The sequence below is a fragment of the Lathyrus oleraceus genome, chromosome 2, assembly GCF_024323335.1.
Source record: "Lathyrus oleraceus cultivar Zhongwan6 chromosome 2, CAAS_Psat_ZW6_1.0, whole genome shotgun sequence".
Taxonomy (NCBI): domain Eukaryota; kingdom Viridiplantae; phylum Streptophyta; class Magnoliopsida; order Fabales; family Fabaceae; genus Lathyrus; species Lathyrus oleraceus.
Genome location: NC_066580.1, coordinates 472,325,485 through 472,397,573, shown reverse-complemented (window position 1 = coordinate 472,397,573; position 72,089 = coordinate 472,325,485). Strand labels below are relative to the sequence as shown.

The 72,089-nt window shown below is 35.6% G+C and overlaps 2 protein-coding genes across 2 annotated transcripts; both read left to right on the top strand.

The window, feature by feature from the left end:
* Positions 1-26,248: 26,248 nt before the first annotated feature.
* On the top strand, positions 26,249-26,911 carry LOC127123806 (uncharacterized). Its single transcript, XM_051053986.1, has one exon. The coding sequence runs from the start codon at positions 26,249-26,251 to the stop codon at positions 26,909-26,911; it is 663 nt and encodes a 220-aa protein (XP_050909943.1).
* A 15,758-nt stretch (positions 26,912-42,669) lies between these two features.
* LOC127120511 (branched-chain amino acid aminotransferase 2, chloroplastic) lies at positions 42,670-54,642 on the top strand. Its single transcript, XM_051050961.1, has 10 exons — positions 42,670-42,962; positions 43,054-43,142; positions 43,250-43,424; positions 44,341-44,517; positions 44,598-44,729; positions 46,594-46,692; positions 47,418-47,534; positions 49,200-49,295; positions 54,015-54,127; positions 54,243-54,642. The coding sequence occupies exons 1-10, from the start codon at positions 42,846-42,848 to the stop codon at positions 54,355-54,357; spliced, it is 1,230 nt and encodes a 409-aa protein (XP_050906918.1). The 5' UTR covers positions 42,670-42,845; the 3' UTR covers positions 54,358-54,642.
* Positions 54,643-72,089: the final 17,447 nt, after the last annotated feature.

Below are 72,089 nucleotides of genomic sequence, written 5' to 3'. Positions count from 1 at the left end.
ATTTATGTTGATAAGGTACATGTGCCACCAAATCCTTTGAATGTGATGTCTTCGCCGTGGCCTTTTGCTATGTGGGGCATTGATATGATTGGAAAGATTGAGTCGGCCGCCTCCAATGGGCATCGCTTCATCCTTGTTGCCATTGACTATTACCCCAAGTGGGTCGAAGCAGCGTCATTCGCGAATGTCACCAGACATGTGGTTGCCAGATTCATTAAGAAAGAAATCATTTGTCGTTACGGGATTCCCGAAAGAATCATTACTGATAATGGTTCTAATCTCAATAACAAAATGATGAAGGAGTTGTGCCAGAACTTCAACATTCAGCATCATAATTCTTCCCCTTATCGCCCTAAGATGAATGGCGCTGTTGAGGCAGCAAATAAGAACATAAAGAAGATTGTGCAGAAGATGGTCGTCACGTACAGAGATTGGCATGAGATGCTACCCTTCGCCTTGCATGGGTACCGTACTTCAGTACGTATATCGACCGGGGCAACCCCTTACTCCCTTGTGTATGGTATGGAAGCAGTCCTACCTGTTGAAGTGGAGATTCCTTCCCTAAGAGTCCTGTTGGATGTCAAGTTAGACGAAGCTGAATGGATTCGGATAAGTTTTAATGAGTTGAGTCTTATCGAAGAGAAGCGAATGACAACCATTTGTCATGGGCAGTTGTATCAGAGTCGGATGAAGAGAGCCTTTGATCGGAGAGTGCATCCTCGATGTTTCCAAGTTGGAGATTTAGTGTTGAAAAGGATCCTTCCTCCTCAAACAGATCACAGGGGCAAGTGAACTCCTAACTATGATGGACCATACATTATCACCAAGATTTTCGATGGTGGGGCCTTAATGCTTGCAACTATGGATGGTGAAAACTTCACTTCCCCTGTGAACTCAGACGCAGTTAAAAAATACTTCGCATAAAATAGACCCGCTGGACAATAAAAAGAATAGTCCAGGCAAAAAATGGGCATCCCGATGAACCAAAAAAATGAAAAGGTTCGGGAAAAAATTAGGGTTTAAAAATGAAAAGATTGTACACCCGGTAAGTTGAGAACCTGAAAGGGCAACTTAGGCAAAAATGGGTATCCCGGTGGATTGAAAATCCGAAAGGGCGATCCAGGCAAAAGTTAGGGATTAAGCGAATGACTGCGTTCTGAGTAGTTCTGAACCTCATCCCATGTCGATAACTGGAAACTTTCGAAAGGTAGGAAACATTTCAATCACTCTTTTCGGAAAGCTGATCATCTGGAGGATCTTGAAGACGAGCGAATCATAGCAGAATTGGAACCCGATAGAAATCCATTTCACGTTGCCATTAGATTAATTTATGTCTTTATCTTTTGTGCAATTACCTCTTTCCATGGATTGCTTCCTGATGTAAATGCCTATTCAGAGGCCATTCAATCAATAAAATCATGTAATTCGGTACATCTCGGTGTTCATTTTCATTTTACCGTTTTGTGTGCAAAAATGACGTCCAAATTTTTGATAAACATTGCATCATGAAACATAAGAGCTTTACAGGTACATGCTCAATAAACATTTAAAATTGTTGTAAATTTTAAGTGCTTGGGATCGTCTGTTCAGAACAGGTACACCCAGGGCATTTCCTTGAGGTCCCCAGCATATGATCGCGATCGTTTTGCTTCGACAGTTGGTTTTTGGTATCTTATCCCTACAGAGCTGGTCCAAGCGTTGGATTCTTCAATCCCCAGCAGGTTCTCACCACTGTACCTCCCCCAAGCGGTTGTTTCAGAATATACACTCCCCAATAGAGTTGACAGTGTCAGACTATATATCCCTAGTAGAGTGAACAGTGTCAAACTATATCTTCCCAGCAGAAGCAGCTGCTCCTCATAGTTCGATGCCAGATCGATGATCTCGACGCTAGATCCATGGTCTCTTTCCTTGAAGCAGAATCTCGGTACCGTATCGGTGTTTGCTTCCCCTGCTGAGTCGTCTCTCTCGCAGATTATGGTTGCTAGAACCACTGTTGCTTTCCTCAACAGCAAGTTTTCAGTGCCATTCTCTCCTCAGTCAGAGCCTCGGTATTTTGTTATTTGCCAGAACACCGTGTGGTGGGTCATTTCCCCACAGAGTTCTTTGTGTTGTGCATCTCCAACAGCCTTGTCAGGGTCTAGAAGATGATGATCATTTCCCCAGCAGAACTCCTTGCCTCGACTTGGCGTTCTCCCTAATCAAGCATTTCGCATCCCTGCATGTAGAATTATATTGCATTGCATCCTCCCAAATCGCATAGCATTTCCATTTTCATGGGGCATTACGCCATTGAAAAATTCAAACATACTCATGTAAAGCATAAGGCATTCTCGGTATCCCAAACGATAAGCCAGAAGTTGTTTCCAGTACTCAGACTGAAGATTGTTCATGACTTATCTTTATTATTCCCAGCAGGGGTCGTTGGCCCACGCGTCGCCTCAATTATCATTTTCCCTATCTCTACCAACGCTGACAGGCATGAAATTTTCCGGTATTTAGGCTAATTTCCCGATGTTCAGATCGAAGAAGTTTCCGACGTTTAGGTCGACACAACTTGTGGCATTCAGGCCAGGTTTCCGGTATTCAGACCGAAGTGGCATTCAGGACAATTTTCCGATGTTCAGATCGAAGAAGTTTCCAACGTCCAGGTTGACACAACTTGTGGCATTCAGGCCAGATTTCCGGTATTCATACCGAAGTGGCATTCATGCCAATTTTCCGATGTTCAGATCGAAGAAGTTTCTGACGTTCAGGTCGACACAACTTGTGGCATTCAGGCCAGATTTCCGGTATTCAGACCGAAGTGGCATTCAGGCCAATTTTACGATGTTCAGATCGAAGAAGTTTTCGACTTTCAGGTCGATGCAACTTGTGGCATTCAAGCCAGGTTTCCGGTATTCAGACCGAAGTGGCATTCAGGCCAATTTTCCGATATTCAGATCGAAGAAGTTTCCGACGTTCAGGTCCATGCAACTTGTGGCATTCAGGCCAGTTTTTCGGGTGTTCGGACCGAAGTGGCATTCGGGCCAATCTCTCGGTGCTCAGACCGATATTAATAATCTCATATCTTCTGATGCTCAGATCGAAGTCATTTCCGGTATTCAGACTGATGAGCGACATTCAGGCCATGGTTATTTCTGTGTTACCATTTATTTTGGTATCCAAGTTAACATTCTTTTTCGGTATTCAGACCGACTCTCACCATACCAGACGGTTTCTTCTTTCAAGGCCACCTCTTTTCCGATTTTGACAGGCATTGTTACTTCACTTCACTTCAGTGCAAATTTTCAGGCTTTTATTGTATTCAATCCCTTGATACCTCGAAAGTGCGAAAGCCGCTGCTATCTTCTTTTCGGGTCTCCAGTTGATTGAATAGGGGCAGCTATAGCACCTCAAATTTCCCCCCCCTCATTCATGCATTCATTTTTAGATCATTTAACATTTCATATTGCATTTCATCATGGCAATTAGAATTAGCTCCAAGAAGCTTGAATATCATCCAAGACACTTTGTGGGTTCTATTTGGATGATCAGTCAACACAAGGGAATGACTTGAGTTACTTCCAACATGTTCAAATGGGGTTTATTCATCATTCAAAATGCTAGTCTTGGAGCAAGAGTTTGTTCCTGAGTTGTCATGCTCGCTAGGCGAGCAGCGTGGTTCGCCTAGCGAGTCTGAACTGTCATGCTCGCTAGGCGAGCAAACTCTTCGCTAGGCGAAGCGCACGCGTTTTAAAAATATAACAGAAAAATCTTGGACTTGGACCTCTCTCATTTTATCCCACAAAGCCACGAAAATTTGGTTATAAATTCTAAAAATTCAGTGGAAAAACCCTAGAAGAAGAAGGGGAGCTAACAGAATTCAGAGCAGCCTCCACAAACACTGAAGAAAAAACTCTTTTGCACAGGATCACCTCTACCAATTCCATCTCATATAAACCCTAAGATTGCTTTGCAAACCCAACCGGGCAATTCAATTTCATTCGATCTCTCCAATCAGGTTTGCCCTATTTCCATTACTTTATGCTTTCAATTTGAAATTTCTGAATGTATGAGGCATCATGGGTGAATTTGGAAGAGTGGGTATCGTTAGGTTTCACATGTGGGTTTAGATATGCATGAATGTGTAGAACAATGCCTTGAATGTTTGATCATTCAGTTTCTGAAATGAGCACCATAGGGTTTGGGGTTCCTGAAATCGGATTGTTATCAAGGAAGAACCCAGAACTCGCAGGCATTCGCTAGCACCTCGCTAGGCGAACATGTAGCGAAGCTTCGCTTAGCCTTCGCTAAGCGAAGCAGTAGCGATCGTGACAGTAGTTTTTTTGTTTGCTCTCTAACCTGTTTTGCGTTTTGTTGTGACATGTTTTCTATTGCATCCGTGCGCTGATTACCTGATACTGTTATTGCTATGATTCTCTTGTTTTGTGTAACTCTTGATTGCACCTCGTCTTGTTATTCTAACGTGTTCGTTGAGTTTTTTTTGTGAGGGCTCGCATGACTCTTGAAGAGATAGCTTGCTTGGTATTCCACTTTATTTGTGGGATACCATTTGGAGATTTATTCCGATTACTTTGCTGACTTGCTTTCTTTGATGGTGCTAGCTTGAGAGATCACCGGGTTTCTTGCTTCTTTAGTTGTTATTACTTCGGATTTTTATCTGTGTGGTAAATCTCTTGATCCCTTTATCTTTCCCGCATTTTACCGCTTTCTTAGTTGGAAGACCTCGATAGGAGGCGATGTTTTTGTGTGTTTACTTTTGTGCCCAAAGACCTCCCAGAAGAGGCATCAGTGCTAAAGACCTCCATGAAGAGGCAATTGACGGATAAAAGGGATTAGTAATCAATCCCCCGTTATTCAGTGTGTCGTTCTTTATGCTCGCACTACGTGTCGATGCTTCAGAACAAAAGCCTAAGATCTTTTGTCCGGTCAATCAGTGGAGAGGGTTCCACCTTTCTGAATCCCCACTTTTTGTCATGAGCTCACCCTGTCCAGGGTTAAGAGCTATGAGGTCTTACCCTCATTACCCTTTTGATCTGCTCACCCTGACGTTCAGTGTCAGTGGTTAAGAGCCCATTTGGTTACCTTTCCATGGCTTGTTTGTCGAGGTTGATATGACCCCTCTTGACTAAAGCCCTACCCATGTATGTTTGAACCCCCTTGTTGGCGTGTTTACTTTATGCATGTTTGTTTTGTATGGTGTAATCGTCTCCCCATAGGATTGCTCAGCTTCGTATAATCTCTCGTTTGCATGTCAATTAAGGTAACACGGTTCCTTCGTCTAGGACTTCCTTTTTGCATGAGCATTCCTAAAACACAAACAAACTCATTGATTTTTCTTCTCCTAAGAACATGTTAACTCCTTTCTACTACAGGCGAGTAAGTCTCCAAAGGTCGAGCATCCGGTAGATTGCGTAGTAACGTCGTTCATCTAAAAAACACAAAACAAACAAATAGGTCAGCCGAACTACGGTTTGCTCTGATTCTCATTCCAGATGAGATACATAGGCATAAGACGCGATGTCTTAGCGAGCACACTCCTCTTTAACCCATAAGTCAGCCGAGCTACGAAGATTCTGATTCTCATATTCAGATGAGATACGTATGCAGGGGATGTGACATCCGTGCGAGTCATTTTCTTTAGATCTTTCCTTTTAGTAAATAGTACATTAGATAAACACACACCCTTTAGACAAGAATAACAAGAGTGGATCCCGTAGAGTACTACGGATGCGTAGGGGTGCTAATTGTAACACCCTTCTAAAATACCCCAATAATTTAAATTAAATATCAAAATACAACATCAGAGTAATTATGCAGTTATGGGTGTCACATAAACACTTCACACCATGTTCCAAAATAACAGTCATGCTCTTTATTTAATCAAATAAACATTCGCATAAATCGCAGCGGATATAAATCAAATCAATCAAAACATGTAACACATTACATGTAAAATGGTTCATAGCCAACAGTAAAACATTCAAAACATCCCTTCCCGATGTTACATCTATCAGAGCATGACCCCCTAATGAACTACTCTAGACTCCAAGTACTAGCTCCTACTCAATCACTGCTCGTTACCTGAAAAACAGTTGTAAGGGTGAGTTCCTCAATCAATATAATAAGTATTATAAAATATCATGTCATGTTAAGTAATTTAACACACTTCATCACCCTAATCCAAACATGTATTCAGTAACAGCACATCAACTCAACATAATACTCAACACCAACACAAACAACACGTATAATATTGGAATACATCCATTCATATTATACGCCATACATATATTATGCAATGAGACTCCATGCATGCGGTACCGACTATTTCTGAACATATAGTTCAACCTCACCGTCCAAATCCAGGCACGGCTACCAAGCTCACTAGTCCCACTCATTTGAGACATAGTGACTCACTCACTAATTCCTCACCATGGGAATTAGCTACCACCCCAAATGGGCCATGCTATGCACGCTAATCACCTAGCATGCAAACATCAACAACAATCAAAATGATTTACTCACTAATTCCTCACCATGGGAATTAGCTACCACCATAAAGGCCACAATATGCATGCTAATCACCTAGCAATGCAACAACAACAACAACTCAAGAATAGACATATGCTCACACTCTAAGCCATAAAACAGTCTATTCACAAATGCATACATAACTGATACATTCACAACATCATGCATACCATCACACATCATCAACACATTTTATCACAAAAGCATATCATATCATGCCGCATAATCAAACACAGTATTAGCACACTCTACTAATACCTGTACTACTCAAAACAACGGGAAAATGATCCCTACTACGTCATACATCAGCTAAGTTACATCACTCAGCCTAAACAACCAAAAACTGCACAACCATAGTTCAGAAAAACCACAAGTCTGCCCATACGCGTATTGCCTATGCCCATACGCGTATTGCCCATTCCTGACCAAGTCCATGCGCGTATTGCCCATGCCCATACGCGTATGCTACGCGTACCACATTCTCATACGCGTACTAACAGAGACAATTTCACGTTCAAAACATCATCTTTTTCACTCATACGCGTAAGGCCTCATCCATACGCGTACCAGCCATATCATACGCGTATTGCCTAGTGCCATACGCGTATGACCAGAAACCAGAATTTCCAGATCTGCAATGGCTTCTCCTGCTACGAGATCTATCCAATTTAACCTTCCACAATCCAAATTTTACACACAATTCATTCATCTCGTCTAACACGAATCATACACTTTCGATTTCACAAATTTCTAACCTTTCTACCTCTAATTCCTACGAATTTCTTCAATTTTAATCCCAATTTCGTTCATCCCAAAAGTTCACAAATTCATCATACATCATTCAATCAGAGGCAAATCAATGGTTTCTCACTACCCATCACATATTATCCCATAATACCCATTAATCGATGATAAACCCCCCTTACCTGATTAATCCGGCAAATTCCGTTAGCTTCAAGCTTTTCCTCTTCTCTTGCTCTGCCTCTTTGCCCTTTCCCACTTCCAGCCGCTTGCTCTGTTTTCCTTTTTCACGTAAAAACCTTTTTCCAAAAAAATTGGGACTTTTTATTATTCCCACTTATATACTCCAATAATAAAATCCAATAATATTATTCCAAAATAATAATAATAATAATCCAATTATCTAATTAAATTAATAAATATATTATTAACTTAATTTAAATAATTACCATATTATTATCGGGGTGTTACAACTCTCCCCCACTAAAAGAGTTTTCGTCCTCGAAAACGTACCTCAAGCGAACAACTCTGGGTAAGACTCCTTCATCTTACTCTCCAGTTCCCAAGTCACATTGCCACCTGCTGGTCCTCCCCAAGCTACCTTCACCAAGGCAATCTCTTTACCTCGCAACTGCTTCAACTCTCGATCCTCAATCCTCATAGGTGATGTTTCAACAGTCAGGTTATCTCTCACCTGTACATCATCTATTTGGACTACATGCGACGGATCATGAATGTACCTCCTCAGCTGAGACACATGAAAAACCTCATGCAAATTCGCAAGCGACGGCGGTAAAGCGATACGATAGGCTACCTCTCCTATCCTCTCCAAAATCTGATAAGGACCAATAAATCGAGGTGTCAACTTCTTTGACTTCAAAGCTCGACCAACCCCAGTTATCGGAGTAACACGAAGAAACACATGATCTCCCTCTTGAAACTCAAGTGACTTCCTTCTCTTGTCGTGATAACTCTTCTGACGACTCTGAGCAATTCTCATCTTCTCCTGAATCATCTTAATCTTTTCCGTAGTCTGTTGAACAATCTCCGGTCCAACCACAGCACTCTCACCGGACTCATACCAACATAAAGGTGTCCGACATCTCCTACCATACAAAGCTTCAAACGGTGCCATACCAATGCTCGAATGAAAACTATTGTTGTAGGTAAACTCAATCAAAGGCAAATAACAATCCCAAGAACCTCCCTTTTCCAAGACACAAGCTCTCAAAAGATCCTCTAGTGACTGAATCGTCCTCTCAGTCTGACCATCAGTCTGCGGATGATATGCAGAACTCAATCTCAGCTTAGTTCCCAAAGCCTTCTGCAAACCTTCCCAAAATTTTGATGTAAATCTAGGATCTCTGTCCGAAACAATACTCGACGGAATACCATGCAAACTTACAATCTTCTCAATATACAACTCAGCTAATCTCTCTAACGGATAATCCATTCTGATCGGAATGAAATGAGCCGATTTCGTCAATCTATCAACAATCACCCAAATAGCTTCAAAATTCTTACTTGTCCTCGGTAAACCAGAAACAAAATCCATACTGATACTATCCCACTTCCACTCTGGAATAGCCAACGGTTGCATTAGCCCAGACGGCTTCTGATGCTCAATCTTTGACTTCTGACAAGTCAAACAAGAATAAACAAAACTCGCAATTTCCTTTTTCATTCCAGGCCACCAAAATAACTTTCTCAAATCATGATACATCTTCGTAGCTCCAGGATGAATACTCAAGCCACTACGATGCCCTTCCTCCAGGATACTCTTCTTAAGTTCGGTAACATCCGGAATACACACCCGATTACCAAATTTCAAAACACCATTCTCATCAACTCTGAATTCACCACCTTGACCTTGATTCACTAAAGTCAACTTATCAACCAAAAGCATATCGGATTTCTGACCTTCTCTAATCTCATCCAGAATACCACTCGTTAACTTCAACATTCCCAATTTAACACTATTGTGAGTACTCTCACACACCAAACTCAAGTCTCTAAACTGCTCAATTAAATCCAATTCTTTAATCATTAACATAGACATATGCAATGATTTCCGACTCAATGCATCCGCCACTACGTTTGCTTTACCCGGATGGTAATTCAAACCAAAATCATAATCCTTCAGAAATTCCAACCATCTCCTCTGTCTCATATTCAGCTCTTTCTGATTAAACAAATACTTTAAACTTTTATGGTCACTGAAAACCTCAAATCTTGATCCGTACAAATAATGCCTCCATAACTTCAGGACAAAAACCACAGCTGCCAACTCTAAATCGTGTGTCGGATAGTTCCTCACATGAACCCTCAATTGTCTCGAAGCATAAGCTATAACCTGCTTGTTCTGCATCAACACACCACCCAAGCCCAACAATGAAGCATCACAGTAAACCTCAAATGATTCCGACGAACTCGGTAATATCAGAATAGGAGCAGTAGTCAACATTCTCTTTAACTCTTGGAAACCTTCTTCACATTTTGAGTCCCAAACAAACGCTTGCCCCTTTCTAGTCAACATCGTCAACGGTAACGCCAACTTAGAAAATCCCTCAATGAACTTCCTATAATAACCAGCCAAGCCAAGAAAACTTCGAATCTCAGCAACAGACTTCGGAGCTTCCCACTTAGACACCGCTTCTATCTTAGAAGGATCGACAGCAACACCACCTCTTGAAATCACATGACCAAGAAAACTAACCTCTTCTAACCAAAACTCACACTTAGACAGTTTAGCAAATAACTTCTTTTCTCGGAGAACTTCCAAAACCACTCTCAAATGCTCAGCATGCTCTTCTTCAGATTTCGAATACACCAAAATGTCGTCAATAAATACCACAACAAACTGATCTAGATACGGATGGAAAATCCTATTCATATACTCCATGAATACTCCAGGCGCATTAGTCACACCAAAAGGCATTACAGAATACTCATAATGTCCATACCTTGTTCTGAAAGCAGTCTTCTGAATATCCTCAGTTTTCACACGTATCTGATGATACCCAGATCTCAAATCTATCTTGCTGAACACACTCGCACCAACCAATTGATCCATCAAATCATCAATCCTCGGCAAAGGATACCGATTCTTGATAGTCACTTTATTCAATTGCCTGTAGTCCACACACAACCTCATAGTACCTTCTTTCTTCTTAACCAATAACACTGGTGCACCCCACGGTGACACACTCGGACGAATAAATTTCTTATCCAACAGATCTTCCAACTGACTCTTCAATTCAGTTAACTCAACAGCAGACATACGGTACGGAGCCATCGATATCGGCCTAGTACCAGGTACCAAATCGATCGAGAACTCAACTTCACGCTCTGGCGGTAATTCATTCACTTCTTCAGGAAACACATCAGGAAAATCACATACCACGGCTAGATTACCAATCACCAGTTTATCTTTAGCTTCCAAAGTCGCTAACAGCATAAACAACTCTGCCCCATCTGCTACTTCCTCATTCACCTGCCTTGCAGATAGAAACAAACTCTTTCCTTCCTCAATCTTAGGAAAAATCACAGTCTTATCAAAATAGTTGATATAGACTCGGTTAAACACCAACCAGTTCATACCCAGGATAACATCAACCTGTACTAGTGGAAGACACACAAGGTCCATCCCAAAGTCTCTACCAAAAATGCTCAAAGGACAATTTAAACAAACTGAAGTAGTAGTCACTGAACCCTTCGCAGGAGTATCAATCACCATACTTCCACGCATCTCAGATATCTCTAACTTAAGTTTCACAGCACAATCCAAAGATATAAAGGAATGAGTAGCACCGGTGTCAATAATAGCTACAAGAGGAAAGCCATTAATATAACACGTACCTCGGATCAAACGATCATCTGCAGAAGTCTCAGAACCCGATAAAGCAAAAACCTTGCCTCCCGACTGGTTCTCTTTCTTCGGCTTAGGACATTGTGGACTAATATGACCCAACTCTCCACAGTTGAAACAAGTCACCGTCTTCATCCGGCACTCTGCAGCCAAATGACCACCTTTTCCACACTTGAAACACTTCTTCTCATTACTGGTACATTCATGGATACGATGCCCAGCCTGACCACATCTGTAACACTTAGCAGGGGCACTAGAGTCTCCCCCACTAGGCCTCTTCATCCCACTCTGCCTCTGGAAACCCTTGCTAGCTGCATACGGTTTCCCACGATCATTCTGACTCTTGCCTTTCCTATCAACCCTTTGCTGATAGCTCTCTGCTCTGGCTTTGGAATCCTGTTCAAAAATCCTGCAACAGTCAACCAAGTCAGAAAATACTCTGATCCGCTGATACCCAATAGCCTGCTTGATCTCGGGACGTAACCCATTCTCAAACTTCACACACTTTGAAAATTCTCCAGCAGCCTCACTATAGGGAGTGTAATACTTCGACAGCTCTGTGAACTTAGCAGCATATTCAGTCACAGACCGATTGCCCTGCTTCAATTCCAAGAACTCTATCTCTTTCTTTCCTCTAACATCCTCTGGAAAATACTTCCTCAGGAATCTCTCTCTGAACACCGCCCAAGTGATCTCAGCATTCCCAGCAGATTCCAACTCAGTGCGGGTAGCAACCCACCAATCATCTGCTTCTTCTGACAGCATATGCGTACCGAACCTGACCTTCTGGTTATCGGCACACTCAGTCACTCGGAAGATCCTCTCTATCTCCTTCAACCACTTCTGAGCACCATCTGGATCGTATGCTCCCTTGAACATTGGAGGATTGTTCTTCTGGAACTCACTCAGTTGACGAGCAGCTCCCATTCCCACCACATTCGGATTCCCTCCAAGTACTCCAGCTAGCATACCCAGAGCCTCAGCAATCGCAGCATCATCTCTACCTCTTCCAGCCATCTCTATTCTGAAAACCCAACAAGCTAAACAATAAGTACTGATAGGGTTACACAACACCTATCCCGTACAGGGAACAGAATAATTACGACTCGACTCGACCGACTATGCTCTGATACCACTAATGTAACACCCTTCTAAAATACCCCAATAATTTAAATTAAATATCAAAATACAACATCAGAGTAATTATGCAGTTATGGGTGTCACATAAACACTTCACACCATGTTCCAAAATAACAGTCATGCTCTTTATTTAATCAAATAAACATTCGCATAAATCGCAGCGGATATAAATCAAATCAATCAAAACATGTAACACATTACATGTAAAATGGTTCATAGCCAACAGTAAAACATTCAAAACATCCCTTCCCGATGTTACATCTATCAGAGCATGACCCCCTAATGAACTACTCTAGACTCCAAGTACTAGCTCCTACTCAATCACTGCTCGTTACCTGAAAAACAGTTGTAAGGGTGAGTTCCTCAATCAATATAATAAGTATTATAAAATATCATGTCATGTTAAGTAATTTAACACACTTCATCACCCTAATCCAAACATGTATTCAGTAACAGCACATCAACTCAACATAATACTCAACACCAACACAAACAACACGTATAATATTGGAATACATCCATTCATATTATACGCCATACATATATTATGCAATGAGACTCCATGCATGCGGTACCGACTATTTCTGAACATATAGTTCAACCTCACCGTCCAAATCCAGGCACGGCTACCAAGCTCACTAGTCCCACTCATTTGAGACATAGTGACTCACTCACTAATTCCTCACCATGGGAATTAGCTACCACCCCAAATGGGCCATGCTATGCACGCTAATCACCTAGCATGCAAACATCAACAACAATCAAAATGATTTACTCACTAATTCCTCACCATGGGAATTAGCTACCACCATAAAGGCCACAATATGCATGCTAATCACCTAGCAATGCAACAACAACAACAACTCAAGAATAGACATATGCTCACACTCTAAGCCATAAAACAGTCTATTCACAAATGCATACATAACTGATACATTCACAGCATCATGCATACCATCACACATCATCAACACATTTTATCACAAAAGCATATCATATCATGCCGCATAATCAAACACAGTATTAGCACACTCTACTAATACCTGTACTACTCAAAACAACGGGAAAATGATCCCTACTACGTCATACATCAGCTAAGTTACATCACTCAGCCTAAACAACCAAAAACTGCACAACCATAGTTCAGAAAAACCACAAGTCTGCCCATACGCGTATTGCCTATGCCCATACGCGTATTGCCCATTCCTGACCAAGTCCATACGCGTATTGCCCACGCCCATACGCGTATGCTACGCGTACCACATTCTCATACGCGTACTAACAGAGACAATTTCACGTTCAAAACATCATCTTTTTCACTCATACGCGTAAGGCCTCATCCATACGCGTACCAGCCATATCATACGCGTATTGCCTAGTGCCATACGCGTATGACCAGAAACCAGAATTTCCAGATCTGCAATGGCTTCTCCTGCTACGAGATCTATCCAATTCAACCTTCCACAGTCCAAATTTTACACACAATTCATTCATCTCGTCTAACACGAATCATACACTTTCGATTTCACAAATTTCTAACCTTTCTACCTCTAATTCCTACGAATTTCTTCAATTTTAATCCCAATTTCGTTCATCCCAAAAGTTCACAAATTCATCATACATCATTCAATCAGAGGCAAATCAATGGTTTCTCACTACCCATCACATATTATCCCATAATACCCATTAATCGATGATAAACCCCCCTTACCTGATTAATCCGGCAAATTCCATTAGCTTCAAGCTTTTCCTCTTCTCTTGCTCTGCCTCTTTGCCCTTTCCCACTTCCAGCCGCTTGCTCTGTTTTCCTTTTTCACGTAAAAACCTTTTTCCAAAAAAATTGGGACTTTTTATTATTCCCACTTATATACTCCAATAATAAAATCCAATAATATTATTCCAAAATAATAATAATAATAATCCAATTATCTAATTAAATTAATAAATATATTATTAACTTAATTTAAATAATTACCATATTATTATCGGGGTGTTACACTAATACCTTCCCTTCGCATAATCGACTCCCGAACCCAAGATTTGGTTGCGAGGCCTTGTCTTTTCCTTTCCTTTCTCCAGGTTTACTTCGAGCGTTTCCTTTCCTTCCTTTGGGATAAATAACGCACGGTGGCGACTCTCCTGTCATTTCTTCTTCGTCGGTTGTTTTTCGCACACTATATTCTTTAGGCTGCGACACACACATGGAATGATTACTTGCAAGGAAGAAGAGATTCACAATACTTTATATATAATTTCGAGAATTAAGTTATCAAAGACTCTTACAACACCAGACAAAACAATAACATGATACAAGATCTTAATAAACCATATAGCAATAAAGAGGTGCATCAAGCCATGTCTAACGTGAAAGTCATGGCTGCCTCGGGGCCTAAGAGAATTCTTGTCCTATTTTATCACACTTATTAAGACATAATGGTAAAAATATATCACTAATATTGTTATAGACATTCTAAACAACAACAACAGAAACTCTATAGACTTTAATTACACATATCTTTATCTCATTTCCAAATCTAACCACTTTAATAGCTCTGTTGACTATATATATAGGCTTATAACTCTTTGTAATGTCCTAATCAAAATAGCTACCAAAACTATAGCCAATAGGATGAAAAGAATCCTACCCCTCATAATCAGTGCCAATAAAAATGCATTTATTCAAAAAAAGGCTTATAACTGATAATTCTATGATAGCTTTGAGATTTTCAAATATCTCAACAAAAACTCCCAAAGTAAAAACAATCATGTGGGAATCAAATTAGACATGGGCAAGGCATATGTTAGACTTGAATGGGAATTCATTCAATCAACTCTGCTTAATATGTGTTTTCCTAAAAGGTTCACCTCTGCAATTATGAATTGTGTCACCACTGTGTCTTTCTTTATTCTCATCAATGGTATTCATACTAACAACTTCCAACCCATCAGAGGCAATAGACAAGGAAACCCTATTCCCCTTATACTTTTATTCTATGTACTGACATTTTTTCTAACCTATTAATTAATGTTGAAAGAAATAAAACTCTCACTAGTATATTTATAGCCAAACAGGCTCCTAACATCACCACTTAGTATTTGTATATGACATCTCCGTACTCTGTAAAGCAAAGGAAAAAGAATAAAAAGCTCTCATCCACATCATAAACACCTATCAAGAAGCTTCTGGAAAGAAAATCAATTTCAATAAATCAAAGATGATGTTCAGTACAAACACCACTAATATGAAGAAAGGAATCTTTTTCAAACATCTCAACATTTCTATAACTAGAAAAATTCAGAACCTCTTAGGCCTTCCTACCCAAATTGGAAAATCTGAAACCCAAACTCTTAGTTTCATTATGGAAAGAGTTATACAGAAGCTTAAGAATTGGAAAGTAAAAATCATATCCTATGTTGGAAGAGTTAATGATAACTCATTATTTGTTAGATATTTAAGCCTTAACTACTTGATGTTATTTAATTTTAGCAAGATTTATTATGTTAATTTAATTAGGTATTTACTGTATTTAGTTTACTTAACATGAAATATACTAGGTGCTCTCATTTCTGAGTTTTATGTGTTTGTTACTTGTGTAGGACTACTTGGGTGATAAGTTTTGGCATGACAGGAAAGCTATTGCAAATCAACCTCATTTTTTAGCAGGCCTTAGATCCAGAAGATGTTGTAAGGAGTGAAGGTTCTCAACATTAGGGAAAATGTGGCATGAGTGTGAAAAAGGAAGTACTAGTGAGCTAGAAAGCTTGATGGATAAGATCAATCAATAAAAGACAAAACCTATAAAATTTGTTGGACACTAAAGTTTATGTGTTGCTTGTCTTTTGGCGCAACAGGCCTTCCACAAGACATGTTATCCCCTGAATGCTAAATTGTACTACCTGGTACTGGCACGAGAGGATAAGGAGAAGGAATATGTTGATTTTATTAATCCAAAGCAATGGATATTCATAAGGTCCATGAACCAATGACAAGAGGGGACCCTAAAAGCTAGGAGGATATAAAAGGACCGCTTGGGAAGAAATTAAAAAAGGTTCAGAAGTTAAGAGACTTAAGAAATAAGTTAGAAAAATATCTCGTTCAGAGAAGAAGAATTTTGAACTATAAGTGAAAAGATCCTTTCAACCTTCCTCCATTGAAAAAGTGTTGAGCTTCCAGGCGTGACAGAACTAGCCTCCTGCTAATTGAAAGATTGCAAGGAGTATATTGATACACTTAGGTTTTCATTTTCTTTTCATTTGTGTTTAGAAATATTAACTTTAATAACATGTGTTGATGTACTTGTTTTTCTCATCATGGGTATAACTCTTTAGGTTGAGCAATGTAAAGTTTATTGAAAAGTGGTATTTTGTATCCAATGGTGTGATCTGAAGTGATGTTTTTTATCATGTGAAATAATTTCATATATCTGTTTCTATGCTTGATCACCTTAGAAATAGGTAAAAGATGGTTAATGATTAATAGATCTATTAATTGGTGGAAATCATGATATATATGATTGAAAATAGTAGGATAGACACATTCACTAGTTTAGTCACTTTATACATAAATGACTAAACCCATAGGGGAAATTAGAAGTTAAACAAGATGTGTTTAAATTTTATTATGAGACTTAGATATTTGTTCCCCTAACTTAATTCACATGCTTTGATGTTGTATACATACACCACTATATCACTTTCTACCTCATTTGTAATGACAAATCTTATCAAACATGCACATGATATAAAAATCATTAAATGGATCATTGTCCAATATGTCTCTCACTATTGATTTAACTTTTTTACTCTTATATATTCACATTCAACCCAAATATGTGGCAACCAACTATTATTGTCATATCTTGCTCATGGCTATTCACAAAGTTTTTCATTGAAAATCAACTTAAGTTATTATAATTTATGCGAGATCTATATTCTTACTTTACATCACTTGTTACTATTTGACCATGTATACTAATACATATAAATATCCAGTCAAACTCATCAAAGTTGTGGTTCAAACCATTCCCACCTACATTATGAACTCATACCTCTTCCCTTTAACCATCTACCAGAAAATTAAACAAATGATGGCCTATTTTTGGTGGGGATATAGTAAGGACAAAATGAAAATACGATGGCATAATTGGGATAAATTGTATAAACCTAAATATGAATGAGGTATTGAATTTATAACTCTAAGGGATTTCAATGAAGCATTGATTTCTAAGTAAGGCTGGAGACTTAACATTAATCCAAGCTCATTAGTTTCTAGAACCCTCAAATTTCAATATTACCCAAATTCCAGCTTCCTGCAGTCAAAGCTGGACAATAATCCCAACTATCTTTGGAGAAGTATTCACTATAGCAAATGGATCTTGGATAAAGGAACTTGTTGGCTCTTAAACAAAGGAAATAATATAAAGGTTTGAGAAGATAATTAGATTCCTAGTGAATGTAGGTTTAAATTCCTAACATACAAACCCATGGAAACATGGATAAGTGGGATTGTGGACATCATTGATGAAGAAAACTCATGTTGGAATAACAAAATCCTCAACAATAATTTCCTCCAAGTGGATATAAAGGCCATTAGAAGAATACATATCCATGTTTAGAAGAGGAAGACACTATCAGATGAATGGATATAAAAACAGGAACTACAATATAAAAGCAACCTATAAATGCATTAAAATATGGAAGCAACCCAACCAGATAGAAACACTACTACAAATAATACATTTCATGACAAAGTTTTCACCTCACCCAACAAAAAATAGAGGAATAATGACAAGGCGCGCCATGTTTTATTTTTTTAAAATAAATCCCACATATTGTCTCGGTTTCTAAATATAACCGATGGGAAAATAATTCAAGACATGCTTTGAATTCCAGCATCAGCAATTTATGTTTTTATTTCTTTAAAAGTGGTGTCTTTCTTTTTTTTTCTTTTTTTTTTTAAATTAATGATTTATTCCTTCGGTTATCTTTAATAAGCAAGGGATTAGATATACATAATTTTACTGTAAAAGCTCTCGTTACTCAGACTTTACCCCAAACCTAACTTATATGTAACTGCTCCAAACTTGTAAGCATCATACTTTGGGATGGATTGCAAGATATAAATAATCTTCAATGTTATTCTATCTTGAACAAAAAAATTTTGTTGCTCTTGCAATCCATCCCAATATAATAGCGTCGATGTTATTATTGTATTTTTGGATTAGCCTTCTGTAAGACCCTAATTTTGACCCTAAGATCCCTCATGCCATCTCATCATATTTGCATTGGCATTGGGATCACATCTTGGTATCCTCCCCACCTATCATTCATTGGGTTTGAATTGGGAGATATCACCAAGCATTTGTGATTGTATCATACTTTACTTTGTTTTTTTAGTAACCAAAATTCCAAAAATATGTCTAGTGTAGTTTTGTTTCTTTTGTAGGTAGTGTGTGTATCCACATGTGCCTCATCAAGCTCACAACTAGGGTTTAAGACCCTCAATGCAAGGTATAAAGCAATAAAAGATCCATTTTAGTTCTAAGCATCATATATGGATCCCCATGTTCGTTATTTTTCATTTTGATCAAGAATTCATCAAGAGTTTGAAGCTTGTTTGTCAAGGAAGCCCTAATTCATCTGGGTATCTTGTGTGTCTTTCTCAGCACGTTTCTTCAACAATTAGTCAAATATATAAATGTATACTTCATTTTACTTCATCATAATCATATATGATTCTACATGAGCCCCAAAGAGCAAAGAACTTTAAGTTTGCAAGTTGGTTCAAGGAGGTTGACCAGAAAAGTCAACTAGTCAAAACTAGGGTCCCCTAGACCCTATCTCCTACAATTGTTGTCATATAAAAATGATTCCAAGAGAAGAGTTACTCTTTATGACATTACAAACAACTTTCATGTTTGCATCAAGAGCTAATTTTTCTTGAAAAGTCATTTTTTATGGTGAAAGACTATAGGTCATTTTGTTTGTGCCCTAGATAGAAGGTCAACTTCCAAGAACCATAACTTACTAAATTTTTATGATATGAATATGATCCAAGTTTCATGATTAATTTCAATATGTATTCTTAAAAAAATCTTTTAGAAAGGTAAAATTCCACTTGCAAGGGCATGTTCCATGAGGAAACATTATAGGTCCATTTTGGTCTATATCATTGAACAAGCATTTTTCCTCAACTTCTAAAATCCATAACTCCATCATGAAATATCCAAATGGTGTAAAATTTGTGACCAAATTTAAGATAATTGAAAGAGCTACAACTTTTAAGAAGGAACCAATATCATTTAAAGCTCATAGCAAAAGTTATTCAAGGTGGAAAATGGGTCATTTGACTTTTAACTTAGACATTTTTGAAGTATGTTTGATTCCTCCAACTTCAAGGTCAAAATTCATAATGTTCCAAGCATCAAATGGAAAAATTCCAAAAATCAAAGTTGTTCCTTATTATGGCATATTTTTAAAGAGTCTAAGATCATTCCATTTGGAAAAGAATTGAATGGCTTGCACATGGTTCCTTTGCATGGCCCAATTTGGAAACTTTTGAACTCAAATGTTACACATCTTTGCATGGTTCCATGTTATGATCTCAACATCAATTATGCATGAGTCTAGAATGGATTACATGATCATTTAGGCCTAAACACATTCCAAGCACCCATGCATATCAATTATTATTTTTGGATTCAAATTTCAAATGGTGTGGAAATGAATTGCATTGCCTATATAATGAGCTTCATTGCCTCAGAATTGAGGAGGACCCTTTCCCAAGCTTTGCTTAGCAATCCCATAGCCACCATTGAAAGAATACCTTGAGGATTTCTTTTAAATCGAGCTTCTATTTCAACTTATGTTTCTGAACTAGAACTCCAAGGATTCAAAGCCTTTTTTATTTTAATCATCTCGTGCAAGCGAGAAGAAGCAAGGCCAAGTGAATTTGCATCGAGATCGAGTTTCATCACTGCAACCCGAAGGTGGAATTTCTCAAACTTTAACTCTTTGATTCTCACTCATATCTTAACATTTTTGCTTGGTTTGTGGTTGGCAGAAGTCCTACCAATGTAGGCATTCATATTGAGTTGCTTTGAGGTTGAATTGAAGCAACTCAGTTTGCATACATCAATTTTCAACTCCATATTTCTCATTATAGAGTGAGAGTTGGAAAAATAGGAGGTGATATTTGGAATCCTTGCATTTTTCTCTTCAAATTGATGTATGATCCATAAATTTTGGTGACATTTTTGTTGGACCAGTCCGGTGAGTATGGCTGGAGAAGACGACCAGAGCTAGGGCTTTGGTGGTGTGCTGGCTCAGTCCAGACCGTTTGATCCCATGGCCATGTTATAATCTCATCCCTTAATTGTGATTACCCATGTTGTGCATGTGTTGACTAAGGTATTTGGTGGATGTGATGTGTGTCGCCATTAGATCTACCACCTCAATTAATGAGGGAGATCTTATGGTCCTTGTCTTTTCTGTTTATTTCTATTTTCAAATTAATATTTTAAATAGTATTTTCTCATTTAATTCACTATAATTTCAATTTTAATCCAAAAAATATGAGACTTTCACCAAAATTTCACAAATAATTTCCTATTCCCATTTTTGAATTAAAATTAGTTTTTGGATTTGATATTTTTAGTGAATTTTGTGATTTTTGACTATTTTTAATTGATTTTAAATACGTCTGACTTTCAAAAAATGCGAAAAAAATAGTCAATGGTCCTTTGACCTTGTTTGACCTATGATAAATCCCTTGACCATTTCTTTGGTAATTTGAAGGGATTTGAGGTTTTTGATCTTTTAAAATGTATTTTTCTTCATTTAAAAATTGAATTTAAATTGTTTAATTGCTTTAATATTTTGTTGAGCTTTTATTTTGACTTTATGTTGACTCGACTTTTGTTTGGCCTTGATCTTGGTTGAATTGGACATTAATTTGATAAATACCATTGGATTTAGGGGGTTGATGAAGTCTGAACTTCATCCCTCAAAATGAATGAATGGTATTGATCAAATGAAGTTTATCCCTTGATCAATTTGGGATCCTTTTCACTTCATCTCTTCATTTTCATCTTATTTCTTTCCTAATCCATCCATGGGCAATGATTTCTCTAAGATTAAATGCTAGTTGATTCATCAATGACCTTGTGTCAGATGAATCAACATGAGCTTGATTGAGATAGGTCCATCCCCTCTTATTTTTGTGTGTGGTATGCTTTAGGAGCTTGGTCTTGATACCTTGTCTCTAGCATGCATTAACACCAATATTATTATTGTCCGGCCTCAAATAGTTGTGACTTCTACATAAGTTCAATTATGATTGCTTAACATAACGCTAAATTTGTCACAAAAGGCACAACATTTTTGTAAGTGAGATTTTAAGTCTCTCATTCCTCATGGTATTGTGTGAAGATTTTACCTCTTTTCCATTTATGAGAGCCAATGGCATACTTGTTGATTTATCCAAGTTGGAGCCCTTCTCATGAATGATGTTTAGGTTCATATCTTCATGCTTATGAGTGGATGGTTGAGTGCTCTCTAAAAAATGACTTAAACAATTTTCTTCTCCCACTAACATTCACTAACATTTCTTTGTATTGACTTTATTTTTAGTACCATTTACTTAAATGCAACTTAAATTTATGCACTTTATCATTCATTGTCATTTACATTCATGTAATTTGTTTATGTTTCAGTCATTTTTACTTTGCTCACTTGAGCCATATTTTGTGTTTGTATTATACTTGTGCTTGTGATTTTGTTTTGTTTGTGGTCACCTTAAAACACTTAATAAAAACAAAAACCCTAAAAAATGTATTGATGGACTGTTGGACCTCTGTCCGTGACTTGATCTTGATACTTGGACTTAGAGTAGGCATTCATCTGCCATTAATCTGAGACCTTATCTTGGCCAATATCATTCATCTGATACAAGCTAGATACTCCTTTGGTTTATTTGGTACATCTCTTTCTCTATGTCTAGTTGTTATTTTGATCTTATTGATATTATCTGATGCTTTCTCTGTGAGTATGTTTAAAGTAATTATTTCATCTGATACATTTAAAGGACATTGAAGACTACTTGCTATGGAGTGCTTGCTTAGATGTTTGGTTATCTTTATTTGATACCATTTGGTCTCTAATTAATTCCTTGGATGATTATGCTTGTTGCTTGCTTAAAAGTCCAAAGAAAATGGGTTTCTATCTGACATTCTTGTCTTGTGGATGCTTCTCATTGGTTAGATCTTTTCAACTCTAAACTTTTAAATCTTGTCTAGGATATTCCCTGCATCTCTCCCTCATTTCAAAAACTTATTTGCTTGTATTTTCAACTTAGACTTGTTTTAATGAGTAGAAACCTTGGCCTTATGCCATTGGTTTTCAAAATATTTTCTCAATCAAACTTGTAAATAAACTTAATCATATTGACTTTATTTAAAAAAAAAAAAGACAAAAAAGAACTAACAACCTCATATAATCCTTTTGGCCATTTTGTGACTTTTCTTTTAAACTTTTAAAAAGAGATCACTTAGATTTGAGTTATCTTTGGTTGAGATATAATTCTCTCATTCCATGATATACTGATTGTAAGTCTTTCCATTTATTAGAGTTTATTGGCCTATTTATTGGTTAAATCCAAGTTGGAGCCCTCCCTCTTAAATGTTGTAAAGCACTCATTATCGGTGGATGTTTGGTTGAGTATTCTCCCATTGATAACAAAAGATCTTTAAGCTTTTGTTAAAAGCAATCCACCCATCTTTGAAATTTTTACCACGAACTACGAGATTTTGATCCCTCATTTTTATGTTGGTACGTAGTCATAAGACCGAAGGTCTTCTCAAACACAAAAGTATAAATGATGAATTCTCTTACCATTCCCTCATTCTAATTTTTTTAACAAACATCTTTTATAACTAAAACACTTGCACACAAAAAGAGCTCCCTATGAGTACCTAGGACACTTTGGTTGTTAATACCTTCCTTTTTTTTAACCAACCCCCTTACATGTAATCTGTGACATTTTATTAGTTTTGATTTGAAAATTTCTTATCTTTGTTTTTTTCTCGTACTTTTCTCTTTTCCTTTGAAAACAATTAAAGCGCGATGGCAATTCTATTTTTATTGACATTGAGTTAATTAATAGCTCAGTGGTCATGAGTTTACCACTATAGAAAGAAAGTGGCGACTCTGGTGGGGACTAGTCCTTAGTGGGTTTAGCCTACTTTTTGTGTGTATTATATTTGTTGATGTTTGATGTTTGTATATATTGTATGTGTGATACTCTCTGTCTGTTGTGCTTGGTGATCTCTGTATGCTGAGATAAGTTCTAACCCGAACTTGAGTACAATCTAAGATAGGAGGGTGGTATAGTCATGTTGGCTTTGAAGGAGTAGTCCTGAAATAATTGACATGAGATCCCCCACTCAGTGGAGACCCCTTTGGAGTTACTGATATCACATGAGTAAGTCGTGGATATGCATTACTTTCTCTGATCTGGGAGTCCGAGAAGCTGATACATGTAGAACATTTAACCCAACTTGGCCTATTTAGGATGTAGTGCGGAGACTGTTCAAGTGTAGACTTGATAATAATTGTTACGTGATACTACATTTAGACGAGTTTCTCTTGAGAATACTATGGGTTAATGAGTCAGTCATCTAAACCTATAGTATCCGATAGATGGGATCACGACTCTGGGAACTTTTTAGAACATGGTCTACATGTTTTTATCCATAGTACACTCCTTTAGGATGGTTCTTAAATTGACTCCATGCTCGTGACTCGCAACAAACCCTTTGATTCTTGGTTGATCCGATCAGTCTCATCAATATTAATGGAACTTGGGTGTTGATAAGGTGAAAACCATAATCCACCAAAATGGATTATTGATCTTGATGATGACTTGATCCATCCTTTGACCTTTGTTTGTGTTTGCCTTGTGTGTGATCCCTTGTGTGTCATTGTTGCATTTATGCATACATACGCATCATATCATTCATCACAGAAAATAAATTTCAAGGAACTAAGGTCTTATTTGCAAATATTTTCAGACCATGGATTATGGACGAAGGAACACTAAGAAGTACATTTTCAAATGTCCTGACTTGAAAGACTTAAGGAAGCTAGCATCCTTTGTAGTTGATCCTGTGGATTTTAAAAGACGTCATGGGAATCTTTTATCAGTACTGTCTGCTAGTGTGGTTGAAGGACTATTGAGTGTCTTAGTCCAGATTTATGATCCTCTCTTCCAGTGCTTCACTTTTCCTAATTATCAGCTCATGCATACGTTAGAAGAATATGCTTATCTCTTGGGTATAGCCGTATCTAACAAGGTGCCTTTCAGAGGATTATAGGAGATTCCGAAATCCCAAGTCATAGCTGATGCTTTTCATTTGAAGAAATTTGATATCGACGCAAATATGACGAAGAAATGAGGGATATGAGGGCTAACTTCTGAGTTTCTTATTGGGAAAGCTACTTCTCTTGCTCAAGTTGGTAGTATGGACGCTTTTGAAGCCATCTTTGTCTTGCTTGTCTATGGTTTAGCATTATTCCCTAACATTGACAACTTTGTTGATGTTAACGCCATTAGAACCTTTATGATTGGGAATCTTGTTCTGACTTTGTTAGATGACATGTATTTCTCTATGCATTTAAGGAATTATAAAGGTGGTGGAACCTTTGTTTGTTGCATTCCTCTTCTATACAAGTGGTTTATTTTGCACTTGCCTCGGACACCAGTCTTCTTGGAGAACAAGTAATGTCTATGGTGGTCTCAGAGACTTATGTCTCACACTAGTGATGATATTACTTGGTATGATCCTACATTTGATGGCTTGGAGATTATTGACAATTGTGGTGAATTCTCTAATATGCCTCTCATTGGTACACAAGGAGGAATCAACTATAACCATGTTTTGGCTCGTCGTCATCTTATGTTCCCCTCGAAGGATAAAGCTAATAACTTTAGTTAGATGGTTTGTTCTATCAAGAGGGTATCCCCAAAATTTGAAGAGTGGAATGGTGTGTGCTTGGCACAATGTTCATAGGAAGGGAAGAGTCGAGCTTGGTTCGTGCAATTGTGTAACTTTGGAAGCTTACACTAATTGGGTGAAGAAGAGAGATTTGGAGCTTAAGATGTCGTATGCCTGCGAAAGACTTATGTTTATGGTCGTGTATGAGTCATCAACTCTCCCTAACCAAGATGTGGAGGAGTTGGAAGATGCACTAGCTAAGATGAAGTAAAAGAGGGACCTTTAGGAAGAACGGTTCCATGCTTTGCATCGAAAGCAAGTGGAGTTACAACTTGAGTTGAAGGATAAGGATGCACTTATCGAGATTCTTGAAGAGCGTGCAGTGAATAAAGAGAGAGAGCCAGAGGATTTATTTTCCTCTAGTATTCCTCAGTCTTCCGGTGCTTGGAAGAAGATCATTGATCAACTCGTCATTAAGAAAGCTCAGATGAAGACCACTTTTGAGTCAGAGATCAGATGCATTCGAAGGAAGTACACGCCCTTGGCCAGTTCAGTTGATTTAGTTGCTAGGGATCCTTAGGATGATACTTTCCTTTTCTCTTGTATTTATATTTTTGGTTTCTGAAAATGTACTTAGTGTAATCCTTCAAAACTTTATGAATAAAATGAGATTTTGGGGTCAATTCTAAATGTTATTGTTGATTATTATTATCATTATTAAAATATATACAAGTAAGGCTTTATATGTTCCTTGAAATATTAAAATAAAAACATTGCATTTCATGCATCATTTGCATAACAAGTTTCTTGGCTTCCAGCCTTTCGGCCAAATATCTCATTATTCTTTATCTTTGTATCAGACAAATTGACTCATCAATACGACACTCGTGCTAATCGTCAATGAAGAATGGATTAGCTGGAACAAGAAAACCTAGAGCTCAAGGAAGAAGTTGTTAGACTCACCGCTCTGATGGAGTCATTCATTGCTGCTCAGAATCAACTGATTCCAACTCCTGCAACTCCTCAGCAAAGGACAATCATCCCAGAGATCGTCTCAACACCAGTGTATGTGTTTCCTACCAGTCAGCCTGCACAAGTCATGCCCGCCAGATTCCCGTGGGGAATTCCTCCGAATTTTATGCCTGAAGGTTATGCTCCAACTGTTGCTCTTATGCCGGCATCTCTACTGATCATGTCAATGCCTTCTCCTTTTGCCTATGCTATGCCACGTGTTGAAGAAACCATTTATCATTCTGAGTCGTTTGAGGGCCCTCAAATGTACGAGAAAATGGATGAAATGAAAGACCAATTTCAAGAGCTGAAAAAGGAATTGAAGACCTTAAGAGGTAAAGATCTGTTTGGGAAAAATGCTGCCGAATTTTGCTTGGTACCCAACGTGAAAATCCCTGTCAAATTCAAGGTCCTAGGTTTTGATAAGTATAAATGGAATACTTGTCTGTTGAGTCATATTATGATGTACGCCCGCAAGATATCGACCCAGACAGATAATGGTCAATTTCTCATCCATTATTTTCAAGACAGCTTGGCCGATATCACGCGTTGGTGGTATATGGGTTTAGACATTGCTAATGTTCGTACTTACAACGACTTAGGTGATGCCTTCATCAAATAATACAAGTACAACATAGATATGGCTTCCGATCATGATCAGTTGTGGTCCATGTCTCGGAAGGATAAGGAGACATTTAAAAAGTACGCGCAGAGGTAGAGAAAGCCTACTACTCAGATTAGTCCCCATTGGAAGAGAAGGAGATGATGAAGATATTTTTGAAGACTCTGAGTTCATTCTATTACGAGCGTATGATTGCCAGTGCTCATATTGACTTCACTAAAATGGTGAACACGGGGATGCGTTTAGAAGAAGGTGTTTGAGAGGGTCATTTGTCTAAAGAAGAAGCATCTACGAGCAAGAAGTATGAAGGTAGTTTCTCTAAGAAGAAGGAAGGGGAAACCAATTCAGTATATATGGGGAGGAAAATGAGGCCTCGTTTGATAAAAAATTCCAGATCCCAACAACATCATCAAGTATCATCTATCATTCCAGTGTTTGTTGTACCCCAAAATTTTCCCTCCTTTTTTTCATAGTTTTTTATCCAGCCACTTGACTTGGGGATCAGTTGCATACATTAATAACTCATGCATTTTCATGATTCATTCCATTATGGAATCACCCTAGATTAAAATTTCTTGGCTTATGGAAGTGAAAGCCTGATGTTTTTGATGGTAGTGGTATGGATTCAACAAGGGGTTACCCAAGCCATCCTCAGGGATCTTCAATACCCTAGCTCTTGATGGTATGATGATGGGATCCTTTGGAGCTTCAATAGGCATGGTCTTGGCCATCAAAACCTTAACAAAGGCTCATACCTTGGAAGACTTGTTGTTGAAGCATATAGTTTGGTTCAAAGGACTTGCTTGAGGGGTAGGCCTCATGGAAACCCTAATCAAGGAGGTGATGAACCTGATGGACTTGGTGGCTTGACTTTTCATCTAATGACATCCATAACCCTAATGTCATCCATTTTTTTACCCATTATCATTAATGTACATGGTCCAATCTTGGTGTGGTTTCATTTGGGCATTGGTCTTGAATTCAATCCATCTTAGTCTCAATGTCTTGTTATTTTGTCCATTGATTGTTGGTCCATTCATGGCCTTGTTTATCCAAATAACCAAACCATGTGGTGTTACAACCTAGTTAGAGGTCATGCCTGTTGATTCATGAATGGTGGTTCATTCGAGTCTCAGTCTTATTCCATCAAGTCATAGTTTTGTTCATAAACCATGTTAATCTATTCATTCTATTTACCAATCAAGTCATGTTCATTTCAAAATCAAGCATACATGTACAAAAATAAAACCAATTTGGAAACCAGTTTCAATCCATTGTTAATCCATTTTAATCCATTTTAATCCATTACATTTCATTACAATGATCATTACTTGGAAAATTTACAAATTTTGGCAACTTTGACCAAGTGTTGACTTTGGTCAATAGTTGACTTTTTGGTCACCTTTGACCAAAGTCAACTCACCCATTTTGGGCCACCTAAGATCTAATCTAATCCACCTTACCTTGATTCATCATCTAAAAGTCATGATTGGTTTTCTTTTGCCATGTTTCTTCATTTACAAGCAACTTTGTCCATGTTCAAGATCATGCCCATCTAGCCTACAAAATCAGCCAATATCATAACCATTACAAGTTCAAGAACCATTACTTAACCATAATATAATTCATGACAAATCCCATATCACATGATCATACACACACATAAATGACAAACCAAAACAAAGCATAATAGTCCACAATTCCAACCATGACAGCATGGCTAACAATAGCTTCACCATCATTAACATCAGGCCAATAGTGCATTATTACCTGCTAGATTCGTGCGACAACAAGTCAGAACACCTGCTACCAGCTCATACCATTTGCCATGTAACAACCTGCAACTAACACACCTAGAGCCATGGTCATACATCAAACTTATAAAACCTATAAAACCCCTAACAGCTAGGCCTGCAACATGCCATATCTGCAAAACCAGAGATTCTGCATTCTTTATCCTAGCATGCGACATGTTTGTATGCCCTTTCGAGTGCATCCAGCAGCAAGTTCTGCAATACAACATGTCATGGTAACAATTAGCAATAGAACAACACGTGCCAAGCACCAACTGCATCATACATCAACATGTTCAAATCAATAGGTGGCCCTGTTATTGGGACATTGATGTCCATTCCATACCCTAACTAATCCAACAATATACCAGTTCATCATGACTTACCAAACAATGCATGACCAAGATGTAAAGGAAACATGGGATATCAAACCACAAGCCAAAGAGCCATGAGCCATGCTGCACCTAGGCTGAAGGAATTGACACAATACTTGGGATATCAAACTACAACCATTAATTGGATAAAAGAATTGACATAATACTTGCCAGGTACCAACCTTCACCAAGGCACCATGACTTGAATTCCTAGCATCCTGCAACCTGCAGCAAACCCTACACAGACCAACACATGAACCAACTAAACAACATTTTATATAGCAACACATCATTGGATTGCATCTTGCAGTTAGGAAATCAATTCCAATCTTGAGGCTAAGCTCCAGCAAACTAGCAAGTGAGAGGAGTGGTCAAGTGTGCTTACAGTTGGGCTAGACACCAGTAATATTTGCAGCATTCAACAAGAACCAACCCTGCAACACACTCAAAGCCTTGCCAACATTTTGCATCAAATCAAGGTCATAACTGGTATGAAACATTCTCATTGCCAATATTGTCAAAATCAAAACCTGAAATGCATCATGGATCAGCAATAGTGTATCAAAACCTGCAATGCAATATCCACAATTAAACTACATCATGTCAGCATACCAAACTGTTTCAAATTAAAGTAAAACAAAGTAGTTATGCAACATGAAGCAAACCAAAACCATAGCATGGACTCACTTCAATTCATACATCAAACCTGCATTGACAGTTCAGCAGCAAACATCCAATCAATGGCAACACACCCTACACCATTGATTTCACAATTTAACAGCTAATACACCAAGCATTTAACCAAACAAATTTTGTATTGCACTTGTTAGTTAGTAGTAAAATGCCTTCATGCTAAGAAGTCTGTTGTAGACCTGGAACTAATCTAACACAATTACCATAATCTAATCCATTCAAACTGCACTCATATACATTTCCATAGTAGTCCTAGTAGACTTCTTAACAAACCCATCACCATTCAGAATTGATAACAATGCATAACAAGAAATGCAAACTAACATCAAGGCATAACATGATGACATCCACAATCCATACACATGATGACATCTCATATTCAATGCATTAATAATAACCCTGTTTCGATTACAGTTCATGACAGGCTTCATTTTTTATTTAATCTCAAGCATTCCAATCCATGGTAAATAAGAGCAATGATAAAATAATGCAATGCAAAGTTCCATGACCAAGGCATAACATACTTTCATAACATGCCAAACTGATTATATCATTTCCATTTACAGTAAAAAAAAGACTAAAAATAGTCAGATCCATTAGAAAACTGCAATAAGCAATGCAGTAACATTAACCAATAATGCAACATAACACTGCCTAACTAATGCATAAGTTCCAGTTGGTGCGAAGGAGTGAACTTGTTCAGAAGGTCATCACTCGAGCTATAAAACCAATTCCCCTTAAAGCTGTAACATGCATTAGCCAGTTAACATGAGCAAACTTGGTCATTCACTCATTCACCAATTAACTAACCACTAACTAGAATAACCAACTGACTGAGTCAAACATAACTAACTGAGTTAACTACTAACTTAGTGAGCCAATGCTAACCAACTCCAAACCTCATTCCAAATCTATCTTTAATCCAAATCTAACCCCTATTTAAACATGATCATCACTCTCATTTCCACACTTTTGCATCACCTTCAAACTCACACTCTCACTCTACGAAATCTCTCCCTCACCACTCACTTAGAGTTCTTTTCTTCTAAGACATTGAAGCTTCAAATCTCTTGAGCTAGACCACTGTTCATCACTCCAAATTTCCAGAAGAAAGAAGAAGAAGAAGAAGAAATGAGGAAGAGAAGAGGACGAATCGTGAAGAAGAAATCAGAAACTCACCTGACAATTTTTCGGCCTCCTTCTTCGGTGAGTCAATCTATAATCTTTGCTTTTTCGTGTTTTTTGGTCACCAGAGTGTAGAGTTTAGGGAGAGGGATCCAAGCCCTAAGGTTGTAGATGTCAATTTGCTGTAGTTTCCATTTAATTTGCTTGGATTGGGTTAGGGTTCTTCAATGGGAATCCTTTGATTCAGATTATCCAGAAACAATTTCAACAAACCACCCCCGAATCTATCACCAGCGTAGCCTTGCGCGTCTGGTGGTGACTTCAACTTTGGTTTATTGCATCACCATCACCAGCGGCAGCCGCCGGCATGGTGTCTCACGGAGGACGGCCGGTGGATTGAGATGTGAGGGAGAGGGGAGTTAGCGCGTGTAAGGGTGCTTTCAAATCTTATTGACTTGGACAAGTCAACAATGGTTGTGGGTTGATTCTGATGGGCTTAATGCTTCCAAGCCCAATAATTCTGATTCATACACTACCATTCCACATACACCCCCTATGAACATTGAGCCATATGGAAGTGGGCTTAGCAGAAGGCCCACATGACAGTTTTGCCTCTCACACTGCTTCCTGGGACGCACCCCCATGGCCAACATTAATCCAGCAATGGGCTTGGCTTAAGCCCACGAAGCAAAATTCAGATTCCTTACCCCTTTCCATGGGTTACACCTCCTAGCCCAAATTTTATTTTATTTTTTCTTAATTGATTTCTAATCTTTGTGATTAGCTTAATTAGCTAGATTAAGATTAGATTAATTAGATTAATTTTGGTAATAGGAAATTAAAATCTTGATTTTTAGAACATTAGGTTAATATAATTTTAATTAGATCAAACTTAGGTTTAATTAGAAATAATTGGATTTTTAATTAAATTTAGGACATAGTATAATTTCCACACATTAGGTTAAAATCTATCTTTAGGATTTAATCAATTTTAGGCTATGGTTAGACATTGACTGATTTGTGCTAATATTTGGATATATTTTGTAAATGACCATTTTGCCCTTTAGGGGTAATTGTGGGCATTTTATCCTTTTTTGTAACATGATCCCTTAGGATTAGAACTTGACATTAGGATTTAATCATTTCCTAACAATTGTAGGTTCCCTTAGGGCTTATACCTAGAACTTTTCATCAATACTTTGATTAACATGCACATGCTCCCCTAGGATTTTAACATAAGTTTTTTTCAACTTTAATCAACCAATGTATGATCCCTTAGGATAGTTTCTAACAATTACTAACTTCTAGATTAGGCTTAACCTAATTTCCTAAACCAAAATAAACCCATGATTAAGTTGATCAAAAGCAATTTTGATCAATTAAATCCTTTGAACTTGTATAATCCCACCGTCTAATGTAGTGACCAAAAGACCCTTGGTCATTTAATAAGACTTTTCCTCTAAGTTGTGGAGCTCGAAGCCTCAAGTCAATATTCTCAATCAAGGCATCCTCAGTCATACTAAGCAACGGATTATACAAGTATATCAAAGGTGGCATCTTCAAAAACTTGTCAAGTAAAGGTTGGAAGTGTGTGGCGGGAGCCTTAAGCAATAGAGAAGGAGTGAGACTAGAGTATTCCTACCCCCATTCTGAATATCTTTGGGTATGGGACGTATGACCCAGTGCTCATCGTATTCACCTCTATTCATAGACTTTAACACAATTCTAATCATACGATTGACAAGTCTCTATCTCTTCACGAAGCAATACAACAAAGCAAGGACTACATCAACAACTTATCAATCATGATTCGAGTTGTATGACACGAGCCTTAAGCAATAGAGAAGGAGTGGGATTGGAGTATTCCTACCCCCATTATGAGTATTTTTGGGTATGGGATGTATGACCCAACGCTCATCGTATTCACCTATATTCATAGACTTTAGTGCGATTAAAATCGAACGATTGGTAAGGTCTTCATCAATACAAGGAACAATTACAAAGATTCTCCTCTCTCCACTTGAAAGTTAGGACGAGAACTACATGCCATGAGCCTTAGGTGGTAAAGAAGGAATGAGACTAGAGTTTCCTACACTCATTTTGGATATCTTTGGGTGCAAGACGTTTGGCTCGTTGCTTATCGTATCCACCTTTGCTAATTGACTTTAGTGTAATTCTTATCAAATAACTATCAAGTCTATTTATTCTCCATTCTAATCATTTCAATTCAATCATTCTATCATATTCTCTTACCCTCAATCTCTCTTTGTCTTCAGCCGTAGTGGGCTGAACTACGAATGCTCTGATTTCCTTATTGCATTATAAGGATACGTAGGCAGGAGAATCCAGATTCTTCGCGAGCTACCCTGTTTATCAAGCAATCATTCTCCATTCATTCAATTATATCATCCTTTTGAGATAAATTATATTTCTACTTGGACTCCTTGTTCATCCTTTTAGGACATCCTAACGACAGTTCATCACCTCAATCGAGAGTTGTTTGGTCTACAACCTCAAACACTTAATTCAATCTTTCTTTTTGGCTTTTCCTTATAGTGGCTGCCTGCTAGTCCACGTATTGATAAATGCCTACCTTGCTCTTCGATTAAGAGTTTATCTCCTTCTTGGATCCAAGATACTATCCTTCTTGATCTCAAACTGTTTGTTCCCTAGCAAGTGATATACTATTCCTTATACCATCAAATACTACAATCATTCCTTGACTTGGTGTTTGTCTTGTGAGCCCCCGTTGCTTAGGCAAATCTCTCTCTCTCTCTCTCTCTCTCTCTCTCTCTCTCTCTCTCTCTCTATTCTCGTAGTTCCGAACTACGATTGCTCTGACTTTCTCATTGCACAAGGAGAATATGTAGGCACGAGGATGCAAATCCTTGGCGAGCATACTTCTAATTATTTCTCCTTCGCCTTAGGGCATCATTCATATCTTTCGTTATTCATTACCTACCTTCGAGCATAAATCGTTCACCCAATGACATATTATTCCTTTGACATCGAGATACACTTTCTTTGGATCCATATACATCCTTTTAGGACACCTAATATAGTCCGCCTTTCTACCTAGAAATGTTTGGGCTACAACCTCAAACATTTAATTCCTTCCTTTTTTTGGCTATACACCCTATAGTGGCGGCCTGCTGGTCCACGTATCGGTTAAAGTTATTTCCCTATATGGTAGAAATCCCATTTCTCTTATGGATTCCAATACACTTTCACGTTTCGATTTCAAATAATACTTCCTCATTCACTTATTACCAAATATTCATTTTTGTGACTTCGGTCACTTTGTTCCGCTCATCTCCGAGATACACTCATATTCTATCTTCTTTCACTCCACGTGATATACTAATTACCTTTGAGCCAAATATACTACCTCAAACGCTTAATTCCTTCCTTTTCTGCTTTACCCTATAGTGGCGGCCTGCTAGTCCACATATTGGTAATAGCCACCTTACTCTTGGGTTCATCTTTTCACCCCTGTTTGGAGCTCAAAACACTATTCTTTGGTTCATACCATACCTTGATCACAATTCTGTTCATCTCCCGCCTCTAGTTCCTTGAACTACGGAGCTCTGAATTCCTTATTGCACTATCAGGATACGTAGGCATGAGGGCCCTAATCCTCACAGAGTACTTTATCTATTTCCTTTCCTTTCTCCTTCTTTTGGGAGTAATCTTTGGATATAACACCTATTCGAGCGAGAAGAATCAAAACGGTTCCCATGGAGTACCATGGATGTTTGGGGTGCTAATACCTTCCCCTTGCATAACCGACTTCCTTACCCAACATATCTCTTTTCCCCGGGTTTTATCGATGTTTTCCCTTCCCTTTAGCGATAAATAAAGTTCGATGGCGACTTAATTGTATGTTCGAGTGTGCGATACGTTCGGGTATATTTCTGTTAGCTTCAGCTAGCGACCCTGCTGGGGACACTTCACTACTTGGACTACTTCCTAGTCTCTAAAAGGAGTCGAGCCTAGTTTAGGTTGTTTTCTCACTAGTTTTAGGTGTTTACCTTTATCATTTACTCGCTTGATTTATCACATTTTTTCTTATTGTTTTATATTATGGATATTATCTATTATGCTATTGTCAGGAAGGGATAAACTACATGAGAGGAAAGCTCTGTAACTGAGCTTAGTATACACATAGGTTAGACTCGTGGATATTCGTGTACGCCTGCGTTTCACGCGTTGGGTTGTCACGAGAACTACACCCATACTAGATTCACTTGGAAGTACTTTTGTCCTGTGAGTATTCACTACGACATGGTATTTCCATTTCGATTCGATGATTCTGGGAGACCTTTTAGGGACCACCTTGGAGCATAGTCCACACCTGTGATGGGGATATGGGTTTTTTGTTGCAGGAAGCCATAAACTCTACCTACCTTGATACTCATGTTGCGTCGAACTTTTGAACCTATAACAAATGGCATGTACAGATTGTTCAGAACATATCAGAGTTTTGAATTTGTGTGACTTATATCATCCCATCATTACATTATCATTCATCATGACAATTTTTTTGCAGAGAAGATCATATTTGCATCAAGATAGTGATATTAAAATCACTCATATATACTGAGAAGCAAACTTATGTGCAAATGCTCTAGATAGAAATAAAGTGACTCCTCATAATGATAAGTGTATATTCAAGAGTTGCCCGTCTTTTATTACTCATTTGTTAGATAGTGACTTGATAAGATCTACAACCACTAAGTTAGTGCCGATTTAGTCTTTCTTTCTTTGGGCTTAGGCCCTCCCTTTAATAAAAAAAATCCAACATGGAGTAGTTTTAATAATAAAATATATTGGTATAATAGTAAGAACAATTACTACAGAGTGCACATCCTACATAGTGCTTGGAAGAAATGTTAAACTTACAACCTTTGTAAAAGAAAAATACCTTAGGAAAATGATGTGACAATTTAAAACATATAAACTCGCTCTTTAGAGAAAAATGGTGTATTAATACAATAATGAAGAGTAAATCATTAATTTGCTAACACAACATTTATCAATTTTTGAGCTATTTATTATCATAATAGGAGAGCAACTGCTTTCTTTTAGCCAAACAGAAAATTACTTTGCATATGTGATTAATGTTTATCACTTACTATTGATGATATAAGAGTTTCAACTTAATAATAAGCACTAGCAAGTGGCAGCCTTATCGAGGATACTAACACAAATGATCCTAATGCTAATAGAAAAGAACACATGATCCTAATGGAGTTTCTTATTATTATATCTAATTAATTGACAACCCTTTTACTTTTTTAAGATACTATAACTAAAACGTATACATCCATGTATAAGATCATAAGCAATGGTTTTCCTATTTCTATTTATCTGTATTTACATTTCTTTTATCAAACATAGCCAAATAATAAGTATGAAACACAATTCGCCCAATCGTAAAATAGTTATAATACAGTAAACATGAGGTTATAAAACAAGTATATGCCAAATTGAAATTTGAGATACGCCAAAAGTAAGTTTATAGATATTTCATATTGTATTCTCCTTTCTTGAAAGAGGAAGTGATAAATTAGGGGAATTATACTAACCTCGTTTTGGGCAAACAATGGTTGAAAAACCTTGTGACATATAGAAGAAATCCACATCGTTGTTGTTGTAGGTAGTAGTTTATAATGGATTAAACTTGATGTTAGAATCAATTTTACTGGATTTTATAGTGGGTGCCACTGTATTTGTCAAAAAGGAAAGAATGTGTGGTCCCCTATGTTGGTAGGAGTTACCAGAGGCCTTAGTGATTTTCGGTGGGTTAGGACTTACTCATGATGGTGAGAGACCATGTGGTGTTTTGGCTATGATCAAGCTCACGTGAGGTGAGAAGCTCTGTATTCTCTCGATATTTTATGTATGTTATAAGTTATGAGATTTCCCCCTCTCATTTTAGGAATGAGGTATTTATAGAGACTTATTGAGTCTGAGCCATAGATTCAAATAATGGTTTACCATAGCTTCATGACTTAGGAATATGGTCACGGGAGGACTCAGAGTAACAACTTGAATCTCACCCACGTACTAGATAATGACTAAGAACCACCTTGGTCGAAATTTGAGATTTCTGCTCTTCTTTCTATAAACTGAGCTTTCGTGAAAAACCTCTTTAGAAACCTATCTTCAAACTATTTCCGAGTATGAATGGTACCGTTTGGTAAATATGGCAACCAATCTTTTGCTAAGCCTATTATCGAGAAACCAAACAACCATAATTTCACCTGATCTTCAGTCACATCATTCAGTTTACACATTGATTACGTTTCATAAAATCTAGCCAAATTCTCCCAATGATTTTTGATAGCCTGCCCATCGAGCTGTTTGTCTCTTAAACTTGAAAGCACATAAATTTTGATATCAAAAGTTACAAGGCTAACAGGTTGAAATCCTAAGGATATCTGTCCAACATCAGTCCTTATACAATAATTCCTCATAGTTTGTTTTGGTGGATTCTCCATCCTTTCTACTCCTTCATCTAGTTCCTTTTTATCTAGATGTGTTTCTCTTATTGCTTTCCGAATTACTCACGTTATTCTTTTGATTTCTAAATCTAACGATATCAATGTCGAACTCAAACCTCGCATAAACAACAAACAATACCTCAATAGCACTGCACAAAACCAAACTAAATAAAAGTATAAAATAAAAATAACAATAAACAACAACTAAGAAAAATAAAAATTTAAAATAAAATTAAAACATCAAACAAAATTTTCCTTGTTGAAATTATCAATAATCCCCTACAACAGCGCCAAAAACTTGATGACTTTTTCTTAGCAAGTGTACTTATTACAATCGAAGTAATAAAATAAATTTGTCTTCACATGGAATACACTATTTTTAGCAAGGTTGTAATATTGTGATTTAAAGTAACAACAAGTGGTAGGGTTTGCAGATTGGTTTTTCGGAAAATAATTACACGGAAAAACTTTGACAAAAGTTAAGATAATGAGAAGGCGATTAGATCTTTATTCAAATCCCTTAATTTCCCCCTATTGATGATCGTACATTATTTAAATCGAATTGATTTATAATCTTACAACGAATTAACCATACCACTGTACTCAATTCCTTGATGTATAATTCACTAATTAAGACTACAACTCCCTACTTTCTTAGGCGAATTCAAAGTAAAACTAGGGGATCTACACATGTTAATTCTCTAGCCACAACTTATAATTACCTATTCATAGTTAATTTCTAAGTCGAATAATTGCTTTATATCCGATCAATACATTTATGGTCAGTAATCCTTACTCATCTAATTTCACTTTGCGCGTTCTTCAATATTAAAAAAGCATTAAGAACAAAAGCAATTGAATCACAATTTTAAAATTAAAACGTTCAAATAACATCAAATAACCATATGATCCAATAAAGTACAGTAAAGTTCATCTTCAAAGATCTAATAAAAATAAATCTAGCTACTCATAGTTAAATAATGAAATACCATGAGTTGATATGAAGACTACATGAAAATCAATGAAGAAATTTGTCTTCAATGCCTTCAAAGTCATCCAAAGTCGTGCTTAAAACTTCACTGTTGTCACTCTCTCATAAAAATAAGAACCCTTGCAAAAGTAGCACATTTTTCTATTTAAACAGCCAAAAATGTGTCTGACATGCGCCCAATCCCGACCTGTTTATGCCTTATCGTGATCACGATAATTAAAACTCATAGTGACTAAATATCATCACCGATAACATTTAATGCAATGTGCGCTTCATCCAATTCATGTTTCGATTCCCTCATCTAATTAGCGTTTAACTTCCTTCAGCTGATTGATGTTCGAATTCCCTCATCTGACTTGTGGATTATGTCACTGACACTTGGGTGCATACCCTAGAGCCACCCATATATTAAGGAAACACCTTATGTATGGGGAACTCGTTTCGTGTATGAGGGACTCACCCCGTATGGAAGAAAGCTGCCTCATGCTGGGTGGACTCATTCGTGTAAAAGAAACAATACTAAATCACTTCATCCTTTCCGAGCCCTTGTGCTTAAGGGATTGTATATCGGTATATTTGTGAGAGGGCCTTAAGAGGCAACGTGGAGATCTTCAGTCGCTCGTTTATCAGGTCAGTCTCCTATTTATCAAATGTATCTCCCTTTTACTATATATCTCACCATCATCTGGGATAGGTCACTCAGTGTAGGAATGGATGAGTGACTCGTCCTCATGTTCTAATGACACGAAAGAGATCATTGGGAGGGGGAGGGTAAACCATACCCTTTGAATATCAAGGAATCAACTATCCATTCCCTAAGTGGTTTCTATTTCCAAGGAGGCCTTGGATCTAAACCCAACATGGCTATAAATACCTTAACATCACAGTTGAGAAGGACAATCTAACTCACATTCAAAAATACGCACATATAGAGCTTCTCCCTACATGAGCTAGCTCATAACCTCACAACAAACCTTAAAGCCTCTAACAATCCTTAGTTACCAGGGTTTGTCACGCATTTGTACTTAGCAAGTACAGTAGTAGAATGGGACGAAAGAAAGTCTTCCTTCATTTTTGTGTTGAAAGTCTTGTTGCTTGTAAAGCTTTGTGAATCCTTTAAATTTTCAGATCAACAATGTCATATCTTCAACAATATCTGAATGTTTGCCTTCTTTAAATTTAAGAGCTAGACATTTCTTCTTTTTGTTGCCTTCTTTATCCTTAACTAGACTTTTTAGCTCCATTTTTATGTTCTTGTAATTTTCCAAATAATATAGCCAAATTCATAGAAGACAATTCCTTAGATTAAAAAATTGCAACAACTTAAGGTTACCATCTGCGATTTAGGAATTTAAGGACTTTGTTAACCAAATCCTCATTTATAATTTTTTTACCCAGAGTTCTCATATGATTCACAATGTGAATAAAACATTTTTCCATATCCTCAATGACTTCCCCAGGTTTCATTCGGAAAATCCCGTACTCATGGGTCATTGTGTTCACTCTAGAACTTTTTACCCCAGTTGTACCTTCATGGTTAACTTGAATGTTGTCCCACATTTCTTTAGAAGTTTCATGGTGAGAAACACACAAAAATTCACCAATACTAAGAGCGATAGTGATAATGGTTTTATCTTTCAAACAATGATGCATATTTTCCCCGTCCTCTTTGTTCTAGATTTATCCAAATTTGTTTTCCACAATATCATCAAATATATGTGTGGGAACAAAGGGACTGCTTTTTTTTTTTTTTTACAGTAGTCTAGATATCATAATCCACCCATATATAAAAATTCCCGTATTCTCTTTTCAAAAAGCATACACCTCTAAATTGAAGGATAAATGTCTTTTTAATAAATCATTTAAAATTATTCCTACCTCTTGAGACAATTAGTCTTATAATAGGAGTTAGATTATAATATCATTTATTGAACAAACAAATTCAAACACAATGGAGGAGGGGGGTGAATTATGATATTGTTTTTTCAAATTTTTTTTGTTACAAAAATGATTGATTTTGAAAAGATTAATTTTAAGAAGATGGTAGAAAAAGATAAATGATAAATAATAAAAAAGGTAAGGTAAAAAAGATCACATAAGAGGTTATCCTAGTTCGACCTTAAGCCACACTACATACTCTAGTTCCCAAGAGTTTTCTCTTGAAATTTTTACTAACAAGAACGTAAGCTTTTACACTGGTTCAACCCAACAACCTTACACCAATTTTTTATAGATTTGAATTGCAACGTTCAAGTCTATTACAACAACAGAAGATGACTAAACTCTTGATTACACAAATTCATTATAATAACAGTGAAACACAACTCTCATACAAAACTTTTCACTCTCTCATTACTAAGTCAATTTCTAGTGAATACAACTTCTAACTGAATGATGATGAGTGAGATAAAAGAGGATACAACTCATAAAATTCGTGATTTAGAACCGAGGAAAACACTCAATTATATGAAAAAAGTTTAGCTAAAAAAGCAATAATCCATGAGCTTGAGAGTGTCTAATCGATTATAAATGAAAACCTAATTAATTAGACTAAGTCAAAAAAGGAAACTTTAATCAGATGTGTATTTAATCAATTAACAAGTTTTCTAATCGATTAAGATGCAAACTTTTGACTTAATCAATTAAATGAAGGTTCTAATTAATTAAATAGTGAATTTAGCTTTTCTAATTGATTATAACTACTTATTATTAGTTTAATTACTTATCAGAATTGGTTTTAAGAAAATTTGAGAAAAAGATGACAAGATTTAGTGCGTGCGTGCATCATCTTAGTATTACAAGACTTATTTTTGCTTCATTTTTATTCAACTGATCAAATACAATATAAAAATACAAAGCCCAATATCAGGCAAATTTTCATATCTTTAGTTCCTTTTGATTGATTGATTTGATTCTTTTTAACTCTTCAAAGACGAACTTGAATAATTTGCTTTAAACTTGCTTCTTGAATGATGATATTTGACTCAACTTTTCTTTATTAAGTTGTCATCATCAAAATATTTAGAAGACTTTAACATGTACATCAAATATAATAACATACACCACTAGGTCAGGGATCTTCCGATCCACCATCCTTTGATGCATTAGCTCTGTTGACATCATCAAGGTACACGATTCCTACCACCATTAAAAACATGAAGATAATTCAAGCAACCATTCATAACAACCAAAAATTTAAATCCAAAGTCATTTCATAGGATTCCGAATGATATTATCCGAGCGACTTCCATATTGGATTAAAAAAACATATTGTTATTCAATAATAAGAAATAAAGATGCAATTTACTATAATTTAAGATGATTATGATATTTATGATGTCAAAATACAGTTGAATCGTGTAAGTAAACACAAATTTTGAATAAGAAGGAAATAATTTTTTAAAGGGTTTAAAGAAATATGAAATATGATCTCGATTAAAAGGGTTCATGAAACTGCCACACAATAAAAATGATGCTCTAGATAATATTATTTTGACCCACTTATTTGATTGATGCATTTTAGTGTATATTTGCTCTAGATAATTTAAATTTTTTAAAATTAAAATAATATTAAAAAAAAAAGTAACATTTAATATTCTTATTAAATAACGTAACATTATTTATTTTATGTATTAATGTGATTCAGTTGATTAGAGTAACTATCAAACTATAGTATTAATTATAGTCCTATTCGATTAGAAAAATGAGTCTATACAACTATGTGTAAAAAATACCCTATACCCCTATTTCTAGATAAAATAAAGGGTTTAATGATGATACTCTGATAGTGTAAATTTTCTTTACATTATTATTCAATAGAAATATATCTTTTCGTTAATATTACTCCCTCCGTTCCTTTTTAAGTGTTATTTTTTGACTTTTTACACATACCAAGGAAGCTAATCATTATTGTTATTTTTCAAACAATAATTCCTCTTTTACCTATAATACCCTTAATTATTTATTACATTCACTTTACTTTTTCTCTCTGCAATCATTATCTAGGGGTAATTTTGATAAAATTGTAATTAATACTATCTTAAACTTTGCAAGTGACAATTAAAAAAAACACTTTTTTTTACAAGAAAATGACACTTATAAAGGAACGGAGAGAGTAATATTTTAAAATTTTTAATCTGATTTGACGAGATGCATGGTCATCATTAATTTTGTGAGTATAAAATAAATTTATGCTGCAGTTGATCACCCCTTTTCTCTAAAAATAAATAAATGCCAAAGTCATACTTAACCCCCTCGTCACCTCGTTCATCACTATGCCATAAAATAATCCCACATTCAAAAAAAATATAAATAAAATAATAAAATCAAACTTTGACTAAGAAATTTAAAAAGATAACACCAACCTAATAGTACTATTTAGTTTCGCTGGTACGAACAAGAGTTTCAATTCAGTTTTATCGTCGTCATTGTTTGAGCAGATTGAAAAAAAAAATGGAGACCAGCGCCGCGCTCACTGGAATTCGACTTACTTCCTCGATCTGCCCTTCCCGTCTCTCTTCCCCTTTTCTTTCCCCCGCATTTCCACCCAACCGTTCTCTCTCCCTCAAGGTATTTCCATTTCCTTCCTCTCTACTTCACTCCTCGCATTTTCTCTTCCCTAATTCCTAACCGTTTTTCCCCTTCCCCTTCCCCTTCGCAGCTTCATAAGCAGTTTCCTTCAACTTCCCACAATGTTCTCGAAGCTTCTTCTCTTCTCAGGCCTTCCGCCTCTGTTTCTCCTACCTACAGGTTCGATACTCATTTTCAATTTTTCTGAACTGTTTGTTATAGTTTGATTAATTGATTTTTTCTTTGCCATGTTTTTTTGATTTTGTTGATGGTTTTGGATTGTGTAGTGAGGCGATTGAGTTGGCTGATATAGATTGGGATAATCTTGGATTTGGTATTCAACCTACTGATTATATGTATTTCGCGAAATGTGATCAAGGTGGAACGTTCTCTAAGGGTGAACTTAAGCGTTTTGGGAACATTGAATTGAATCCTTCTGCTGGTGTTTTGAACTATGGGCAGGTTATATTATTCATATTGAGTTCACGTTTTTGAATATTTGACTTGATGTAGTTGCTTTTGACTTTAATCCAGCTGTTGTTAAATATCGGTGTCGCAGTCATGTTAAGAATGTCACGATTTCTGATGTTATGGATGTTGCTTTACTGATTGATTTCGTCTCGGTGTGAATTAATCATGATGTTGTTCAAATCTTATTAAAACTGTTTGTATTAACTGAAATTGAAAATTGTTTTTCTTTCATTATTATAAGATGTTGGAAGATAAAGTTATGTAATTTATGTTTAGATATGCATTAAATGAGATTTTCTGTCTATTATTATGAACAACATTATGTCACGGCCGTAATGGCATAATTTCGCTGCTGCAACTGTGTTTTGTCGCAGCTGTAAATCTGTAATAGCCTTTTGGTGTGATTTTATTTTGACTATTTTGTATCGGAGAAAAACGGTACTGGCTGCTACCGATACCGTTTTGTTGTAGTTTAAATTGCAGTAACGGACCTTTATTTAAACCTTGCAAATTGTTATTGTTCCGCAGTGCGCTATTTAGTACTCCCTCTGGTTCTTAATATAAGAAAAAAATTACTTTTTAGATTCATCTGGTCGAGATACTTTGATTCTTCAATGAATCTAAAAAAATAATTTTTTTCTTATATTAAGGGTGAAACAGTGGCTTTGTAGCACTGCTGCTTAGCCGAATTAGAACAAAATGCTATTTATGCTATTTTCTATGATCCACAATTGAGAACACTGCCTTAACTTAATAATTGGGTTTTGAATGTCGGCTGTTACATTTTGAAGAACTCTAACTTGTTTAATTAGAATTGAAATCTAATTTTTGTCCTTTACGTTTGGATTGAATTTTCGGTCCGTTTCTTTGATAAAGAATGTGTTTCTCTGGTTCACAATTATTGCAGGGGTTATTTGAAGGTTTGAAAGCCTACCGCAAAGAAGATGGGAATATACTCCTCTTTCGTCCGGAAGAAAATGCTTTACGGATGAAGATGGGTGCCGAGCGGATGTGCATGCCATCACCTAGTGTAGAACAGTTTGTAGAAGCTGTGAAAGATACTGTTTTAGCAAACAGACGCTGGGTACTATAAAACCTATAATTGCTATAAAATATTAGAGTTTCTGATATACATAAGCTTGATTAAGAGAATTTTGGTTTCAGATACCACCTCAGGGTAAAGGTTCCTTGTATATTAGACCTTTGCTAATGGGAAGTGGAGCTGTACTTGGGCTTGCACCTGCTCCAGAGTACACCTTTTTAATATATGTTTCACCTGTTGGGAACTACTTCAAGGTAATATCTGCATTGAAATATGAAATCTTCATTATGCAAGTTTATATAAATCTATCACTATTTTCTTTCATTTGTAAATAACGAGCTTTGAAAGGTTTACTTGAAAATAGCCTTAAGATTTTCAAACTTGATTGTCTATTTAAAACCTGTCAATAGCAGTGTTATCAAATAGAGGCGCCATGGTTGCTATGGCGGATATACATTGCAGTTTTTAGGCTTGCCGCAATGGTAAGTATCGGCCGATATTGTGAGTTTTTCCGCCATAGTCTGCTATAACGGCACCGCAAAGTGGCCGGTATGGCGGGATTTTGGCTCTCCGCCATCCGCCATCAACAACACTGACTCAATAGTCTGTAAACTCAATCTTAAGCTCACAAACATTTACCTCATGCAAATATGATATTTATGAAACATAATTTTATCTAAACATACTTTAGTACAATATCCAGCAGTGTTTTTACTAGTTTTAGAACTAAAAACTTTATTGCTTCACGAAAACTAATGATTTTTAAAAGTTCTGTAATACAGATAAACTGATATAAGCTAAAAGCAACCCATGAATTAAAGCAAGTGTAACAATTCACAAATCAAACATAACTGAATCACAAATTTAAAATTTAAATTGAGGCAAATTGAAATAAGCTAAAGGCAACACATGAACCAAGGCAAGTGTAACAATTCACAAGCTGAACACAACTGAATCACAAATTTGAAATTGGAAAACAGAGCACAATGGGTGACTTTCACATATAAAACACAATGGGTTGTTGGTGCAAACATGCAAACACTTGGTTCAAATTGAAATTTTGCAACAGATCAAAAGTGGAATTTTGGGTTGGGGTAGAGTAAACAGAATGCTGGGTCCAAAATAGATGTGGAGTTCAATGCTTGGTTGAATATTTGATTGAAGCTGGGTTCACGATGGTGTTTGAAACAGTGTTCATGACAGAAATCACAGGAATTGTGCTCTTTCTCATACTTGGACACTGGATTTGCAGAGAATTTTATACTAAGTGCATTTTATGGTTTCATAAGAACACAATAGTTTTGTTATGTCATGTTGGATAACGTTATTGTAGATTTTATATCTCCTTTTAGATTTGTCAACTTGCAGCTAGGCTTATGATTTTGTATGTTTGACTATGCTCGAGTCCACTCCTATGAAGAAATGAGTTTGTATGTGTGTTAACCCAATTACCTTACCTAGAATCATAAATTTGTACAGTTCCTGTGTTCATTCGCAAGTTTCACATCGATGAATAGCTTAGAGCTAGGGATTTTCTGGATATTATGAGGACTGGGATGCATCATCGTCAGTGATACCATGCTAGTGATGTGAACTTTCATATTGATTCAATGAGCATCATAATCAACTAAATGAAAAAATTGCACAACATACACACATATACCTATGAAGTATGGACTATGACTAACAACTGCCGTAATTCCTCTAACCAAATGTAGCAGAGTTAAAGCTGACTTTAGCCGGATTAATAATGTTAACTACCTATTCTCTTGTGATAAATGTTAACAAAAATTTAGTGTTTATGCCTTTTTTGCTGTGAGTTGCGACTGAATGGGTTGAACTTTCAGTTTGAAAATATGAGGGAAACCCTGTTGAAGCATTAGGGGTTTATGTTCCAAAGTTTTTCCTCTTGGTAGACTTTATTAGCTACATATAAATGAAGTGTACTCATTACATAACCTATTATTGACTTTTAGTTACACCTTAGAATTATCAGTCTGATGCTGTCATAATAATTGTTCTTATGAACATAACCAATCAAGCTCATCTCTCTCTAATTCTTTTTTAAGGTTGCAATTTATCTTTTCAAAAGTTTGTGGCTTATCAATTTAACCGCAGGAAGGTTTGTCTCCAATCAATCTGATTGTGGAGAATGATCTACATCGTGCAACTCCTGGTGGCACTGGAGGTGTGAAGACCATTGGAAACTATGCTGCGGTAAGCCAGATTGCATCCTCTTATCTTTTTCAGTTTGTTTGTCCTCAGACATGTGGTTGTAGATGTTCTCCCTGGTTGCCTTGAATTTAAATAATATTCCATCCAGTCTTTTTTATTTTTATAAGAAATAATTGGGTGTATTCTGGTGGTCCATACTAATAAGAAACATGACCTATTTTCAACTTTATTAATTTCAAACTTCCCTTTATACCCTTATTTATTGTCATTTCTAATGCACATGGGTTTATTCAACCATTAATGAACTTAATAATATGGGTAATTTTAGAATGAATTTAAATTTACCATACTATTAACTAAAATCAAGTGATTTAAAGGCATTTCATTTGACTTGTTGAATTGATAATTTGTTTCTTGTAAAGAGGACTTGTGGTAGTAGCAATTTCAGTTTGAAGATTTCCTATTTTTTATTTATTTCAATTAGCAGTATGTTTTCAACTAAATACCAGCAAAATTGCTTTCTTGTACTCGACTAAATGAGCACATGGATGAAAGTTGAGAATTTTCTTGTGCCACATTAATTTATCTTCCTCTTTTTTACAATTATTATATTTTTTATTGACAGAACTGACCATTATGACATATTTCAAAGGTGGCTCAAGTTTCTCTTTGGTTTTTTAATTATCATTTCATGACACTGGCATACCTAAGATTTTTTAAGATCCTGATTTTCTCTCACTCTGCACATGTGTGATTCTTCTTCTTAGGTTCTTAAGGCACAGTCTGCAGCCAAAGCTAAAGGCTACTCTGATGTTTTGTACCTTGACTGTGTGCACAAAAGATACTTGGAGGAGGTTTCTTCCTGCAATATATTTGTTGTTAAGGTATTAGATTTAATGAACTAGTTTATATTTTACAACTGTGATTATATTTTTGGTCATTGTCAATATGCTTGGTTCTTACTCTATATTTACAGTTTTGCACATATGGTTTTATTTTCCACCTTCTCATTTCTCTCGGAATACAAACAAAAATTTACCTGGACTTAGAATACAACTGCTGGAATAGTAAAATCATTATCTTGTAGTAATCAGACTCTTCATGCAAGTTAGTGTCCCAGCTATTTTTTCTATCATTTTCCAGAATTAGCTCCATCACCTATTTTTTTGGTATTCGTTTAGCTACACTTGCAAAATCAGTACGGCATCCTCTTGGCTCATAATGCTCCCTTATACGGTTATAGGAATTCGTACATGGACTTCTCTCTGTGGTCCTTACAAATAAATTATTTTTTTCTCTCTTTTTCCGATTTCTATAAATTCTTCTTTCTGTTGCCAATATTAGGTTGTTCCGTTTAAACAAAAACTCTCCCTGATTAAGACAAGTTCATAAATTTTTTGGTACTCTTTTAGCTACACTTGCAAAATCAGTACGGCATCCTCTTGGCTCATAATGCTCCCTTATACGGGTATAGGAATTCGTACATGGACTTCTCTCTGGTCCTTACAAATAAATTATTTTTTCTCTCTTTCTTTTTCCGATTTCTATAAATTCTTCTTTCTGTTGCCAATATTAGGTTGTTCCGTTTAAACAAAAACTCTCCCTGATTAAGACAAGTTCATAAATTTTTTGGTACTCTTTTAGCTACACTAGCAAAATCAGTACGGCATCCTCTTGGCACATAATGCTCCCTTATACAGTTATACCAATTTGTACATACACTTCTCTCTGTGGTTTTTACAAATAAATTATTTTTTCTCTTTTTCCGATTTCTATAAATACTTCTTTCTGTTGGCAATATTAGGTTGTTCCATTTAAACAAAAACTCTCCCTGATTAAGACAAGTTCATAAATTTTTTGTTTCTCTTTTAGCTACACTTGCCAAATAAGTACAACATCCTCTTGGCCCATAATGCTCCCTTATACGGTTATACCAATTTGTGCATACACTTCTCTCTGTGGTCCTTACAAATAAATTATTTTTCTCTCTCTTTCCTTTTCGGATTTCTATAAACTCTTCTTTCTGTTGGCAATATTAGGTTGTTCCATTTAAACAAAACTCTCCCTGATTATGACAAGTTCATAAATTTTGTTAAAGCCTATCCGGACAAGAAAATAGCAGCCTAACTAGATATGATAAAAATGGCATTCTTGCATAAGAATATATATGACAGCACCAGAAATAATTATATAGCAGCTTTGTACAAAAGTTGAAAACAGACTTGAGTATATTACTTGCAATGTATTTTCTGAAATTAGCTCTTGTTATATTAATGATTGGAAATAAATAGATAGCGCATATATTGAGAAAAACCGAAGTCGGACATTGAAAATAGTTAAAGTCTGAAAAGAGTTTAATGTCTGGCTCTTTCACACTAATCTGAATAGGTTTGTTAATCTGGCATCATTTGTATAGATTATGATGAAGTTTCTAAATCTTGTATTCTCACATGTTTTATGGTCTAGCTTCATTTGTTACTATTGTTTTGAAATACTATTCCATTAGAATTTACTTGCATTGTCATGTCCTGATTTCCATATTCTTTCAGGGTAACATTATTTCAACTCCATCTATCAAAGGGACTATCCTGCCTGGCATTACTCGAAAGAGTATAATTGACGTTGCTCAAAGCCAAGGATTCCAGGTACTAGATTTTTAGTCAACGATGAATATTGTCTTGTCTCTGATATCTAACTTTTTCCATAAAAAAAAGTTTTTCAAATTAAATTTGTAAAAAAGAAGTGAACAAGTGTGGTTGGAAAATCTAGACAATATTTGCATCTTAGGAAGCAACGAGGAATCTTTTTAATAAAAGGAAATTTACAAAGAAGAATCTCATCAGCAAGGATTTTAATTTGTTTGACATGATCTCTGATAGGACCCAAATAGACAGGGGAGTGCTGAGCTGGAAAGTTAGAGAGAGTGAAAATGCACGTTACAAGGGTGAGAGGAAAATGCACGTTACAAGGGCGAGAGGAAAATAGAAGGTGTATAGTTTTTGGCTTCGAGCTTAGGTAGAAGGAATTCCAAAATTTCCGAGGAGCATTTGTTCTGAGTTATAGGAGAGATCCGTTTGTGATTTTTGGAATTTCCACCTTAATTGCGGTCTGCCTCTTACCGCCTTAATTGCGGAGAGGAAAATAGAAGGTGTATAGTTTTTGGCTTCGAGATTAGGTAGAAGGAATTCCAAAATTTCCGAGGAGCATTTGTTCTGAGTTATAGGAGAGATCCGTTTGTGATTTTTGGAATTTCCACCTTAATTGCGGTCCGCCTCTTACTGCCTTAATTGCGGCACTTTGGCTTGCCTTCATTGCAGTCCCCAACAACTTAATTGGATTGGGTATTGATAAAAGCAATTTAGCATACAAGAGAAAATTAAACAGTACATAGAATAATTTGAAAAAGAAATAAAATATTATTAAGTACTAGAGTTCAAATGGGATCTAGTAGTACATGAATTGCAGAAAAAGAGAAATAGAAAGCTGAAAAAGAGGCACTTCGAGAGGCCTATCTCTCCTAGGGATTTTCTCCACTCAAAACATGCATAAGCAGAATGCCTTGAAGCTGCCACTGCTGAAAATGAATTGGAGATTCATAACCTTGATGATGAGTTTGATGGAGAAGAAGATGATTCTTGCCTTGATGATCAGAATGCCTTGAAAGATTTGTTAAATGATATATTTTAGATGATATTTGAGTTATGAATATTATGATTGAGGAAGTTATGTTTTTTTTAATTGAATATTTGCTATTATGATTAAGTTAATGAGAATTTTATGTTACGATCCGAGTTAAGATCCTACGATTTACGCTTTCTTTAATTTTGTCTATTTGTTAGGATCTTACGATCCGAGTTACGATCCTAAGATTTACGCTTTTTCCATACCCTAACGATCTTTGTCGAGATCCTGATTTTGACAACCATGATTGCAGTCCCCAACACCTTAATTGTGTTGGATATATGAAGGGGTGAATTTAGTCCCACACTATGAAGCTCCGACACGCCATTCATACGGCGTGTCACCGTGTCAGACATGTGTCGGACACCGACACGCGTACGACACACGTATCAGACACGTTTTTGAAGTGTCCAACGAAAAAAGAAAATTTAATTGCTGCGGACATGGATACGACACCTTATTTCAAATAAAGGACACAACTCAAAAAATTTAAAAATTCAAAAAATAAATAGGATTTTAGCTTTCATATTCCACTTCTTTACTATAAAAACAACCCAATTAGGATTCCTTATTTTTTTATATTTCACTGCTTTTGTCTCCACAAAATTCTTTTATCTTCTCCGATTATTTTCATCTTTGCACACCATTGCTTCGGTTTTCACAAGGTATATATGAATATCAATTATCATGTTTGAAATTTGTTTGAAAGTGTTGAAAGAATTTTTGATTGTTTTATCTTAAATAAACATATATTTTGCTTCTCATTTTAAACTCTTTACAAATTTTGCCCATAAATTGTATTATTATATTAATATATAAAAAATATATAGCCGTGTCAGTGTCCTATGATTTTTACATTAACGAGGTCCTTGTGTCCGTGTCGTGTCCCGTGTCCGTGTTCGAATCCGGACTTCATAGGTCCCACATTACTATATGGCCTGTGTTGTGTTTAAAAGTGGGGGCAATTCTCACCCTACAAGCCGGTTTTGTAGGGATGAGTTAGGCTCAACCTAAATTCTAAATTCTAAGAGTGATACATATTCAGATCAATAGTACATTTTCTTCTCTTTTATTTGGGTTCCAGTCAATTGGGGCGACCTCTCAGGTCCAGAGAGGGAAATCTGTCAAACCAGGGGTAGATGAGATGTGGGCTAAGAAGGTAGATTTTCTGGATTTGATGGAGAAAATACAAAAACATAACAAGAATCAAGGAAAATGGCAGCGATGGAAATAAGAGTCGAGACCATGCTAGATGAGAAGTCGACTATTGTTCTGCAGTAACTCGTTCTTGGTCCTTGAGGATCCCGTTCATCCTTGTGCATCGCCGGAGTTGACAGATCAGAAAGTGCACGCAGAACTCACTAGGATCTCAATCGTAGGAGAAACAGCCAAGCAAGAACTGCCAGTGAAGCCTCCGAAGGATTATTCCCATGATTTGGCTCCACCCTCGCTGGCGCCACCATACTTTGATCTGCACGCGGCAGCAACCCAAATTGCAGGAAGTCTGACCCTGCTTCCAACACCACCTGTGACTCCTCCTGAGCCTGAACCATGATACGTCGGCCCATCTATGTCATCCTCTGGGTCTTGGTTGGCAAAAGCATTATGGACGAGTGCAATTGGAGAATCAGTTCTCACACAGGTTTTGACCAGTCCACCACCACGCCTGGAATTGCCTAAACTGACAAAATCACGCGTACTCTTCCATATTCCGATTCATCAACTTTTGAACCCGTGACAACCAGAGTTCTTGCTGGCCAGACTTTCAAGAATGTGAGCAACCGAGTCACCTGAGTTATCACAAGTTGTGCCGCCAGAGCCACCACAACTCAAGCCACCAGACGCCAGCCCCCCTACAAAGATGATTGAGTCCATCTATGACTACAAAAAACTGGATTTCCTGCACATGCGAGAGAGTTTCAGGTTAGTACAGTTGTTGTTGGAAAGAATCTAGGAAAAATAGGAGCAAAATGGGTATTTTCTATGTTGTTTCTATGACTACAAGAAAATTGGATTTCCTGCACATGCGAGAGAGTTTCAGGTTAGTACAGTTGTTGTTGGAAAGAATCTAGGAAAAATAGGAGCAAAATGGGTATTTTCTATGTTGTTTCTAAGTTCATACCTAATGGGCCAGGCCCAAACTCATCTTGGTTATGTAGTCAATGAAGGAGAGTTAGAGGAGTTGTTACAAAAACAGAGAAGGGGAGAGTAGTCACATGATGAAACATTTCAATATCTATTAAAATAGTGAATTCAAGAGTTTGGGCGAGAAATTGCTTGGTTATGTAGTCAATGAAGGAGAGGTAGAGGAGTTATTACGAAAACAGAGAAGGGGAGAGTAGTCACATAATGAAACATTTCAATATTAAAATAGTGAATTCAAGAGTTTGGGCGAACTTGATCAATTACCTTTGAGTATGGGTTTCATGTTGGAGGTACAGAGTGAAAGCCCGTTGATTCAGCAATTTGGAACTCATTGATGTGTGGAGGTTTTTCAATACTTAAAGAAAATTAGGTTTAATTTTGGTTTCTCTGTTAAACCCACTAGGTTTGCATTCGTGTATTAAGAACACTGCAACAGCCCCAAGAACAAATATTTTAACATCAGTTATTTCTTATTTCTGTGGCTTCTTTCTGACCTTTGAGGGGGAATTTAATTGCCTTTCAATTGAATGGGGTTTTGGAATGGGATTTATGCAGTTGCCTTTAGGCCTGGACAACTGAAATAGAGTGTTTTGCAATGAAGGATATAGTCAAGGGTGTTGTCAGGCTGTTGAGAATTGCTTAAGAGTCAGTATTTGATATATTGTATATGTGATATATTGGATTATTAAATGAATCTTTGGTAACTGCCTTGGTTGAGGTGCTTATGGCATGTTTCTTGGGCTCGTGGGCTTCTTGTTCAATTCATAACAAAATCAGATGACCTTGTATTTTGGAAGGCAATGGTAGGGATGTTTGGAAGGAATGGAGACTAAGAGTTTGTTTTTGAAACGATGTCCTTGTATTCCTCGGTTTTGACCAAACAATGGGATCCAGGGAAATCCAACACTCCTATGGTAATTATTTATTATGAATACTGCTGGAGAAATTTCCCCACTCTATGCAGTCAGCTTAATTTTGTATATAGAGAGGAAAGATTTAGGGAATACGAACTGATGTTAGATACCACAAGCTAGACACTAATACAAGACGCTTGCAAGTCAACACATTGAGATTACTTTATGATGAGGACATAGGAAGTATAGCTAAGGAAGGAAGCATGGATGACATTCAAGGTCTTGGAAATCCAATGACAAGCGAAAGGTCTAAGAAGGCGAAAGAGACTTTAGAAAACTTGATAGCCACATTACTTGAAACAAGTCATGGTCTTGAAGAATTGAAGCCCAAGTTAGTAAATTGTTTAATCCAAATTGAAGAAATTAAAGAGTGATGTTTGCATCTATCTGTAATCAAAATTTTATTGTTAGTTTTAGTTATATAGTAGTGGAAAATCAGATTTTGAAAATCTTCTTACTGTTTCTATTGGTTTTAGGTCTAAGTAAGCGATAGGTTTTGAAAATCAGATTTTCACAAATTAAGGAGTGATGTTTTCATTTTTGTATTCATACTACAATACACTTTGCTTCTTGTTTCTATTGGTTTTAGGCCTAAGTAAGCAAAACATCATCTAATGTGTGCAGGTTGAGGAACGACTAGTGTCGGTGGACGAATTGGTGGATGCCGATGAGGTCTTCTGCACAGGAACAGCTGTGGTTGTATCACCTGTTGGCAGTGTTACTTATCTTGGCAAGAAGTACGTCATAGTAATTACAGAAGACAATTTGTATTTGGTGCATTAACAAATGACTCCATTAATTTGTTATACAGTTATTGAGTTGATGAGACATTTTTTTTCACTATTTTTGCAGGGTATCTTATGGAGATGGCATTGGAAAGGTTTCACAGCAACTTTATAGTGTCCTTACCAGACTACAGATGGGTCTTGCGGAGGATACCTTGAATTGGACTGTTGAGCTGAGATAAGAACACTAAGAATAGCCTTAACTTCATCTTTTGCTGAAGTCTTTTTCTTAAATTTTGAGGTTATGTAGATATACTATGGTGTTTGTATTGCTATTTATTTAATAAACTATAGCAAGTAGCACATAAAAAAGATAATTCTGCATGTTAATTTTCTTGCCAACTGGGATAGTCATTATCAGTGGAATTAGTTAACCTTGTTTGGTTGAAAAATAGACATTCTAGTAGCGGTAATTGAGTAGCCTTGAGATTTGATGAGATTATATGAAATTTAAAATTTGATGTTCTTGGGGTTGATTATTCAAATTACAACTTGCAATCTACTTTTAATGGATAAAAAAGTCAGACTTTTGAAAATGTATTGTTAATGATCACATTGTCGTAGTGGTAGCTAACATTTGGTGGTCTTTTTTTTTGGAAGCAGGATGCTTTGTTTCTAGTTTTTATGACTAGCTGACTAGCTCTTTGTTCCATGAATGAATGGCACTTACGGTAAGGTTCTCATTATTCAGACAATGTCTTTTTTTGCGATGTTAGTTCCTTATAAATTTTGGGAACTTTGCCAACTATCATTTGGCAAACTCTACAATTTTGAGTAGTTATATTCCTATCCAAATAGAGTAAAACATACATGGAGTTTGGGTCTAGGTTTTAAGGTTGTTACATGTAATCTTTTTTATAGAAATAAATAAATATAATAATTTTACAAACTTGTCTTTAATTATATTAGTTATAAATGTATAGTAAGATTTAGGCTAAATTACAATTCTTGCCCCGCAATTATTTGAATCACGAAATTAGTTTCCCTATTTTAAATTCAAACAATTTTAGTTTCACTCATGTTTATGTTTTTTCATAAAATATCGATAAGATTTTTCGTTTTTTAACTTAAATTTTTATTTAAAAAGTTCAATAAAAGTTTATATACATTGATTTGTCATGCTTTACAAGTTACTTGTCATTTAAAAAATAAAAACACCATTAATTTTAAATCCAATAGTATGAGAGGGGGATTAAAATTGTTTAAATTTAAAATAGAGGAATTAAAAAATTTTAAATTTTAAATAGAGGGACTAATTTTTTGAACTAGATAAAATGGAATTGGATCCTCTCATGTTTTATATATTCTATCATCTCTCCTATTTCTAATCTAACGAACGAGAAATTATAAGGAATAATTAATTAAAAAAAATGCATTTATGAAGAGAGAATATCAATTCTATTGGAATTTCTAATATTTTTAGAATTTCATCACAAAGAATACCGTCATTAATTCAATTTAAATTAAAATGATGTCTATAATTAAAATTAAATAAAAGATTATAATGATAGAATCATAATCTCATTTCTTTAAATAAGAATTACTATTAAAAACAATTTAACAAATTTATCAAATCTAAATCATTTCTTCCTAAATATATCCTCTCACTAAAATACTAACAAATACTAATATCTCCAATTTTAAAAAAATATAAATTAATTTCAAAATAAGTTAATCAATATATTTAATCACAAATCATAAATCAAAATTTAAAATTTGTAACATAACAAAACAATGTGAATTATTTGCATACAAGGAAGAACATGTATAAAAAATATTCACTACATCCGCACAACCCTTGGATGAAAATATTAGCAGATCACTATTGAAAATATGTCTTCTTTACTTCTTTATGGATGATTTAATTTTGTAATATCTCTTTGAGTATTTTCCTATAATTAAAAGAACATACGTTAATAATTAAAAAATAACCTGAATAAATAATAGAATTTATATAATTTTTTAAATTTACCATCAATAATTGAGTAAAACTATTGACACCGAATTGAGTTAAAGTGTTATTATTTTTCTGCACAAAACATAAAATCACTCAATCACTAAATATTTTTTGGTACGTTCACATACTCAATATGATATTAGCTTACGATGGATGGTATGTTGTATGAATTATTGAGCCAAATAGATGCACTTGTATTGGACATCTCATATTGAACTTGTGTTTGTGAATCACGTCTTTTATTGTTCTACACGACATAAAAGAAAAATATGAATTTTTGTAGTTGACTAAAGACACCAATTAAATGAAATAATTCAACAATACTTGAATTTGTGAAGCTTTAGAGCCAACATTTTTCTTTCTTTTGGGAGGTTGAGACTCTACCCAACCTTTTGGGCGTTTTGAACTCTTTTTGCCTTCTCTTTTTTGAATCCTTTTACTTGTGCCAAATCATCATGGGTGCTTGTAGACTTCTTAACTTTACCAATAAACTCATTCACTTGAGAAATATTAACTGGATTCTTTTTGAAACTCTAGCATGTACCTATCCAATTCATTACTGATTTTGCAAAGGAATGTGAATGTTTCTGGACTTCTACATGCTTCAGTGGGTATCCTAATAAGGCGAGGAAAAATCTCATTGTAGTGTTGGGCTGAGGATAAATCAACATCTTCTTCCACATAGCTAACATCAACATTACTTGAAGTCTCACTTCTAGTTAACTTTGTCCACCTTTTAAAAATATAATGTTATGGAACCAATTTGACATCCATATGAATAAAAACTCTTAAACAATGACAACAAAGTATGCCAAAACTCTCAAACTTACGACAAGAGCAACAAATTGAATTTTTATCCAAATCAAGTCCACTCACCCAAATTACTTTCCATGGCAATAACACAATCAATTAAAGGTGGTTGCATATCAATATTTTTCACATAGCAATTTTCAAACAACTCATACTCGTACTGGAATTGATCAAAACTACTAGGAGTATAAAACTCAGACACTTGTTGCAAGATTTTGAATATGAGTTCCTTAGTCTTGGAATTTTTTGTCGCGCTTCATATTCACACTTTAATTCATTATATCGCTTTTCTTCTACAAAATCCTCAAAGCGCTTAAAAAATTTGATTATATCCAAGTTCACATTCATAAATCCTTTAATACCCACATTCACACTTTCACAAAGTTGAGTGCTTCTAATTCCTAATGTGAAAACTTTCTTCATGTAACATGATGCCCATTTCTCCTTTATAGTGTACACTCTTTGCAACTAAGTGTTTTCTTTAACATCATAGGTTACTAGAAGATTTCTCCAACCTTCGTCAAATTGGTCTTCGTTTTCATATTCATACATACACTTCTTAAAATCACTAAGAAAATGAGATTCACCTTTCATCAACTTTCCTAAGTGTTTGATGAAATTATGCATTAAGTGCCATGTACATAAGCCATGATAAGCTTCAGACATAATCTCAATCAATGCTCTTGCCATTGCGTGGTCTTGATCAGTAAATATTGTTTGTGGCATTTTCTACTCATGAGCTTCTAAAAATGTCTCAAAGAGCCACTTGTATGACTTAACTGTTTCGTCGTATAATAAAGCAGCCCCAAAAATCATAGCTTTTCGATGATGGTTAAATCCCGAAAATAGTGCCAGTGGTCTATGTGAACTATTTATGCAATATGTTGAATCAAGAGATATAACATCACCAAAATACTCATAATCAATTAGCATCAGTGCATCTTCCCAAAATACATTGGTAATTGTTCTTCGACATCCATTTGATATGCATGATAGAAAGTTGGATTTCCCATAGACTTTCTTTACAAATATTGCAATAGATAACCGACTTCTCCATGTACCATACTCCTTTGCCTTTTTTCATGAAGATAATTCTTTTGATCAAGACGAATAAATCCCAAGTTAGTTCTACCTCCCACTTCTTTACTCATCAAATCAAACGACTTCCTTTGTTGTAATCCCACTTCATCGGCTAAATCAATTTGATGACATTGAATTTGAGAGACTTTCCTTTGACATGACAACATATGAGTCGTTTCTTGTAAATGTAAATTGTGGTTATGTTCCTCCACAAAATCAACGATCATAAATTTACTATCAATATTCTTAATTCCTAATCTTGCTTGACAATTTGTTGTTGTCTTTGGCCTTGGATTGATTGTTTTATAATCCCGTTTATCTGGTTTTCGTAAACCTTCTTTACAACAAACAAACTTGTAAGAAGTAATTATACCATTTTTGTTTTTGTGATAATATTGTTTCCTCACTTCAAATCCAACTTTTCCACCATAATCAACCAAAAACTTCGTAGCATCTTCAATGTTATCAAAAATCATTTTAAACTTTGGTTTCCAATCTTCTTGTATTTTCTACACACAAAAATTATGCATTTACGGTTTATAAAAATTATGCATTTTACACACAATAGATATACTAACACTTGTAAAAAAAAGTTCCAAACAAACTAATACATTTTAATAAACCATGAACATATTATTTTACTATTAAAAATACATTATAACGATATAATATATAAGCAATGAATAAATATCTTTTATTAATTCATAATTAGAAAAACAGAATGAATAGAAACTAACCTTATTCAATCAATAACAATTGTGAAATCACTATTTTTTGTTGATAAAGAATGGTGAATCCAAGTCTCCTAAATTTTTTTCTAGTAAGTTTTTATTTTGTTAGTAGTGATGAATGTGGAGATTTTGAAAGTTAAAATTAAAAAAATTGGAATTGAAAAAAGATGAAAGCTTAAGAGGTAAAAAAATGAATAGTTCAGTTGAAAATCTTGTCACATTTTCTCTCTCTCTCTTCATAAATGTATTTTTTAATTAATTATTCCTTATAATTTCTCAGTCGTTAGATTAGAAACACTAGAGATAGTAGGATATATAAAATAGGAGAGAATCCAATTTCAGATAAAATAGAGGGACCAAAATTATAATTAAACTTAAAATTTAATGATTTGGAAATCAAAAATAGATAGACAATATTGATTAGTAGGTAAAATTAATTAGTGTTGCATAAAAAAAGTGATATTTATTTTGAATAATTTTTATTAGGGGTGTTCATGGGTGCAGATCGACCCACGAACCCGCTGACCCAAATCAATCCAACCTATAAATTATCCGAATCCATTCATTTACGGGTATAGCATACCCAACCTATAACAATTCGTATACTTTTGATTTGGGTATCGGGTTTGAGTTTTGCAACTTACGGACCCGTTGACCCAACCCATTGATGTGGATTTAGTAACTTATTATTATTATTATTATTATTATTATTATTATTATTATTATTATTATTATTATTATTATTATTTAAAATAAAAATATAAAATTAATATCTCACTAATAAATATAATTTTTTCAAAAAAAATTATTCTCCACCAATAATACTACTAGACCAATGAGTTTACGTAATTCTAAGATTAAACGTTGTTTCTTATTTTTTTGTATCATTTCTAACTTATGTATTTTATGTAAATAACGTGTCTTGTTGAATCTTATACTATTATAAAGTATTATGTCGTGTAGATGAATCTCATTAGATATTATATGATGTGTTTCATTGAATTTGAGTGTTATAAATGAGTATGATTGTATTGAGTTGTGTTATATTTTTTTAAAACCAACAAAAAGAATCATAAAAACTATATTTTTTATTTGAAACATAACCCGCGAACCCAACCCAACCCATTAATGAGCGAATCAATTCGGGTTGATTTGAACAATGAAATTGCGGGTTGGACGATGGACCCAATCCATTAAAATTTGAACGGATTGAATGATGGATTAGGCCAAACCCGATCCAATGCAACCTGCGTACACCCCTAATTTTTTTATTTTAATAATCACATTTTTCAATTTAAATACAAAGATAACCAATTTTTTAAAATAATTACCAAAATAATCAACTTTTTTAACTGATGCGCCAGTTGAACTGATGCATCCAATAAACTTTCAAAGGAGGCGCCAACTCCATTGGCACATGCTCCCAATGTCATTTCATGTAGGCACCATGGTAGCTGGCGCATGCATGTGTGGTTTAGTAAATGCGCCCATGCATTTGGCACATGCTTGTGCCATGTGTCTGTGGCGCCTAGGACTTTGCCGTATGTATTTCATGGTTCATCTATAAATAACATGCACATCTCCCATATTTTTGCAGGTTACTTCTTACCCTCCAACCCCATTTTCTTTCATTCTACTTCAATCTCCTTCAATTTTTTGTTCTTTAACCATGTCTGAATACATTCACAAGAGAAATGCCGATTTAATTTTTTCAGTAGTCACACCTCCGATAAAGATTCGACTTTGGAATATAGATTCGTTTGAACGTATTAATTGGAAGTTGAACCATTGGTTAGATGGAGAAATTGCAGATGATGAAAGGATTAGAAGAGTTCAATGGATTGAGTCCACTTTCAACCAAAATGGAGAAGTGCGTGAATGAGTGGATATTAAGACTGACAAAGACGTTCACAGGATGATGAATAATATGTTCAAAATTGCTTTGATGGTTGTAATCGCTTAGTTATAGTAATGATATTTTAATTATTGTAGTTATTTATGTGTTGCTTGTGTGTTGAATGCGTTGTATTTGTTTGTGATGGTATTTCCTCACAAAGTTATAATATGAAATAATGTTTTTTTTATATATTGCAAAAGAGGTACATGTAAAATTATCTTGTTGTGCTCGTTCCAACACTAGGACAGTTAGTACGATTGTGACCTGGCTGATGACATGAACTACATAATCGAACCATTTTGTTCGCTGTATCCATTTCGGTTCGAATACGGGTGCTGTTTGGACGACCCTTTTTCTTTCTTCGCATAACTTCATTGTGCCAGAGAATGTCCCCTTGATATTCTGGCCAGTAATCCTCTTTTGCGACAACTGAAAAACTAATTTTGTAAACATTGGATAAGCTTATGACTTTATAAGCGTCATATAGTTAGTAGGATGAATCCCTTCGAACCTTTGAACATGCTGCAATGACATGGGAACATGGCGTACGAAAGGCTTGAAACTTTCCGCAGCCGCACCAACCTCTATCTAGTTCCACTCTGTATTATCCCATCGGCATGCCTTCATTGTGATCCATGGACTCAGCAACACTGTACCAACCTTTAGTACGGTCAAACACCGTGACCACATGTGTGTTTGCTTTGGCAGCTTTGTGTCTAATGAATTTCATTGAAGAATCACTGAACAAATGCCCAAATTACAACACTAAACTCCATTTGGAACGTCTGGTCTCAAACAGCGCCCCTAGCCTGAAATATATTTCCTGCACTAAAGCGGTTATAGGCAGGTTTCAAATTCCTTTGAAGACAAAGTTCATTAATTCCACAAGATTTGTTGTCATGTGGCCCAAACGTTGACCGTTGTCGTATGCCCTAATCCACTTCTCCAATGGAATACTGTCGATCCACCGTACTGCATATGCGTTTGAGAATCTGATGTCTTTGTAGTAGTGTTTGAAAGAAGGTTCTATTAATGCGTAACCTGCATTGACAAACTTCTTCCGTAACGTTTTGTCTTTGATCTCCCACATAAAATTTTGAGCTATATGTCTAATGCAGAAGACATGCGTCGACGAAGGATCTTGCCAGCCATTATCAATGTTTTGTATGCACTGACTATTGAAGGGTGTCGGTCAGAGATCAAACATAAGTTGGGTTGAGGAGCAACATGCAATCGGAGAATTCTTAGGAAAAAACTCCATCCCTCAACAGTCTCCACTTCAACTAGGGCAAAGGCGATTGGAAAAATGTTGCTGTTGCCATCTTGTGCCACTGCCATCAGTAACGTTCCTTTATATTTCCTGTACAACCATGTACCATCAATTTGTATAATAGGTTTACAAAAATCAAAACCTTTGATGCATGGTTGATACGACCAGAAGAGATGATGGAATATTCCATTTCCAATAGCATAAGTCCTGTCTGGGGTATATGCCGACAACGTGTCTAACTTGACAATAATCCTTAGAGCATACTGTTTAAGAGCCACCAAGTATTTCGGAAGTTGTTTGTAAGACTTCTCCCAATTGCCATACACTTTTTCAACCACCTTTGTCCTAACTATCCAAGCCTTCCTGTATGATGGAGTATAGTTGCATTGTGCTACAATATGCGAGACTATTGTACTCACCTTTAACGACGAATTGTCGCTAATGACAAACAAAATTTCATCACATATTAACTGAGAGCTAAGTTTTCGATGGTCTTGCATCGGGTTCATGAGCATGCATGTGTGAACTGGACCCATGGATCCAATCTCCCAAGAATCACTCCTCTTCCAATACGAAGCTGACAACCTGAAAAGGCAGTGCTCATTTTGATAATAAATCTTGTACCTCATTGCATTAGTTCTATCAACTCTATAATCAGCTGATAGTTCCATGTGAAATTTTTTAATAACTTTTACACAATTTTCTTTTGTGCGAAATGTGTCTTCTTCTTTCAATGATCCTTGAATTTACATATAAGGATTATAAAATATATCTGATGAAGGTTCATCGACACCGAAATTCAAGCTTGTCATATGTTGAGGTAGACAATATACATGACTAGCTGATAATGGCTTCTCTTCTTCTTCATCGTTCACCATTGAATCAACCAATAACTCGACTTCTTCTTCTTCTTCCTCATCTACAACATTGACCTCAACTTGTTCGTCGTCATCAATTTCATAAAACACTTGTGACTGATCAATGAACTGAGACACTTATTGTTGTGGTGGTAATATATATATATATATATATATATACTCTATATCGTTGTATCCAGATTGGTCATGACTGACAAACATATGATGAACACCGTCATCATCTCGAATCTTCAACTGATAAAACTTTACCTGATTGTCTGCAAACCACACCGGGTTTTTATATATGATTTATCCCACATGACTACACTGCAGTTTATTTTCTATTCTTTGTTTCAGATGTGAAAATTTTGATCATCGATTTATTGTAAACCGAGTTACTTCTGTGTCGCGAAAACAAAAACCGAATAATTGATGCTCAAATATTTTACCTTCGGTATGTGCACTGATAATGTAATATGGTGAGGAAGCCATTTTTAAATGTAACTTTAGTGTTTCTACTAATCTGTATGGGTATTGATGGTGAATGCATTGATCTGTTATTTACATGTAGTTAAATAGGGTAGACGATGTATGCACTGATCACACATTTCATCTGCAAAGACAAAATAATGCAATGCAAAGAATCCATGCAGAGACAAGATAATACAACACATGCGTCTGCAAGGAATCTATGCCCTAAGAATCAATGCCATAACACGACAAGCATGCGCCTGCACACAAGGAATCACTCTGCCCTAATAATCCAAGGCAGACACCCATTCCAATGACGCATAAAGCAAGGTATACACCCTAGCCTTGTGTGCCTCTTCCTTGCATGCATAAAAAGGCATGCATGCGCCACTAGACTTGGTGCATGTGACCATGCATGTCATAAAGAAAGGCATGCACCTTAGCCTTAGGCGCATACACCTATCTCACATGCATGCACCCTATCCAATGCTTCACATGCTGCGTACCTATTCAACCTCTGCAACACTTACTCATCTATAAATAGGGCATCAACTCATAACACTCAACCTCTGCCACACTCCACCTTTACCACACTTAACCTATGCAACTCTCCACCTTTACCACACTCAACCTTTGAAACACTCAACCTCTTCATCATTATGTCTCTATTGACTATGGGCGATGAACATCGAGGAAAAATCAACAATATCTCGACATTTGTATGTTATTACTTCTTCTTACTTATTTCGTATTTATTTCTTATTTATGTTTTTATTGTATATTACTTCTTCTTATTTTATTTCTTACTTATGTTTTATTAGGATCCAAAACAATTTCGATGCCGTGTACATGAATATGTACCCCACGATCCTTTGATAGAATCATATATTCGAGGATGCGATTTTGGTAATCTCCTAAACATAGTCTTGTACTCGGTTGACTACAAATTTATTCTTGCTTTGTTGGAGAGATGGATACCCGAGACCCATACATTTCACCTTCGTTTCGATGAGTGTACCATCATACTTGAGGACGTCTACATGTTGTTGGGTATACATATTAATGATAAGGCTGTAAATTGTAGAGTTAACCATGATAACTCTATTTGCAATGAACTATTGGGTTCCTCTTTGTGTGACGACCAAGCTGCGGGAGAGACATCTGGTCAAGCTAGGGGGCAAGGTATTAATTTAAGATATCTCAAACAATATTATGCGAGTATAACATTGACCGAAGAATCTACCGAGTATGAAAAAATAATTAAAGCTCGGTGTTATATTATGATTTTATTTGGTAATTTTTATTTCCGGAAAGTATTGGTAATACGGTAAATATTATGTATTTACTGTTATTACGAACCATAAATAAGATAAACACATATAGTTAAGGTTCAGCTGTTTTGGCCAATCTATATAGTGTGATGTGTAAAAATGCTAAAAAACATACTTGTACGTTTTATTCATGCGCATATTTGCTACAAGCATGTGGTTGGTCAAGAATGCCGTCACTCGCTCCAGTAAACGAGAAACCATTCCTATTCCCATTTGCAACAAAGTAAGTTTAAAACCTTACCATCTAATTAATTAGACTTTATATTACAACTAACTGTAAATAATATTTTTCAATTGTTTTTGATCTAGATGGTCGGTTAGAGGGATGAACTACAATAGGTGTCCGAAACACGCTATAGTAGTCTATCACAATCTATTGAATCACATTGGACCAGACGATGTAATACTCCGACACAACTCTATTTTGATTTAAAAATAATTATTAAATTATTTATCATCTAATCATATCGTATTCTTGTACAGTTTATCTGGAGGCCATATCTGGGTCTTGATCATCAGGTTAACCATGCTGCTGCTGCAGTTTGGACAGCAAAAATACCAATTATCCGGTTCACTACTATGAAGATGCACCAGAGTGACCGGGTAAAACTGCAGTTCGGCATGCAACAACAAATTCCAGAACCTCCGATGTGTTTGGGAGATTGGCATCAAAAAAATGTCGATGCCCAATGGGATTATTCCGACTAGAGAGACTTCACAAAAGAGATGTGTCGTTATTGGAGGAATCAACGACAACACATCTTAAACGAACCAGTCATACAACGTGCTAGACCAACTCAACAGTATATGACATGGTTTAAGTCAGTTACAACGCTACAATTTGTGTTTGAGCCAAGGTATTTGATTGATCCATGCCAACTAACTTCGTCATTATACACCCAATAACAAGTCCCCGTCCAAGAACAATGTCAAACCACCCAAACACAACGACCAACCTCACACCATCAACCTACCATATACACCTAACAACCAAACACCCAACCTCGCAACCCATTCATGCCACACACCCAACCTCAAAACCAAGAATCAAACCCTACCCACCAACAACCATACGCAGCCACCACAACAGTCTATAGCCCAAATGATTCATACAATTCATGTCATTGTAGTCCCCCACCAATGACCACCCAAACATCACATCGCCATAACTCCCAACCATTGTTTGACTATAGTACACCCCAGGAACCATTGATTCGTTTCTAAACCAATTCAATGTCCCAATTCGGACAACCATATCGTCCACAATTCACCCAACCACAACGACCCAACTACGAGAACATGAGCACCGAACTCAATTACGGAAGCGTAGTTGGCGAGAACCTCCAGCTATTGGGAACAAATAATGACACACCTATTAAATACCACTGGACCTTCCACCAGACCTTCACACTAGGCACCATTGGATCATGTCAGCACTCAAAGACCCCAAACACCTCAGAAAAATCGTGGGAGATCTCGAAGACAGAATAACGCACCTGGATGTGGAACAGGAAGGCGTTTCAATCGGGCGTGTTATTGAATTTCTTCTTAATTCCGTGTAATTTTTGATTTTTATATATATATATATATATATATATATATATATATATATATATATATATATATATATATATATATATATATATATATATATATATATATATATATATATATATATATATATATATATATATATATATATATATATTTTTTATTTTCAGCATTTTTTTTAAATTAAGATTTAAAAAAAAATTATAGGTGCATGCGCCACATGCATTGGCGCATACACTATGTAGTGTATGCATGCGCTAATGCATGTGACGCCTAGGTTGCCCACCATTGAAAGCATACGTCAGTATCTTGGCGCTTCTTCTATAACTTTATTGGATGCGACAGTTCAACTGACATGGTTATTTTAATATTTATTTTTGAAAAATTGGTTATTTAAGAATTTAAATTGAAATTAGTGGATCATTGTTAAAATTGGATGGAGTAATTTATTTGAATCTATGTTTAGAGAAATGTCTTTGCACGTTTTGGGTTTATTTATGGATATAATTTCTTGTGATTTTTATTATTTTTTAATAACAATATAATAAATGTTTAATTTTTTCTAACATATATATTTTTCTTATATTTTCATTCTTTAAATAATATTTAAGTATACTTGTCATATTGAAAATAGTAAGTATCACGTCTAAGAAATTGCATCTAAGTTTTTTTTTTATTGTAATGATATAAAACTGATTTTAATATATTTGATTTTGAATATAATTGATTTTGATATAAAGTAAGAACAAAGTCTACTTTACACAAAAGTTAAGAATTAAATATAAAAATTTATCTAAAAATCATGCTTTGATTTTATTAAAATTTTAAAATTTATTTATTTTTAAATAAAATTTCTATTCGCAAATTTTTTAATGTTCGTCCTTAAAACACAAATTAGGATGATCTTGAAAATGAATTCTAATTTAAAATTATAACATTAAATTTTCTGTCTTAGTCAAGGTTAACCCAAAAATGATGAAGTTATAAAATCAAACAAATTCTTTGTAGTCTTTAGTTTGTATAATTAATTTTATTTTTAAATTTATTTTTCAATCTAATTTTATATAAATATATTTAAATATAAATGATTTATTTGATTTTATCTTATTCTTAAATATTATTAATATTCTAAAATCAATTTGTCACATATAGAGTTATGAACATTTTTTTAACACTCTAAGTTCTTTAAATGAGTGAAATACACTGTGGATTCTTCATTTTAAAAGTTAAATATATATAAAGTGACGAGTTTCACATTAATTTCAGTTATTAAAATAAATATTAAAAGAAGTGTTGAAAAGAGAGTTATTTCATCTGATAAAAAAATATAGTCTACAAAATTTATTTTAATTGACAAATTCTATATTTTTATATGGTATTCCATCATATGAATGATGGTAATTAAAATTGTGTGTGAATTTCTGATATAAAAATATATTCATGATAAATAAAGTTGTATATAAACCCTATTGTCCCATATTCACTGCACACTGATAATAAATAATGAATCTCATAACTCAAGTCAAAGTAAAATTCAGACAATGAAAAATCAGTTTCCCATATAGAAATCCTACATTACATTTGACAGGTGTCTGTTGTACCGCAGAGTATGCCACTAACAATGTGGATAGAATTTTGATTAATTTAAGATTGAAAAAACATGATTTTCCATTTCTCATCTATGAAGTTTTTGTCTCATATTGACCTCTGCTACTTCTTCTGCATCTTCAATTTTACACTTTCTGACTCCCACAAAAGCAACCAAAATAAGAAAAAGTAGAAACCGCGTCCCTCACCCGTGACAGCAACCTTTTTTCTTTTAACAAATGGATCCTCCTCCTCATATGACACACAAGAAGTTTCATTGCTTTGTTACGATCACTTTTTTGTCATGCTTACATAATTTCACCTCTTTATACTCTTCTACCCTAGCATACTATTAATATTATTCTTAGTTAGAAACTTCGTTGGATTCCACTCACTCAGACTGTATTAGTCTTTTCATGCATTTTGCTTCATTTTCAGCTTCACACTTGATCTTGCATGTTTGACTAACTTAATGCGTAGCAGTAGCAGATATTCTAGAAACTTAATTAAAGACAACAAGCAACAAAACAAACATAGAAAATCGAATGAGTACAATATCATCATGAACTTACTAGTCGATTGATTCATCACTTGTGAAAAATGAGTATCATGAAAAGCTATTACTTTTATTTATTTTCTTAAATTTAAAATATTCTGGACTATTCATAAGGCCTATGGCAAAAGGCTCAAGAGCGATATTAAACGGAAGAGCACAATGAGTAGGTGATTCTTCTTTATAACAAGGGGAGATGATTCCATCCTCCATACACGTTGTACCCTGTTGATTAACGGTCATCCACACAATGTACCTTCCTTCACATGTATCGTTTTAACCATCCTAACCACTATGTAAGGAAGAAATCACACCATTTAAAATATTCAAATCCATTCCCACTCTCACATTACTCTTCATTTTCTCATTGACTTAAGCATTAGAGAATTAACCTTACAAGTCAACCCCCTTTCTGCCGCTTTGAAAACTTGCTTCACCAATCCAAGATCTGACCTCACCGTTTCACTAATCATTTATGATTCTCAAGCTGAAAAGTGGCGTCATATGTGGGAATCAACTTTTGATTCTTATGAATTCTACAAAGAACAACAGTTTATCATTTGCAGATCCATATCTACGATTCTTTCCTCGCGAACACCGATCTCTTCTCGAACAACCTGATACCGAAATCCCAAAGCTATGGTGAATTCAAAAATCACTCGATATGCTAAAGGCATTACTTAAGATAGCATAACTCATCCTCCTCCACCGAACATGGACGATCGAGTCTTAGTAACTTCACCATCTGTTCTAACGCCAGATGATTTGGTTCCTCCAAGAGTAAACCAATGATCATTCCAAGCTTTCCCGGCCTCCCAACCTTTGCCTTCACCTTATTCATGTGAACCTTTAAACCAACCTCCCTTGCAACCTCTAGTGCCTAGACAAGAGATGCTTCCCAACCTCCAATTGTTGTAAGGAAATCTAGGCATGCAAGGAGCCACTGACCTGTTAAACATTGTGCATAACTTGGTGCAGTAACAAAAATCCAAATTTCGAGTAGACAAGATCCTAATAATTGAAGAAAACTCATAGTATACCCCTCCAAGAGATAACAACATATGAGAGGCGTCTTTTTGCGGCAGTCCCTCCGCGATACCAAAGCCAATCCTAACCAAATTGGCCATACCACATGAAGTTGCTCTACGATCTCCTAGTCATTATAGAAGTAGAAGACATCAGACTCCTCCTCATGACTCTGAGGGAAGGGGAATGAGCCATATTAGTACTATATTGAATACTAAATACTCCATACTAGTAGTATAAATATTCTTGAAATACTTTTGTAGTATAAATACCTTTGATGGACCACAAACATCATAATGTATCAATTGAAGCAACTTTGACTTTCTTGAGGGAGGGTGTGTCTTGAAAGATACTTTAGTCTATTTACCATCCATGCAATGAGAACACTTCTCCAAATCTACCTTCTTTAATCCAGGAAGAACATCATTTTTGGCAAAAACATTCAGCCCATTTTCACTAATATGACTAAGTCTTCGGTGCCACAAAGATGCTCCCATGTCGATAGCATTCACGCTGCTCATAGTAACCAAAACTTTTGTCAAATACAGTTTAGAAAGCTTTTCCCTTCTAGTCACAACCAAGTTACCTTTGTCGATTTTACACTTTCCAGAACCAAAGGGATTATCATAACCACAATCATCTAGCATATGCACAGAGATGAAATTAAAGCAGACATCTTGAACATGTTTGACACCTCTAAGCAACAATTGCATTCCCATGTTGGTTTTCAAGAAACATCACCAACACCAATACCTTAGGTACACCATTATTACCCATCTTTAACACTCCAAACTCACCATAATATAAGATGTGAAGAAATCATTCTTTGGTATAACATGCAATGTATCGTCGTTGTCAACTTTGCACATGCTCTCGTCTAATACAAGATTAACAGACTCATGATCACAAAGAATAAAAAGATCATCACTAGTAGCAGTAGTAACACAACCATCATCATGATCTTCATGGTCTCTTTGTTTAGACTTACCCTTATTACCTTTATTATCTCTTTTCCACTGATAGCAATACTTCTGTATGTGTCCGATTTTGTGACAATAATGACACTTTAGGTTCTTTTATCGTGGCTTGGACTTGCTTTTGCTATTCTCTCTACCACCCTTTGGTTCATTTTTATGACTTCTCCCCCTATTTTCAGTGACAAGTACCTCGGGTTGAGATGAAGAACCCCGTGTCTTCATTCTCATCTCCTCATTAAGAATATCACCTTTAGCCATTTTCAAAGAAACAACACCTCTTGGAGCAGAACTTGTGATAGAAACCCGAAACGTCTCCCAAGTCTCTAGTAAATATAACAATAGAAATAGTCCCAAAAGTTCATCATCAAATTTGATACTCATTCCTGACATCTGATCAAGGAGACCTTGAAATTCACTTAAGTGATATGAAATAAAAGTCCCCTCATTATACTTAAAACTTATGAAGCTATTCAACAAGAACAATTTATTATTCCCTGATTTAGAGGCATACAAGGAATTTATCTTCTCCCACAGAGTTTTTGCATGTGTCTCATTAACAATATGATTATAAACAATATCTTTTACATATTGTCAAATAAAGTCAAATACTTGTTGATGTTCAAACTCCCATTCTTCATTAGATACAGAATCCGGCTTTACGGAACTAAAAATCAGTAAATGCAATTTCTTCACAAATAGTAAATCTTTCATCTTGCCCTTCCATAAATGGTAATTAGAATCACTCAACAATATTATCTTCATCTTTATATTTGACTCCATCGTTCAAATAAGTAAAATAATCTTTAACCAAGAGCTCTGATGCTACTCTGTTGAGTCATCATGAGGATCATCCACATTGAGTCAAGAGCAACACACAAGTGAGAAAAATATCACATATTCATCCAAAATCTTAAAATGATAGATATATGAGTCATCTCATTTATAAAATGTCCAACCTCCAATTTTTTAAATAATAAGACTTTTAACTCACACTTATACACAACAATGTGTTGTATACAATCTGATTGCTCTTAATAATTTCTATACCAAATAAAGAAACATTACTTTACTTGGTATTTACTGCTACACTTTCATAAATGTATCAAAAGACATGTTCAAGTTCAACTCTAGTATATTATTCTGTTAGAAAGCACAAAAGAACTTGGTAAGAAATCATATGGTGCTTGTTTTCGTATAAATCTGTTACAATTTCATAGGACTTTGTCAAAAAGACACTTTCATACCTATTAACTAGGTCCACAATTACGTAACAAGAACATGGAAAATAATGTCCCACAATTCACTTTTTTATATTTATTTTCACCTTTATGGAAAAAATTATTTAACTATGGTTAGTTCACATCATGGAAAAGACAATGTAAAAGGGTGAGAAGAACTAACAAGAGATGGTGGCCTAACTATTACTATTTCTAATTACTTTTCTTGAAATATTTGTCTACTTTGACATTTCTTCTACAAACTTTCATTTTATAGTAACGAATAAATATTTCTTCTGTTTTAACTACTTTTGCTTTAAATAATTTTTTTGTTCGACCTATATCTTTATATTTTTAATGCATCCGTTCTGTGCTAAAAAAAACAAAAAACAAAATGCGATGACAAATATTAACAGGGTGCAAATTAAAGATGGATTCATAAACACTACATCTTTAAAGATTAAAAATAATTTTTTTTTATTAATGTCTACATCCAAACACACACATATATATATATATATATATATATATATATATATATATATATATATATATATATATATATATATATATATATATTTAAAATCTCAATTCCTTAA

Bases quoted from the DNA above. Each gene is read 5' to 3' on its own strand.
- LOC127123806 (XM_051053986.1), top strand. From the start codon at position 26,249: ATGGAGTCATTCATTGCTGCTCAGAATCAACTGATTCCAACTCCTGCA.
- LOC127120511 (XM_051050961.1), top strand. From the start codon at position 42,846: ATGGAGACCAGCGCCGCGCTCACTGGAATTCGACTTACTTCCTCGATC. The intron at 43,143-43,249 runs GTTCGATACTCA...TGGATTGTGTAG, and splicing joins TCTGTTTCTCCTACCTACAG to TGAGGCGATTGAGTTGGCTG. The intron at 49,296-54,014 runs GTACTAGATTTT...TAATGTGTGCAG, and splicing joins CTCAAAGCCAAGGATTCCAG to GTTGAGGAACGACTAGTGTC.